The 68046-nt window shown below is 36.6% G+C and overlaps 3 protein-coding genes across 3 annotated transcripts; 2 read left to right on the plus strand and 1 right to left on the minus strand.

Moving 5' to 3' along the window:
- The first annotated feature begins 30542 nt into the window (after positions 1 to 30542).
- On the plus strand, positions 30543 to 31538 carry LOC127098045 (AP2/ERF and B3 domain-containing transcription factor At1g51120-like). The gene is made up of 2 exons (XM_051036546.1): positions 30543 to 31387; positions 31505 to 31538. Exons 1-2 carry the CDS (start codon positions 30543 to 30545, stop codon positions 31536 to 31538), a joined length of 879 nt encoding a protein of 292 aa, XP_050892503.1.
- Positions 31539 to 50028: 18490 nt separating this feature from the next.
- On the plus strand, positions 50029 to 52743 carry LOC127092509 (non-structural maintenance of chromosomes element 4 homolog A). The gene is made up of 6 exons (XM_051031400.1): positions 50029 to 50391; positions 50477 to 50783; positions 50886 to 50979; positions 51495 to 51711; positions 51810 to 51901; positions 52213 to 52743. The coding sequence occupies exons 1-6, from the start codon at positions 50220 to 50222 to the stop codon at positions 52468 to 52470; spliced, it is 1140 nt and encodes a 379-aa protein (XP_050887357.1). The 5' UTR covers positions 50029 to 50219; the 3' UTR covers positions 52471 to 52743.
- Positions 52744 to 52981: 238 nt separating this feature from the next.
- LOC127092510 (cytochrome P450 76A1) lies at positions 52982 to 54785 on the minus strand. The gene is made up of 2 exons (XM_051031401.1): positions 53871 to 54785; positions 52982 to 53737 (listed from the first exon to the last, which is right to left on the minus strand). Exons 1-2 carry the CDS (start codon positions 54783 to 54785, stop codon positions 53099 to 53101), a joined length of 1554 nt encoding a protein of 517 aa, XP_050887358.1. The 3' UTR covers positions 52982 to 53098.
- Positions 54786 to 68046: the final 13261 nt, after the last annotated feature.

Consider the following 68046-nt stretch of genomic DNA (forward strand, 5'->3'; position numbering starts at 1 on the left):
CAATATGCTTTTGAACCTCCTCTTTAATCTTGACATCCATATCAGGGTGAGTTCTTCTTAACTTTTGCTTAACCAGAGGACACACTGGATTTAACGGCAATTGATGCTCCACAATATCGGTATCAAAACCTGGCATATCTTGATAAGACCAAGCAAATACATCCACATAATCTCTAAGAAGCTCTACCATCCTCTTCTTAACATATGGACAAAATAATGCCCCAATCTTAACTTCCTTCTTGTTATCTTCGAAACCCAAATTGATCACTTCCAACGACTCTTTATAAGGTTGAATGGTCTTCTCTTCGTGCTCAAGCAACTGATAAATCTCATCAGGAATCTCTTCATCATCCTCTTCTTCCATTTTGAACACAGGAAATTCAAAGTTGGGAGAGGGCATAGGCTCATTTTTTTCAATGGGTTTAACCATTAATCTGCACAATGATTTTAGAATATGAACAAATAAATGCACGTTGTGATGCAGATATGAAAAATGATTATTATTTTGGTGTTTTATGTTACCATTTTCCAGAATAAGAAAAAAGGAAAAACGTAATATGGATAAACGAAATAACATTTTATTAATGAGAACGAAATTTGAAATAAAGCCCACATAGATTCACTTTTACCTTGGGCATAGTGAAAGGATTTTGAAAAATAACAAAAAGCAAACATATTACTTTGACAAGTGAATAACAGAAGGAACATCAACAGCAATCCAATTCTAGCACGTCGATCAATGTGTCACAAAGTCTGGCACTCCTTGCTCTTCATCATCTTCTAAGAATGCAACAGCAAACCGGTCTTTGGTATGAATAAAACTAACACTGTAAAACACCTCTTGAATTCGCTTTAGATATCTTCGGGTTACACCAGGTGAAAAACCCAAACCTGCTATGTTCTTGTTTTCAAAAAGCTCAATAACCTGTCCCCACTTGGCAGATTGACCATTCTCCACCATAAACTGGGCGTCTTTCAAGGATGACATGGATTCACCATTATTCTTAAAAGGAATATTGTCAACAAAAAGAGATTGAAACGACGTCCCTTCAACTTTGTTGGCATCAATGTACAAAAATAAAGAGAGATGACTCACCGACATGGCATGCTCGCCACCTATGATCATTAACTTCCCACTCTTCACAAACTTCAACTTCTAATGTAGAGTTGATGTAACTACCCCTGCCTCATGAATTCATGGACGTCCTAAGAGACAACTGTAGGCGGGATGAATATCCATCACTTGAAAAGTGATCTGAAATAAGCACGGACCTATCTTTATCGAGAGATCAACTTCTCCAATCACAGTCTTCCTTGAGCCATCGAAGGCTTTAATAACAACTCCATTGAACCTCATATGAGCACCTTGGTAAGCAAATTTAGACAGCGTAGACTTGGATAGAACATTCAAGGAGGATCCAGTATCCACCAGCACATTGGATACAACATCTTCTTGACAGTTCATAGAGGTATGCAGGGCCAAATTGTGATTCCTCCCCTGCTCGGGAAGTTCTTCATCACTGAAGCTCAAATCGTTACATGCAGTAATATTGGCTACAATTCCATCAAATTGATCAATTGTCATGTCATGATCCATATAGGCTTGCTCCAGGACTTTCTGCAAAGCTTCTTGGTGCGCTTCCGAACTTATCAATAGGGATAACACGAATAACTTGGATAGAGTATGCAAGAATTGGTCCACCACATTGGAATCACTTTTCTTGACCAATTTCAACACCTTATCTTGATCAACATTCTGCTTCACAAGACTGGATTGGCCGGCTTGTATAATAGGAGTTTTTTCTAAATTCAATTTCTCTATCACCACATCTTCAGTCCTCTTAGAAGCTACATCAGCAAATATCTGACCACTTCGAGTCACACCACTTACATCGGCGACATTCACAACAGACAGAAAGGTAGGAATAGGCACTTCTTTGTCATCTTTTATCATGGTAGAATTATACTTGTAAGGCACAACTTTATCAGACTCGTAAGGCGTAGGGCCCGCCAAACGAATAATTGACCGAGAAACATCAGTCTTCTGACCATCATATACAATCACAATCGGCTTTGGGAGATTAAAATGGGGAACTATGATGTTCACCTCATGCTCATCATCATTTTTGTCCCTCGTAACCTGAATAAGGTTCCGATCCAACATCCCTTGCAAGTCTCTTTTCACAATAGCACATCCTTAAGGACCTCTGGAACAAACTTGGCAAGAAGCATGGTCATTCTCATAATAGCTCAATTCACATAAAGTTGCATGCATTTTAACCAAGGACCTTCTGATTAAATTGACATTAAAAACTAGGTACTTCCCAGGACATCCTTCGACCATATTCACAATTGCATTACCATGCTTGGGCAGCGGATTAGCTTGTACGTTGGGATTGGAATCTTCAAATGACAAGATACCACTTTTCATTAACCTTATAACCTCAGCTTTCAAGGCGAAATAATTCTTAATATAATGATCAGGTGCTCCTTGGTGGAATGCACAATGTTGGTCAACTTTATACCACCACATAAGCTCTTTCGGAACAACTGGTGGAGTCCTTGTTTGCACCAAATTCTTCTGAATTAAAGTAGGAAACAACTTTATAAATCATTGGAATAGGGTAAAATTATACATTTCTCTGGGTACGGGTTTTCTAATTTTGTTGATTCCTGTGTTATTGGAAACACGGTTGATAACTCGGTGCTACTTGAGCAACTGGAGCAAAATTGATCACTGGAGTTACAAACGCCATATGCTAATGACGTTGATTGTTCCTCGAAAGCCTTCTTCATCTCTCTTACGAGATAGAATTTTCATCGTGTTCCTTCTTCTTGGGTAAACCATTCCCATATTTTCTGGAACCATCGGACAAACTACCTTCTTTCAACCGTCCTTCATAGACACCTTCTTCTAACCTCAAACCCATATTCACCATTTCAGTAAAGTCTCTAAGCGCACTTACAACCATCAGAACATAATAGAACAAACCCAACATCTTCAAAAACAACTTTGTCATTTATTTCTCCTCCAATGGAGGACTAACCTGTGCGGTGATCTCGCGCCACCTCTGTGTGTATTCCTTAAAAGTCTATTTATCTTTGCAAGACATAACACGGAGTTGATCCTGTCCGATGCCATGTCAACATTATATTTGTATTGCCGAACAAAAGCTTCACCTAGGTCATTGAACATTCGAATTTGAGTACTGTTGAGCCCCATATACCATTTCAGAGTAGCCCCAATCAAATTGTCTTGAAAGTAGTCGATCAACAAGTGATGATTGTCAGTTTGAGTCGATATCTTACGAGCGTACATCACCAGATGACTCAGAGGATAGGAGTTGCCTTTGTAATTTTCAAAATCTGAAACCTTGAACTTGTGCAGAATCTTCACATTAGGGACCAAACAAAAATCATGAGCATTCTTCCCAAACGGATCTTTCCCCCTCGAAGCTTGAATCTTTTTCTGCATAGCCTAAAATTGATCTTGGAACTCGTCCATCCTCTCATAAACACCAATAGTCTCACTTTGGTCAGCGTGAAAAACAAGTTCTTCAACATACACAACAACATGAACCATGAGAGGTGGTACAAACATCACAGGTTGAGTCACTGGAACTTCAGGTTGGTACCCCTCAGACACAAAGTTGGGAGGCATGCCCCAAGGGAAACCAGAAGGCATATGATGCTATGTAGCAATGATGGAAACTATAGAGATGGGCGTAGAGACAATCTCGAAAATCACGGTCCTTTGAAGCGGAGTCGGAGGAGGGGGTGGAGGCTGATTCTGAGCAGCCTCCGAAGCTTCCATCATAGCCATAAGTGTAACACCCCGAATAAAATAAGAGAATTATTTAAATTAAGTTAATAATATAGTTATTAATTTAATTAAATAAATTGAATTATTGGATTATTATTATTATTATTATTATTTGGAATAATAATTAGTGGAAAATATATAAGTTGGAATAAGAGAAAAGGGTTTTCAATTTTTGGTAAAGAGTTTTCACGTGAAACAGAGAAGCGGCTGAAAAGTGGAAAGTGGAGAAAGGGCAAAGAGGAAGAGCTAGAGAGCAAAGGTTGAAGAACGGAAAAGCTTGAAGCTTAGAGATTTCCGGATTATCTCAGGTAAGGGGGGGTTTATCGTCGTTTAATGGGTATTATAGATTAACATGTAATGGGTCGTGATAAACCGTTGAATTGACCCTAATTGAGATTGTAGAATGCTGAGAAATTAGGATGAGTAAACTGTGTTTAAGCTGTAATTGAGTCCGTAATTGTGTGAGTCGTGTTCCCCCGAACGTATAGCTTTTTACGGAAATTGAATCGGAGGTCCGGAAGTCCTCCAACGGCGGAAAATGCGGAGAACTCTGCATTCTGCCTTGTGTTAGCGCAGGAACTGCTGTTTTGTCTGCGTTAACCGGTTAACCCAGGGCGTTAACCGGTTAACACTGTTATATTTTGTGAAAATGTGCTGTTTTGCCTGCGTTAACCGGTTAACCCAGGGCGTTAACCGGTTAACACTGTTGCGTTTTGCCAGAAAGTGTGTTTTGTCCTGCGTTAACCGGTTAACCCAGGGCGTTAACCGGTTAACACTGTTGGAAATTAGAAAAAATTGATATTTTTAATGTTGTGAACCTAATTGGCGATTGGCCTATTATCGTTAATTGTGAGGAGTAATTTTGTTGGATTTATGTTATGAAGTGTTGATACAAGTATGTTGCTGAGTTGTTCCGTGTATGGAAAGTTGTTGAAAATACTGAGTTGTAGGCTTGGTGAGCCAAAGTTGATTATAAGTTGATGTTGTTGAAAACATTGTTGTATTGCTATTATTATTATGTTGTCGACAGTTAAAGTCGTGTATGCCATGTACATTCATATGCATTAAGTCGGAGCTTTGCTCACACCACGTTGGCCTGGATTGGCAAATTTTAAGTTGAAAGTTGGAGGCTTATGCCTTGATGCCCAATAAACTGGCAATGATTTTAAGTTGGGAGTTTTACTCCGAATGGTACCACATGCATGACGAGTCGAGTCTCATTAGAGTTGCATTTTTGTTGGCTGGTTGTATGGATATTTAATTTAATTGAGGAGTGGAATTGTGTTGATATTAAGTATGACGTTTGAGTTGATGTGCCGTTACTGGATGTATGTTACGATTAGGGTGATGAAATGTGTGAATTTACTTAGCATTACATGATGATTTATAATGCTTATTATATCGATTGAGGAACTCACCCTTACAACTATTTTTCAGGTAACGAACAAATGAGTTGAGTGGAAGCTAATGCTTGGAGTCTAGTGTAGTCTCCTAAGTGGGTCATGCTCTGATAGATGTAACATCGGGAGGGAACATTTTTAATATTGTTGTTGATGATTGTTGAACCAGTTTACATGTAGTATGTTGCATGTTTTGAATGATCGATTTGATCTCTATCCGCTGCGTATTATGCAAATGTTTTATGTTTTGAGTTAATGAAAGAGCATGACAGTATTATGGTGTGAAATGTTGTGTGACACCCTTGATTGCATATTTACTCTGATTGATATGTGTTATTTTAATTATATACTCGGGGTATTTTAGAAGGGTGTTACATTAGTGGTATCAGAGCAGGTCGGTCTGTCCGGCCAGTTGTCGTGTCGTTACTGTCTAACAATTGTGTATTGTTACTAATCTAACTTTTAAGTTTTGTTGTATTGTTAAGTTGAAATGGCTGGAAGGAATGATGCTGCAATGGCTGCCGCAATGCAAGCAATGGCACAAGCTGTGCAGAACTTGCCAAATGCTGGTGGAGATGCTGGATCATGTAGCTTGGCGACTTTTCAGAGAGAGAATCCGCCGGTGTTTAAAGGGAAGCATGATCCAGATGCAGCCTTGGGATGGTTGAAAGAGATCGAGAGAATCTTCCGTGTTATGGATTGCACTCCAGCTCAGAAGGTTCGGTATGGTACTCACATGCTAGCAGTCGAAGCTGATGACTGGTGGCTAGAGACTCACGAGAGGTTGACCGTGGCAGGTGAAGTCATTACTTGGGATGTATTCCGCAGGGAATTCATGAGAAAGTATTATCCGGAAGATGTCCGTGGTAAGAAGGAAATTGAGTTCCTTGAGCTGAAGCAAGGAAACATGTCTGTCACTGATTATGCTGCGAAATTTGTGGAGCTGTCCAAATTTTATCCTCATTACACTGGTGCTGGTGCTGAATTTTCAAAGTGCATCAAGTTTGAAAATGGACTACGCTCTGAAATTAAGAAGGCTGTTGGGTATCAGAAGATACGCATTTTTACTGAATTGGTTGATAGCTGCAGGATATTTGAAGAAGACAATAATGCTCATTACAAGATTGTCAGTGACCGCAGGGGCAAGCAACATCAAAACCGTGGAAAGTCGTATGATGCTCCAGTGGGAAGAGGGAAACAAGGAGCTGCTCCGGCTCAGAGGACCAGTAGGGGAGGTGCTCCTGCTGGTATAGTTTGCTTCATATGTGGTCAGGCTGGTCATAAGAGTAATGTATGCACTGCTGAAGTAAAGAGGTGTTTTCGCTGTGGTAAGACTGGCCATGCAATAGCTGATTGCAAGCACAAGGAAATGATTTGTTTTAATTGTGGCGAAGAAGGGCATATTGGAAGTCAGTGTCAGAAGCCAAAGAAATCTCAAACTGGGAAGGTGTTCGCATTGACCGGAACTCAAACCTCCAGTGAGGACAGACTTATCCGAGGTACGTGTTATATTAATGGCTTTCCTCTTGTAGCTATTATTGACACAGGTGCGACTCATTCCTTTATATCTTTGGATTGTGCTGTGAAACTTAAGTTAGAGATATCTGAGATGTTTGGTAGTATGGTAATTGATACTCCTGCGAAGGGTTCAGTGACTACTACTTCGGTTTGTTTAAATTGTCCTTTGAGTATTTTTGGTAGAGACTTTGGGATGGACCTAGTGTGTCTTCCACTAGTGCAGATTGATGTTATTCTGGGTATGAACTGGTTGGTGTTTAACCGAGTTTCTATCAACTGTTTTGATAAGACGGTGGTCTTTCCTGAGATTGAGGAGGGAAAGAGTTTGTTTCTATCAGCAAGGCAAATGAATGAGGAAGTAGCTGATGGGGCAGAGTTGTTTATGCTGTTAGCGACTTTGGAGGCTAAAGATAAACTGGTGATTGGCGATCTAGCCGTGGTGTGTGATTTTCCTGATGTGTTTCCGGAAGAGGTGAATGAATTACCGCCAGAGCGCGAAGTGGAGTTCTCGATTGATTTGGTACCTGGTACTAGGCCGATATCGATGGCTCCGTACCGTATGTCTGCTGTTGAGTTAACTGAATTGAAGAGTCAGTTGGAAGATCTGTTGGATAAGAAATTTATTCGTCCGAGTGTGTCACCGTGGGGTGCACCAGTGCTATTGGTTAAGAAGAAAGAAGGTACTATGAGGTTGTGTGTGGACTACAGGCAACTGAATAAAGTGACGATCAAGAATCGGTATCCTTTGCCGAGGATTGATGATTTGATGGATCAGTTGGTTGGTGCAAGTGTGTTCAGCAAAATAGATTTGAGATCTGGGTATCATCAGATCCGTGTGAAAACCGAGGATATTCAGAAGACTGCTTTCAGAACAAGGTATGGACATTATGAGTATTCTGTAATGCCTTTTGGTGTGACTAATGCGCCTGGAGTATTTATGGAGTATATGAATAGGATTTTCCATCCGTACCTAGACAAGTTTGTTGTGGTGTTTATTGATGATATTTTGGTGTATTCGAAATCTGAAGAAGAGCATGCTGAACATTTGAGAGTGGTTTTGGGAGTTCTACGAGAAAAGAAGTTATTTGCTAAATTGTCCAAGTGTGAATTTTGGTTAGGAGAGGTAAGTTTTCTGGGTCATGTGATTTCAAGAGGTGGCGTTGCTGTTGATCCTTCTAAGATAGAAGCGGTATCTAAGTGGGAAGCTCCGAAGTCTGTTGCTGAGATTCGAAGTTTCCTTGGTTTGGCTGGGTATTATAGGAAGTTCATTGAGGGATTTTCTAAGTTGGCGTTACCATTGACGATGTTGACTAGGAAGGGGCAAGCGTTTGTTTGGGACTCAAAATGTGAAGAAGGTTTCCAAGAGTTAAAGAGAAGGTTAACCACTGCTCCTATTCTGATATTACCGAGTTCGTCGGAATCATTTGAAGTTTACTGTGATGCTTCATTGTTGGGTTTGGGTGGCGTGTTGATGCAGAATAAGCAGGTTATAGCTTATGCTTCAAGACAGCTGAGGGTTCATGAGAGGAACTACCCGACGCACGATTTAGAGTTGGCGGCTGTGGTGTTTGTTCTGAAGTTATGGAGGCATTACTTGTACGGGTCCAGATTTGAGGTTTTCAGTGACCATAAAAGTTTAAAGTATTTGTTTGATCAGAAAGAGCTGAATATGAGACAGAGAAGATGGTTAGAGTTTCTGAAGGATTATGACTTTGGTTTGAATTACCATCCGGGTAAAGCAAACGTAGTGGCTGATGCATTGAGTCGGAAATCATTACATATGTCTATGCTAATGGTTAAGGAATTGGATTTAATTGAGCAGTTTAGAGACTTGAGTTTGGTGTGTGAGAGTACTCACAATAGTGTTAAATTGGGAATGTTGAAGTTAACAAGTGGTATTCTGGATGAGATCAGAGAGGGTCAGAAATCCGATGTGCTTTTGGTTGATAAGTTGACTCTAGTGAATCAAGGTCAAGGTGGCGAATTCAGAGTTGATGAGAACGGTGTTGTGAGATTTGGTAGTCGGGTGTGCATTCCGAATGTTATCGAACTTAAGAAGAGTATTCTTGAAGAAGGACATCGTAGTGGCCTGAGTATTCATCCTGGAGCTACGAAGATGTATCATGATTTGAAAAAGTTATTTTGGTGGCCGGGAATGAAAAGAGAAATTGCGAGTTTTGTTTATTCCTGTTTGACTTGTCAGAAGTCAAAGATTGAGCATCAGAAGCCGTCTGGGCTAATGCAACCGTTGGCTATTCCAGAGTGGAAGTGGGATAGTATCAGTATGGATTTTGTTTCTGGTTTACCGAGGACCATTAAGAATTTTGAAGCTATGTGGGTGATTGTTAACAGATTGACAAAGTCGGCTCATTTCATTCCGATCAGAATGGATTATCCGTTAGAGAGATTAGCCGAGTTGTATATTGAGAAGATTGTAAGTTTGCATGGTATTCCGTCGAGTATTGTTTCGGACAGAGATCCTAGATTTACATCGAAATTCTGGGAAGGTTTGCAGAAGGCTTTGGGAACTAAAATGAGATTGAGCTCTGCATATCACCCGCAGACTGATGGTCAGACTGAGAGGACGATTCAGTCACTAGAGGATCTGTTGAGGGCTTGTGTTTTGGAAAAGGGAGGTGCTTGGGATTGTTATTTACCTTTGATTGAGTTTACCAACAACAATAGTTTTCATTCGAGCATTGGTATGGCGCCGTTTGAAGCTTTGTATGGTAGGAGATGTCGGACACCTTTATGTTGGTATGAGTCCGGTGAGAGTGCTATGGTTGGACCGGAAATTGTTCAACAAACTACGGAAAAGATTAAGATGATTCAGGAGAAGATGAGAATTGCTCAGAGTCGTCAGAAGAGTTATCATGACAAGAGGAGGAAATCACTTGAGTTCCGAGAGGGAGATCACGTGTTTCTTCGTGTTACTCCGATAACTGGGGTTGGTCGAGCTTTGAAGTCAAAGAAGTTGACACCTCGATTTATTGGTCCTTATCAGATTTTGGAGAGGATAGGAGAGGTAGCCTATCGTATCGCTTTACCGCCGTCACTTGCGAATTTGCATGAGGTTTTTCATGTGTCTCAGTTGAGGAGGTACATTCATGATCCGTCGCATGTGATCCAAGTAGATGATGTACAGGTAAGAGATAACCTGACTGTTGAAATATCGCCTATGAGGATTGAGGATCGAGAGTTGAAGCAGTTGCGGGGTAAAGAGATTGCCTTAGTGAAAGTAGCTTGGGGAGGACCAGCAGGTGGCAATGTGACTTGGGAACTGGAGAGTCAGATGAAAGAGTCTTATCCAGAGTTATTTGCTTGAGGTATGTTTTCGAGGACGAAAACTCTTTTAGTAGGGGAGAGTTGTAACACCCCGAATAAAATAAGAGAATTATTTAAATTAAGTTAATAATATAGTTATTAATTTAATTAAATAAATTGAATTATTGGATTATTATTATTATTATTATTATTTGGAATAATAATTAGTGGAAAATATATAAGTTGGAATAAGAGAAAAGGGTTTTCAATTTTTGGTAAAGAGTTTTCACGTGAAACAGAGAAGCGGCTGAAAAGTGGAAAGTGGAGAAAGGGCAAAGAGGAAGAGCTAGAGAGCAAAGGTTGAAGAACGGAAAAGCTTGAAGCTTAGAGATTGCCGGATTATCTCAGGTAAGGGGGGGTTTATCGTCGTTTAATGGGTATTATAGATTAACATGTAATGGGTAGTGATAAACCGTTGAATTGACCCTAATTGAGATTATAGAATGCTGAGAAATTGGGATGAGTAAACTGTGTTTAAGCTGTAATTGAGTCCGTAATTGTGTGAGTCGTGTTCCCCCGAACGTATAGCTTTTTACGGAAATTGAATCGGAGGTCCGGAAGTCCTCCAACGGCGGAAAATGCGGAGAACTCTGCATTCTGCCTTGTGTTAGCGCAGGAACTGCTGTTTTGTCTGCGTTAACCGGTTAACCCAGGGCGTTAACCGGTTAACACTGTTATATTTTGTGAAAATGTGCTGTTTTGCCTGCGTTAACCGGTTAACCCAGGGCGTTAACCGGTTAACACTGTTGCGTTTTGCCAGAAAGTGTGTTTTGTCCTGCGTTAACCGGTTAACCCAGGGCGTTAACCGGTTAACACTGTTGGAAATTAGAAAAAATTGATATTTTTAATGTTGTGAACCTAATTGGCGATTGGCCTATTATCGTTAATTGTGAGGAGTAATTTTGTTGGATTTATGTTATGAAGTGTTGATACAAGTATGTTGCTGAGTTGTTCCGTGTATGGAAAGTTGTTGAAAATACTGAGTTGTAGGCTTGGTGAGCCAAAGTTGATTATAAGTTAATGTTGTTGAAAACATTGTTGTATTGCTATTATTATTATGTTGTCGACAGTTAAAGTCGTGTATGCCATGTACATTCATATGCATTAAGTCGGAGCTTTGCTCACACCACGTTGGCCTGGATTGGCAAATTTTAAGTTGAAAGTTGGAGGCTTATGCCTTGATGCCCAATAAACTGGCAATGATTTTAAGTTGGGAGTTTTACTCCGAATGGTACCACATGCATGACGAGTCGAGTCTCATTAGAGTTGCATTTTTGTTGGCTGGTTGTATGGATATTTAATTTAATTGAGGAGTGGAATTGTGTTGATATTAAGTATGACGTTTGAGTTGATGTGCCGTTACTGGATGTATGTTACGATTAGGGTGATGAAATGTGTGAATTTACTTAGCATTACATGATGATTTATAATGCTTATTATATCGATTGAGGAACTCACCCTTACAACTATTTTTCAGGTAACGAACAAATGAGTTGAGTGGAAGCTAATGCTTGGAGTCTAGTGTAGTCTCCTAAGTGGGTCATGCTCTGATAGATGTAACATCGGGAGGGAACATTTTTAATATTGTTGTTGATGATTGTTGAACCAGTTTACATGTAGTATGTTGCATGTTTTGAATGATCGATTTGATCTCTATCCGCTGCGTATTATGCAAATGTTTTATGTTTTGAGTTAATGAAAGAGCATGACAGTATTATGGTGTGAAATGTTGTGTGACACCCTTGATTGCATATTTACTCTGATTGATATGTGTTATTTTAATTATATACTCGGGGTATTTTAGAAGGGTGTTACAATAAGCCTCTCATATTCGTCCCTCAAAGTTGTCACCTCTTCACGGAGCTCGTGATTCTCTTGCTCTAGGCGGTCCATTATTTTCAACTGATTAGCTCGAGTATTGTATCGGTGAGACAGCTTGTCTGAATAAAGACCAAGAAAGAAATAAGACCCCTAGCTAACTTGCTCAAAGCAAGACCAAGATGCAACATGATGCATGATATGAAAATGCAAATGTTATATTGTTTATTTTCCAAAGAACTTTAAGACATAAGTTGCAAACATAAGAATAGATGACGAGCTGGTCTACAATGCCTTTCCAAATGCCAAAAGTATGAAGATGAGTAGATGAAGAACTGTTAGAGGAAAATAAATCCTCTTGGCCTCTGGATCTCTTCACAGCATGTTGCTCGAGTAATTATATTAAGTCGTCCTTTTCCTTTAGCTGTTTTTGTAGTTCTGCTTTCTCAAGGTGTGAGGTGTGAAATTTGTTTTCCCAATCACCCCTCTCTTGCTCCATCCTATCCAAATCCTCTTGCAATACCTCTATGCCTTTAATATTGGAGTTTTGACCATTACTAAGGACATAGGTCTTTCATAAGCGTATGGCATCTTGAAATCCTTTGCTCTCTTCTTCACCCAACTAGTGTAAGGCTTCAAAGCTACAGAATTCCTCAACCCAAGCTCATCTTTTCTCTTCCTATGAATATTGTGCCAATCATGCACTATCCTGGCTTTCAATCCTTGAGTTTCTTTCCCTTCTTGGAAAAATAAACCTTCTAACAAGGTGTTATTAGGTTTATCCTTCATAGTGAACCCAAGTTGACGCCTTGCCAAAGCCAGATTATAGTTGATTCCTCCTTATGTACCAAGAAGAAGCACATTAGATAACTCCCCACAACTATCAATAACCCCAACATCATCGTAAACGGAAGAGTACCAAGTTATGTCATCATTGGTGAGATACATAAGTCTTTGAGACCACCTCAAACAATCCTTGTTTTCTTGGAAGACGGGAGACTGTGGCAAGTGCGAAATAATCCACTTGTACAGTGAATGCGCATAACAAACTATAGTTTCACCCCTTTTAGAAGTCCTATGATGAATGGAGAAATAAGTATCGCCGAGCAGAGTTGGAACCGGATTCCCAATCAAGAATATCCTCATAGCATTAACATCAACAAAATTGTCAATGTTAGGAAACAAGATTGAACCATAGATGAGTAAGGTAAGAATAGTTTCAAAGGCCACCATGCTATTATCATTAGCAAAAGAAAATTCCTTTTCCAATAGAAACTTTGAAGTCAACCCTCTGATACCTCCTTTGACAGTGATATTGGTATCTATTTCAGACTCCCTCAGATGAATGGCTTCGGTAATAACCCGAGATTCAAGAATTCCTTCCACCCCGCTAAAAGGAACTCTACCAGAAACTGGTACACCCAAAAGGTGAGCATACTCCTCCATGGTAGGCAACAACTGATAATCAGGGAAAGTGAAGCATCGGTAGACAGGATCATAGAACTGAACCAAGGTGCAGAGAAGACCATCCTCAATATCAGTGGATAGCATAGACAAAAGTCTTCCAAAACGGTCTTTGAAACCCTTAGGATCATCCACAAAATATGCTAGCTACCTTAATTCCATGAGGTCGGGATATTTGAAACTGTATTTCCGAGTATTCCTTCTTCCAATATCCATGATCAAAATATCTACGATGTTTGCAACAAGAGTCTCTAAGTTCCTTGAAAATTGAGTAAAATTCTTATGAATGCCATGAGTGCATGATGCAACAATGACAAACAAGGTCACACAAAGCACACAACCAAGGTCCAAAGATTCGGAGTCACGAGCATGGAGCCAAGGGTAAGAACCAACCCACAGTGTATGTACTAAGGATATTGATCAGTCGCTGTTTATGCTATGTATTTTGTCACTTATTTGGAAAAAATCCAAGTAACTTGTATTACTTTGTCTTAATTTATGTTTTGTTGAGTCTATTTCTTTCACCAATAGTTAATTCTATTTTTTCATCATTCTTAGTGTCATTTATATTTTTGTCGCATTTTACGCTTTGGGTATGTGTATTTTCTGCGTTTCAGATTCAAGCAGGTACTCAAGCACGACGAAGGTAGAAACTAAGGAGAAGCGAACAAAATCAGAAATAGGTTTTCATGATTCAGTAGACCTGCTACGGCCACCTGTAGCACCTGCTACGGGCCGTAGTAGGAAACCATGAATACACAGAATATAATAATCCAAATAGGGACCTCCTACAGCCACCCGTAGCACCTGCTATGGGCCATAGCAGGAGGCCCTGTTTGCACAGAAGAAACAAAGTCAAACAGAGACCTACTATGGCCACCCGTAGCACCGGCTACGGACCATAATATGGGGGTCTGACATAGAAGCAAAATGTTCACCAAAAATAGTGACCTGCTACGAGCCGTAGCAGGGGACCTGGGATGTGACCATGAAAACAGTGGCCTGCTACGGGCACCCGTAGCACTGGTTATAGGTCGTAGTAGGCATGCGTGAAAAAAGACCAATTTTGACTTTTCTGTATTATTCTTAAGTGAGGGACAATTTCGTCAATTGTTAGGCGAATTTGATGGAATTTTGTAGATCTGTTTGAAGAAAGAAAGGATTTTGCTATAAGAGGGCAAATTTTCAGGCAAGAAGGGACCTTTGGATAGAACAAGAATTGATATGATTCTTAATTAGAGAAATCAAGGTTTTGGGAGAAACACGATCTTTCATGAGCGGAAGCAATTGAAGATCAAAGTATATTTGAATACTTGTAATGTTTGTAACACCCCTTTTTCTACCCCAAAATACTTAACATATAATCAGAGTAAATAAGCACGCATATAAACAAAAGGGCGTCACATCGACGTTTTCAAAAACTAAAAGCTTTCAAAAACCAACATCATTCATCATCAATATACAATACACCTGGTCATTTAAAATAACACATTTCAATTATCATGAATATTCAAGAATATGCGTTCGTAGCGGAAAATAATGAATACTCATGCATTTCATAAAATGATCCATGTCCCATACCATGATCATCTCTCAATAATCTCCTCAGGATAAAATAAAACCATAACTAGAATATTTGGCACTATGGCCTCTCAAACAGCAATTGCAAATAAGCATGTTCACAAGTAATAACATAATACTTATCCAAATCAAATATGAGTTCAATACTACTAATCTACCCAGTGTTACATGACCAGAGCATTGACTCATTACCAAGTCTTCAAACTAAAATACGGAAACTCTCCGGCTAATCTCGAGCGAGCTACCGTCCACTTACTTCAGCAATACTACTCCGGAGTATCTGCACGATGTCGTGTAAAGCATCATTCCAATAGAAGGGTGAGAATTCAAATCATTATGAAGAAGTATAATAAAGCACAATGATTAAATCAATAATTAAAGGAATCCGTCACACTTCATATAATCATCTAAATAATATTAACCAACATTTATTTCACATGTTTCAAGCACACATAAAACTTAAGGAGTATAATATTCAAATCCAATCTTATATTCCCAAAAATACACATAACTACAATTATCACATAATCATATACTTTGCCAAGTTATGTATCCAAACATCGTCAAATTCAATTACCATATCTCATACACACATCACAATCACAATAATGCATACACTCAATTATCACATAACTCTAATGTGACTTAATGCAAGACATGTGACTCTATGCATGTGGTACCGCAATGTGAACCCAATGTTTAACCGCTTTCCGATTCAATATCTAGAATCCAAGCCACGCTTCCGATCCGGACAAGATCAAAGCCACTACGTCTATTTCCAATTAAGGATCAACGTCTACTACGCCTATTTCCAATTAAGGATCAACGTATGCTACGCCTATTTCCAATTAAGGATCAACGTCTACTACGCCTATTTCCAATTAAGGATCAACGTATACTACCATGTGAACCCACAGTTTCATCGCTTCCATCATGAAGCCGACCATGCCATGAATGAATGTACAAATACCAACACATATGCAATTAAGATCATCTCTACCATCTTAACATTCCACATATCACCATAATTCAACTCTATGAATTATCTACCAATGGTACATATACACATTCATAACAATATATCATTCACAAATATAGGCTAATTATCAACTACGCACATTAGATCTCATTGCAAATGAATACAACTTTTTAAAATCTCAAATTTCATTTTTCAACAGTGGTAACCGGTTAACGCTCGGTGCGTAACCGGTTAACACAAAATAGAGCAAGTAACCGGTTAACGCTCGGTGGGTAACCGGTTAACATAAAATAGAATCAACTTCCTGCGCAGATTTTCAAGCAAGTAACCGGTTAACGCTCGGTGGGTAACCGGTTAACATAAAACAGAATGCAGAATTTTCTGCGTTTTTCATCGTTGGAGGACTTTCGGACCTCGGATTTCGATTCCGTAAAAAGCCAAACATTAAGAAAATTATGACTCATACAATACTCTAAGTATATAACATTAATTTACAGTTTTAACATAATCAAATCACCACAAATCAATAATATTCATCAAGACCTAACAATTCCAAAACCATGCAATTTAGGGATTTCAATCTAAACATATTTCTACCCATTGCCCCAATTATACTAACCCATAATAATAAGGATTCTCCCCCTTACCTCTTCAATTTTCTGGAAACCCTAGCTTCTCTCTTGTTCTTTCCCTCTTCTTCTTACTTTTCCTCTTCTCTTTCTCTATTGTTGTCAAATGATCAAATGAATCCTAATTCTCACTCTCCTCACCTCTTATATACTAGTATTCTATTTGGGCTTAAAGCATGATACCTCTAATTTAATTAATAGGCCCAATAAGACCTAATATTTAAATATCTCTATTTAATTCAAATAAATCAAACCAACTCAATATACACACAAGTTAATTAATTCCATTATTCATTATATCTCATATCAACTAAATAATTAATTAACACACCAAATTAATTAATATAATCGATTATTATACTACCTAACAACCAATTAATTAATTAACACTTCAAATAAATAAAATAAAATATAGTAATACTAACATAAGAAATAATTACTAAAATTGGGTTGTTACAACTCTCCCCCCACTTAAAAGATTTTCGGCCTCGAAAATTTACCTCAAACGAACAACTCCGGATACGATTCCCTCATCTTATCCTCGAGTTCCCAAGTAATATTACCATTGGCGGCTCCGCCCCATATTACTTTCACCATAGCAATCTCCTTACCACGAAGCTTCTTCACTTCTCGATCTTCAATTCGCATAGGTGATGTATCAACCGTCAAATTATCCCGCACTTGAACATCATCTAATGGAACAACATGCGATGGATCCGCAATGTACCTCCTCAATTGAGACACATGGAACACATCATGAAGATTAGAAAGTGATGGTGGTAATGCAATCCAATATGCCACTTCACCTATCCTCTCGGAAATCTGATAAGGACCAATGAAACGCGGCGTCAACTTACGCGACTTCAAAGCTCTACCAACACCCGTTATTGGCGTAACTCGAAGAAACACATGTTCATCTTTCTCAAACTAAAGATCTTTCCTCCTCTTATCATGATAACTCTTTTGACGACTCTGAGAAGCCTTCATCTTCTCTTGAATCATCTTAATCTTATCCGTAGTCTCTTGAATCAACTCGGGTCCAACCCCAGCACTCTCTCCCGATTCGTACCAACATAAAGGAGTTCTACACCTTCTACCATAAAGAGCCTCAAAATGTGCCATTCCAATACTCGAATGGAAACTGTTGTTATATGTAAACTCGATCAAAGGCAAGAAACTATCCCAATTTCCTCCTTGTTCCAAAACACAAGACCTCAAAAGATCTTCAAGTGACTGAATAGTCCTCTCCGTTTGACCATCAGTTTGCGGATGATATGCCAAACTCAAACGCAACTTCGTACCCAAAGCACTTTGCAAACCTTCCCAAAATCTCGAAGTGAACCTCGGATCTCTATCTGAAACAATGCTCGACGGAATACCATGCAAACACACAATCCTCTCGATGTACAACTTAGCAAGTCTCTCCATCGAATAATCCACCCTCGTCGGAATAAAATGAGCACATTTCGTCAACCTGTCCACAACGACCCAAATCGCCTCACAATTACCCAATGTCCTCGGCAAGCCCGAAACAAAATCCATAGAGATACTATCCCACTTCCACTCGGGAATAGATAACGGTTGCATCAAACCAGACGGCTTTTGATGTTCAATCTTTGACTTTTGATAAGTCAAACATGAATACACAAATTCCGCTATATCCTTCTTCATACCTTGCCACCAAAATATCTTCCTTAAGTCTTGATACATTTTAGAAGCACCAGGATGAATACTCAGACCACTTCTATGCCCTTCCTCAAGAATCCTTTTTCTCAAATCCGCAACATCCGGAACACAAACTCGATCACGACACCTTATGATACCATTCTCATCAATCCAAAAGTCACCACCTTTGCCTTGATTAATCAATGTCCTAACATCGACCAATTTCAAATCTGACTTTTGACCTTCTCTAATCTCGGCAAGAATGCCACACGTAAGCTTCAACATACCAAGCTTAACACACGAAGGCGTCGCTTCACAAACCAAACTCAAATCTCTAAATTGCTCCAACAATTCAAACTCTCGAATCATCAACATAGACATGTGCAATAACTTCCTACTCAATGCATCGGCTACAACATTCGCCTTTCCAGGATGATAATTCAAACCAAAATCATAATCTTTCAAGAATTCCAGCCATCTCCTTTGCCTCATATTCAATTCCTTCTGATCGAACAAGTACTTCAAACTCTTGTGATGACTAAACACATCAAACCTCGATCCAAACAAATAATGTCTCAAAAGCTTCAACACAAACACAACGGCGGCCAACTCTAAATCGTGCGTCAGATAATTCCTCTCATGAACTTTAAGTTGCCTTGAAGCATAGCTACCACTTGCCCTTTTTGCATCAGAACACCTCATAAACCCAACAAAGAAGCATCACAATACACAACGAAAGTTTCTAACGGATCCGGTAAAATCAAAATAGGAGTCGTAGTCAATCTTCTCTTAAGCTCTTGAAAATTCGCTTCACACTGCGAAGTCCAAATGAAAGCTTGACCTTTCCTAGTCAACTGTGTCAATGGTAACGACAACTTAGAAAATCCTTCAATGAACTTCCTATAATAACCAGCCAAACCAAGGAAACTTCTAATCTCAGCAACAGTCTTAGGAGCTTCCCACTGAGATACAGCTTCAACCTTCATAGGATCCACAGAAATACCACCACTCGAAATCATATGTCCAAGAAAACTTACTTCACTCAACCAAAATTCACATTTAGAGAGTTTAGCAAATAACTTCCTCTCTTTCAACACTGATAACACAACCTTCAAATGCTCGGCATGATCCTCTTTACTCTTGGAATAAATCAATATATCATCAATGAACACAACAATAAACTTATCCAGATAATCATGAAAAATTCTATTCATATACTCCATAAATACACCAGGTGCATTAATCACACCAAAAGGCATCACGGAGTACTCGTAGTGACCATACCTTGTCCGAAAAGCAGTCTTTTGAATATCCTCAGCCATTACACGAATCTGATGATACCCAGACCTCAAATCAATTTTGCTAAACACACAAGCTCCAACCAGCTGATCCATCAGATCGTCAATCCTCGGAAGTGGATACTTATTCTTAATCGTCACTTTATTCAGTTGTCTATAATCAACACATAATCTCATAGAACCTTCTTTCTTCTTGACCAACAGAACAGGTGCACCCCACGGCGACACACTAGGACGAATAAACTTCTTCTCAAGCAAGTCTTCAAGTTGACTCTTCAACTCTTTCAACTCAGAAGCAGACATTCTATAGGGAGCCATCGATACAGGACTAGTTCCAGGAACTAAATCAATCGAAAACTCAACCTCACGTTCCGGCGGTAAATCACTTATATCTTCCGGAAATACTTCTGCAAACTCACAAACTATTGGCAATTCTTCAATCGTCCTCTTCTCACGAATATCCAAAGTTGCCAACAACATAAACAATTCGGCACCATCTTGCACTGATTCATCAACTTGCTTAGCAGACACAAACCAATCTTCCTTAGCACCAACCTCAGAAAAAATAAATGTCCTCTCGAAACAGTTGATATACACCCGATTAAATTCTAACCAATTCATACCCAAAATCACATCAAGTTGCTCTAAAGGAAGACAAACTAAATCAATTCCAAAATCCCTACCAAAGATACTCAACAGACAATTCAGACACACATAGGAAGTAGAAACAGAACCCATAGCATGTGTATCAATAACCATACTTCTACGGCATATCAGATAATATAAGATTCAGTCTCTTAGCACAATCCAAAGAAATGAAAGAATGTGTTGCACCGGTATCAATAATGGCAGTCAAAGGTGTACCATTAATAAAGCACGTACCTTGGATTAGTCTATCATCGGTAGTGGCCTCCGCACCAGACAATGCAAACACCTTTCCCTTCGCTTGCTCCTTCTTTGGCTTATCAAATTTGGTACTAATGTGACCTTTCTCACCATAATTGAAACAAGTCACGCTCGAACCAACTCCACAATTGTTTGCTATGTGACCACTCTTGCCATAATTAAAACACGTCACAGAATCCTTACTATAATCAACAGCACGATGACCTTCAACGCCACATTTGAAACACTTAAGTGGAGTAGAAGATCCTCCCTCACTTGGCTTCTTGCCAAAACCAGATTGTCTCCTCTTATCATCATACGGTTTCCCACGATCTTGGTTTTTCCCCTTCAAACTCTTGTAGAAAGAAGCACTCTCCCTACTATCCTCATCATAAATCCGACTCTTGTTAATCAACTCCGCAAAACGAGTAATCTATTGGTAACCAATGGCCTTCTTGATATCATGTCTCAATCCATTCACGAACTTCAAGCATTTAGATCTCTCAGCATTAGCAGTATTTTAATGAGAACAATACTTGATAAGCTCCTGAAATCTAGCAGCATATTCAACAACAGTACCATTTCCTTGCTTCAATTCAAGGAACTTCACCTCTTTCTTCCCACGACAATCTTCTGGAAAATAGTTCTCCAAGAAGACATCACAGAAAAGAGCCCAAGTAACCTCAATGTTGTCTTCTTCGAACCTCTGAAGAGTGTTATTCCACCAATCTTCAGCTTCCTTCTCAAGCATATGAGTACCAAACTGCACTTTCTGAGCATCAGTACAGTTCATGACTCTGAAGATCTTCTCCATTGCCTTCAGCCAAGCTTGAGCTTTATCAGGTTCATGCTCACCCTCAAAGACAAGAGGATTGTTCTGCTGGAATCTCCCCAAAGGACGGAACTCATCATCATCTCCATTTCGGTTACCAGCATTCGCTTGAGGGATCTGACCAATGGATTCAGCCAACATCCTCAGCGCTTCAGCAATGGCATCATCATTCCTGCCTGCAACCATCGTCCTGAACAGCCCGTACAACCAGACAAACAGTATCGATCGTGTCAGATACACGAATCAAATACAACAGGATTGGAAAACATTAACGACTATTGACTAACTGGTCAACCAGGCTCTGATACCACTAATGTAACACCCCTTTTTCTACCACAAAATACTTAACATATAATCAGAGTAAATAAGCACGCATATAAACAAAAGGGCGTCACGTCGACGTTTTCGAAAACTAAAAGCTTTCAAAAACCAACATCATTCATCATCAATATACAATACACCTGGTCATTTAAAATAACACATTTCAATTATCATGAATATTCAAGAATATGCGTTCGCAGCGGAAATAATGAATGCTCATGCATTTCATAAAATGATCCATGTCCCATACCATGCTCATCTCTCAATAATCTCCCCAGGATAAAATAAAACCATAACTAGAATATTTGGCACTATGGCCTCTCAAACAACAATTGCAAATAAGCATGTTCACAAGTAATAACATAATACTTATTCAAATCAGATATGAGTTCAATACTACTAATCTACCCAATGTTACATGACCAGAGCATTGACTCATTACTTAGTCTTCAAACTAAAATACGGAAACTCTCCGGCTAATCTCGAGCGAGCTACCGTCCACCTACTTCAGCAATACTACTCCGGAGTATCTGCACGATGCCGTGTAAAGCATCATTCCAACAGAAGGGTGAGAATTAAAATCATTATGAAGAAGTATAATAAAGCACAATGATTAAATCAACAATTAAAGGAATCCATCACACTTCATATAACCATGTAAATAATATTAACCAATATTTATTTCACATGTTTCAAGCACAAAAAAAAAATCAAGGAGTATAATATTCAAATCCAATCTTATATTCCCAAAAATACACATAACTACAATTATCACATAATCATATACTTTGCCAAGTTATGTATCCAAACATCATCAAATTCAATTACCATATCTCATACACGCATCACAATTACAATAATGCATACACTCAATTATCACATAACTCTAATGTGACTTAATGCAAGACATGTGACTCTATGCATGTGGTACCGCAATGTGAACCCAATGTTTCACCGCTTTCCGATTCAATATCTAGAATCCAAGCCACGCTTCCGATCCGGACAAGATCAAAGCCACTACGTCTATTTCCAATTAAGGATCAACGTCTACTACGCCTATTTCCAATTAAGGATCAACGTATGCTACGCCTATTTCTATTCAAGGATCAACGTCTACTACGCTTATTTCCAATTAAGGATCAATGTATGCTACCATGTGAACCCACAGTTTCACCGCTTCCACCATGAAGTCGATCATGCCATGAATGAATATACAAATACCAACACATATGCAATTAAGATCGTCTCTACCATCTTAACATTCCACATATCACCATAATTCAACTCTATGAATTATCTACCAATGGTACATATACACATTCATAACAATATATCATTCACAAATATAGGCTAATTATCAACTACGCACAGTAGATCTCATTGCAAATGAATACAACTTTTTAAAATCTCAATTTTTCTTTTTTCAACAGTGGTAACCGGTTAACGCTCGGTGGGTATTCGGTTAACACAAAACAGAGCAAGTAACCGGTTAACATAAAACAGAATCAACTTCCTGCGCAGATTTTCAAGCAAGTAACCGGTTAACGCTCGGTGGGTAACCGGTTAACATAAAATAGAATGCAGAATTTTCTGCGTTTTTCATCGTTAGAGGACTTTCGGACATCGGATTTCGATTCCGTAAAAAGCCAAACGTTCAGAAAATTATGACTCATACAATACTCTAAGTATATAACATTAATTTACAGTTTTAACACAATCAAATCACCACAAATCGAGAATATTCATCAAGACCTAACAATTCCAAAACCATGCAATTTAAGGATTTTAACCTAAACATATTTCTACCCATTGCCCCAATTATACTAACCCATAATAATAAGGATTCTCCCCCTTACCTCTTCAATTTTCTAGAAACCCTAGCTTCTCTCTTGTTCTTCCCCTCTTCTCCTTACTTTTCCTCTTCTCTTTCTCTATTGTTATCAAATGATCAAATGAATCCTAATTTTCACTCTCCTCACCTCTTATATACTAGTATTCTATTTGGTCTTAAAGCATGATACCTCTAATTTAATTAATAGGCCCAATAAGACCTAATATTTAAATATCTCTATTTAATTCAAATAAATCAAACCAACTCAATATACACATCAAGTTAATTAATTCCATTATTCATTATATCTCATATCAACTAAATAATTAATTAACACACTAAATTAATTAATATAATCGATTATTATACTACCTAACAACCAACTAATTAATTAACACTCCAAATAAATAAAATAAAATATAGTAATACTAACATAAGAAATAATTATTAAAATTGGGTTGTTACAATGTCTCTGTTTTATATTTTGATTTTCTTGAATATTATGAGTAGCTAAACCCCTCAATGCTATGGGGGTGTCCCTGATTTGAATATGTAATGACTTTGAGTTTACATTTGCAATGACAATATTGTTTTTTAGAGTTACCTTAATCTTTTGATGTGTTTAATTCTTTCTCTTTCGGAACAATTGAGGTTGCTGTATGATTATCAATTAGGTTGGACCGCCATTGATAATGCTTTCATAATATTATTCTATAGTAGATATCACCTAGGACTAGGGATACCCTGTAGGAACCATATTATTCTCGATATATTGCTTCTTATTTTACTTCCAACCTTCCATAATTTTCTTGGCCATTTATTTTGTATTTTGAAGGACTTTATGGATTTTTCATTTTATTTCTATTTTAAAATTCATTTAAAAATACTTTGGTGCATTTTTGTTCCACTTAATTTCATTTTATGTTTGTGTGACCTTTGTGAACTTCTGTTGGCCTTGGATCATGATGGTTTGGATCATAAGTCTCATCAAACTCAATGGATCTTGGGTGTAGATAAGGTGAAAACCATAATCCACCAAACTGGATGATTGATTTTGATGATGACTTGTTTAAACTTTTAGTCCAATTTGGGTGTGACCTCTCTTGTCCCCTTATTCTTTATCTCTTTCTTTTCCCCTTGATCAATTGGATGGTTTGTGTTCATCATGTTCATGATGTGTGGATTGGTTCATGGTGAACTTTCATTATTCCAAATATACCTCATAATTGATCATGAATCATTTAAGGTACTTTGGATTGATGCATAAGTTTGTCCCAAGTATCATGAAGTATGAAGTGAAGTAATGGACCACCCATCTAGCCTTTGCGCTTGATCATTCTTTCTTTTCTTTTTTATGTGACATAACTTTAGGAGAGTAATTTACATATCATTTCTCTAGCATGTATCAACACTAACATTATTATTGACCGACCTCAGATAGTTGTGACTTCTACATAAGTCCAATTATGATTGCTTAACATAACTTTAAATTTGTCTCAAAAACAAAAGCATTTTTATAAGTGAGATTGTAAGTCTCCTATTCCTCATGGTATTGTGTGAAAATATTGCTCCCTTTTTATTTGTGAGAGCTAGTGACATACTTGTTGATTTTATCCAAATTGGAGTCATTCTCATAATGATGTATAGGTTCATGTTTTCATGCTTGTGGGTGAATATTCGAGTGTTCTCTAAAAAATTACCAAACCATCTTTCATTTTTTATTACTAACATAATTTACTAACATTTTACTTGTATTAACTTTTACTTCAATGTCATTTACTTTATGCTCTTTTATTTTATGTCATTTACTTTATACTTTTTGTTTAGCATCCCATATCATATTATTTGTGATTATGTAATTTTTTCTTTGTTCATTTGAACTTTTCTTTCATATCCTTGTAAATAAAACATTAATAAAGAAAAATATAAAAAGAAACTTGGTTCTCCTTATTCATGGACTTGTGGTTACTATCCTTGGCATCATTGTGGAGTTACGGACTTAGAATTAGGATCTTGACCTTTGCTTTTGGACTTGTGATTTGAGACCTTGGGATCCATCTGGTACCTTTGGATTTGGACTTCTTTTGGAGATTTGGTTGAGTTACTTTGGTTTCATATGATGCATGTTTATTCTTAGCTTATTCTGGCTTGCTTGAGGCTTAATTCAAAGGAGGGAATTCTTGCTTGACTTATGTCATAAAGCTTGCTATCTCTTGGTTAGATCTTTCCTCTCTAGCTTTTACTTTATGCTCTAGGATAGTCTCTTCTTCTCCTCTTCTTCTTTAATTTTCAAAATCTCCTCTCTTTTGTTAAAACATTCTTGTTTTCTTACTTGAACCATTTTCTTAACAAACCTTGACTTTTGTCAAGTGATTTTCAAAACTTTTTCCTAATAAATTTTAATCCATCTTAAGCATATCTAGACCAATTTCAAAGGACTTAAAATATGCATAACTCATGTAAACCATTTTGTGCCCTTTGTGCACTTTTCCTTTTAAAACTTTTGTCAAAGGTTTAGACATTAGGCATTTCCATAGTTGAGATATAATTCTCATATCCCTATAGTATTGATGACAAATCTTTTCCATTTGTGAGAGCTAATGGCATACTTATTGATCCTTATCCAAGTTGGAGCCCTTCTCATGATGATGCAAAATTCTCATACTTAGGGGTGACTAGTTGAGTATTTTACTTAAATGACAAAATATTTTCTCATTAAAAATGAATTAAAACAAACATCTTTGTTATTTTTACCATGAACTACGAGGTTTTGATCCTCCATTTCACTTTGTTGGTACGTAGGCATGATACTTCAAAAGGTCTTAGCAAACACCAAAAATCATAAAAAAAAACATTTATTTTCCCATCTCTCCAATCTTTTACAAACAAAACCCTTTTCAAACTAAAATATACATATTTTCATAGAGGTTCCCATGGAGTACCATGTATGTTTAGGGTGCTCATATGTTCCCTTTGCATAACTAACCCCCGAACCCTTATCTCTTTTTATTAGTTTTATTGTAAAACTTCTTCGGGTTTTATTCATACTTTTCCCTTTTTCTTTGGAAACAATAAAAGCACAGTGGCGACTCTTGCTTTATGAGTTAAGTTAATCAATAGCTTAATCTCAAATTTTTTATCGTTATAGATTGTGTTATGGAAGAAGTTGCTACTCAGATTGTCGTCTCTGAAGCTTCTGCCTCTCAGCCTATCCCTGTTGCACTTCTGAAGACAAACGAGGAAATCAATGCTGACAATGCAAGGGTCAATAAGCGTCTAGACAAACAGGATCTCATGTTTCAGTTGATTCTCTCAAGACTTCCTCTGCCTCATCCTTCTCCTTAAAACCCTTAGTTTTCCCTTTAAGTTTATTGAATTTCTTTTGTCTTTCTATCAATTGTATCTTGCACTGCCTTTTAGCAATTTTTTTTGTGAAATATATTTATTTCTCTTTATTTATTTATTTGTCTTATGTCTTTTTGATTGATGAAAAAGGGGGAGAAATCATAACGGATCAAAGGGTAAGTATTAGTGTTTATTTTGATATCTAATTCCCTTAAGTAAAAAACCCAAACATTGATTAATGTTTCTACTAACAACTACTTCGAAAAATAGTTTGTTAAGTGTTTTTCAGGGTCATATCTCAAGAATCAGAATGGTTAAAATCAAATATCTGAAGATATCATGAAGTATCAAAGATCAAAATATAAGTCACCAGTTTCTGATGAAATGGTCTTCTATCTGAGTCTGAACTCCTTCATGCTGACAATTGAATATCAAATTCAAAGAACTAATATTCATGTTTTGAACCTAGAATATTGAGTACTGAGCATAGAAGTACTTCTGAAAAGTTCTTTATGAAAATCATGGATTTAGAATCCAGCTAAGGGAAATTTTCTTTTATAGTAACCAGACTTGAGAAGTCAAGGTTCCGATAAGAAAACCAGCTCTTTTAAAAGAAGATAACCAGCTCTAAAGTTTCTTCAAAGGAACTCAACGAAACTTCTAAAGTGAAGCCTATCACTATGATGATGTATTAAACCAGTGTTCTAGACAACATCAAACAACTTTTGAAGATAAACCAGATTCTGACAGAATATTCACTCTGGTATTTCAAAAAGGTTAATCAGGAAAGTGATCTTTCATTTTGATTTTATCTTTATAGAATTATACATCTCAAGGGGATCTTTGTGCTTCTGTAAGATGTATTCTTCTGTGATTACCTTGTACAAAATTGTTCATTAAAATACATGTTTTGTCATCATCAAAAAGGGGGAGATTGTTAGAACAAGATTTGGTTTTTTATCTATACCTTGAGTTTTGATGATAACGATATTGTATTTATGTGAGAACAATTTTGGTGCCCTAATGGTTTTTTATTGTGTAGCTTTAATAACCGGTTCTAATTCTGAATATATGATGTGCAACGTCATCAGTTTCTGAACTATGTGTTTTAAATCCGCTTTCTGCACCAGCTATTAGAAGTTATGAAAGACGTCAATATTGATGCTACAATGTTCTTTTGGCTTCTATGTTGTTTCACTCATCAGAAGCTTTTGAGGAGACACTATGTTGTAGCTGCAATGTTCTCCTGGCTCATGCTTTTGGACGTGACTCTGATCATCAAACTTCTGAAGAATTATAAGCTTCTGAAGTTGTGTTATGAAGCTGAAGATTCTGAAGCTCTCAAGCCAGACTACTGACGTTGTCAAGGTTCTGACCAAAGATTCTGAAGTTTCTAAATCCAACTTTATGTTTCTTAATTTCATGTTTCATCAACTTTCTTCATAAGCAAATGAACTTAAAGATAATATCAAAATGGGAATGTGATCAAATAGTACATAGTACAAATCAAACATCCTTTCCACTACCTGATTTCATGGGTAAGGACGGTATTATACATCACACTTGTCACTGATTTTGTGGATGAAAGGATAATACGCATTATCATTCCTTTCCCATCCAACAATGGGCAGGCGCTCAAATAAGATTTCTCCATTTTGCCCTCCAACGGTCGTATGCTTATGCTATATAAGTATGACTTGGAGGCTTGAAGAAAAACACTGGTTACACAAATATTTTGATAAGTTATTTTCTTTGTGAAAAATTATCATTCTTTTGTACACGGATTTTCTTTAAGTGTTTGTTACTCATTTGTGTAAAATATACTTGTGTATAAGCATCTTGTAACACATAAAATATTATTAAAATATTTATTTGATTACTTAAGGAGGTTATCCTAAAGAAGACAAAGAAGATTGTTCTTTGTGGGTCTTTGAGGAGACTAAGATTTAGTTGGATCCTTGAGAAGACAAAGAAGGTTATTCTTTGTGTTTGTTGTAATATGTTAATTATAGTGGATTAAGTCCTTGTGTATAAGGAAAAATCACCTTGGCGGGTGAACTGGATTAGCTTTGAGTTTCAAGCGAATCAGGATAAAAATACTTGTGTTTGTATCTCTTTGTTATTAACTTGTTAGTGGTGTTCTTATTTTGGAAAAAGCTTCTGCTTGTAAAACCCAATTCAAATCCCATTTTCTTGTATTTTTCACACCTTCAACAACAACATAACGTCTCCTCAGAAACTTCTCAGGAATTAAAGAGCATAGAAGCAGAAAAGTCATTGCAGCAACAACATTGGACATCTTTCAGGACTTCTTATGACTAGCGCAGAAGCGGAATTTGAACTTATTATTCAGAAACTGATTACATTGCACGTCATTTACTCAGAATCAGAACGGCCTATTAAAGCTACACAATAACAAACCATTAAGGTACCAAATTGTTCTCACCCAAATACAAAATTGGTATCATCAAAACTCAAGGTATAGATGCAGAACCAAATCTTATTCTAACATTCACGGGTATCAATTTTTTCAAAAAATACAGTTATATAAATAAATATTTTTTTATAATTATGTAAATTTTTTTGTCTCATATTCATATACTTCCAACTAGTATTACACGTAAAAACATTAAGATATCACACTTTCACTTTCACAATAAAATTACTAATCAAATAATAAATACATATTACAAATTAACTACTAATCAAATAATAAATACATATTACAAATTAACGTGAATGATATTCATATTTAAATAACATAAAATTTTGATATTTTGGTAGCTTATTTTGTTTTTAAGGAAAATAATAATTATATTATATATAATAAAAGAGAAAAGAGAACTGAATCCAACATATATAATATAGAAGTGAAAAAATGACACAAAAAGTATTAAAAGTTACATTCGATAACCCAAAAAACAAATTAAAAAAGACAAATAAATAAAAACAACAAAAACCATAATGATTCAGACTATAAGGAAATGCGTCCTTAAAACTACACTACAATGAAGAATACGTAAGATCGCAAGTCAATAGGACTATTAATACCGAATCAAAATCTATAAAAAAAAGTTACACCCACACTCAGAGTCTAGCGATAAATAATATACATATATTTTTTCATCACTGATCATATTTTCAAGCAATTAAGAGACTGTGAACTCTTATTTTCAATCAAATAAATTTATACGATGAAAAGTATATTCAAAAGCAAAGTATTAATGCAAATGACTTAGAGTATAATATAATTCAATTGCATTATAAAATCACCTCATGATGAATAGATAAAGTACTTAAGGCATCATATATACTATGAAGTCAATCTATGTAAATATGGGGTTGAGGTGGGTGGTTAGTGCAACATTTACAATTCATTTATTGTTATAAGGATTTTGATTAAAACAAATATCAAAACAATAAATTTACAATTCATAATGATAGCATGAAAAACAATATTTTGAGCCAAATAGATTTAGTTGTCCTAAATTAAGGTCAAACAATATGATACTTATCTTATTGGCGTAACTTAAACTTTGTTACTACCTTGTAGCTCCATTTCTTAACTAATCAATATAGTTGTTAATAAGTACTACTAAATATAGTTAATAAGGTAATTAATTACCATTTTACACCATAATAGAATATGACCATTTCCAGATTTCAACCATAAACAAGTAACTCTGTCACATTATTTTACTTTTTTGTAACCTTTTGTAAATATTTTGTTATCGGTGTTGTTTTATGAATTTTCAATTACAAAAACGAAATTAAATTAATAAACACAAATTAGCATATACGTTCTAAAGAAAAAGTACACATTTCTGACATGATTTCAAACTCTGAGATAAATAATATAAGTTACAATGAAAATTCACATTCAACTGAAATAAATCATTGTGCAAAACGTGCAAGGTATGAAGTAGATGAAGATGTAGGGTTTCAAAAGTTCAAAGGTGTTGTTCCACAACAAAATGGTCATTGGGGTGCACAAATTTATGCAAACCATCAAAGAATATGGTTAGGAACATTCAAATCTGAAAAAGATGCTGCCATGGCTTACGACAGTGCCACCGTCAAGCTGAGAAGTGGAGAAAGCCACAGAAACTTTCCATGGAACGACCAAACAGTTCAAGAGCCTTTATTTCAAAGTCGTTATAGCATGGAAAAGGTGCTTAGCATGATTAGAAATGGAACCTATCAAACTAAGTTTTCTACATTTCTTAGGAATCAAAGCCAAAGCATTATTGGGGTGAAGAATGAGGAACAATTTTCATGCATGCAAATTTTTCAAAAGGAGTTAACACCTAGTGATGTTGGTAAACTCAACCGGCTTGTTATCCCTAAAAGACATGCAGTTACGTATTTACCTTTGGTTGGTGGAAACAATAATATAACTAATGATGATGAGGTTGTGTTTTATGACAAACTCATGCGATTGTGGAAGTTTCGATATTGTTATTGGAAAAGTAGCCAAAGCTATGTGTTCACTAGAGGGTGGAATAGGTTTGTGAAGGATAAGAAACTAAAGGCCAAAGACACCATTGTGTTTTATATGTGTCAACCTATAAATTCAACAAAAGAAGGAAATGGACATGTGTTTTCATTGATAGATGTAATCTATAATAATGTCGGGGATAGAAAAAAGCATTACTTTGAAGATGATGAGAATGGAAGGAATGGAAAACTAGATTTAGGGGGAAAAATTATTTGCAATGAATTGGATGATCAAGAGAGTCAAGATAGAATAGATTTGAATGTGTTTCATTCTAAATATGATAATGCACAAAAAGGCTTCAAGCTCTTTGGTGTAAATATTAACTAAAGTAAAAGTAGTTTATACTTTTTTACATCATCTTTTGTCGTATAGATAAAAGGTGTTACTCTTTACATGTAAAATGTATGGATATTGGAGATTAGAATCTTAAAGTGAGAATTTGAGAAAATATATAGGAAGAAAAGAGAAACTAGTGCTGAAACATTTTTCTTTTAGTACCTTTACTATGAAATGTACAATGTATATGAGAAACAGACAACCATTATTTGTCTTTTCTTTAGAATGATAACTTGTTTATATTATTCTATTAAAATATATTTTGTTTAAACTTTTATTTAGATTTATACACTTCTCTATCTTTGGTTATTTTAGATTAATCACACACAAAAAAGATTATGTCAAAAGGGTGTTAAATATGTGCATATAAACTAGGAGTGGAAGATGTACACATATTACCACTCTTTTATTTATTTAGGCAATAAAAGGTGACACAAGATTGTTACCCTATTTGAAATAAATAAAAAAGTATTTTATGTTTTAACTTTTAATCACAAAACAAAATTTTCATTTTTAAATATATTTCAAATTTGTAATGAAGAAAAGTATTAATTTTTGTGTTTCTTGTAAAGTTTTTTTTTATAAAAAATAAATAAATTAGTGGAATGGATAATGACGAAAGAATAAAAGTTGTTAGACATGTGCATGTATACTACCGTAATACAATCTTAAAAATGGAATATGTCTTGTTTTTGGGTCAAGGATAATTGAATAAAATGGGGCCTAATCTCAATATCAAAAGATGGGTGTATAAAAAGAAAGGAAACCTACACTAGAGGTAACTCGTAGGAATTTAAAGAAAACCATAGAAAGTGTTATTACATATGGATTGACTTATTATTATCGACAAAATATTAAGCAATATGTCATAGAAGTTATTGATACGTCTTTGCTTAGTTATCCTTTGTTGCGCTATCTTCGGAAAGATTTATTTAATTTCAGATTATGTGTTTCAATTATGTGTGGTTAATTTTGGAAAGATTTATTTAGTTCAAAATATACATGATTTTTTTTTTTAAATCTTTTGAAAAGATTTAATCATCATGATTTGCTTTTGAAAAGATTTAATTATCTAAAGATTGGACATGCTATCAAAGAAAATATTTGATTTGCTCTAGATTGAATATGCTACAGAATTGTTTGTGGAAATCCTAATGGGCTTTTTAACTGGATTGACTTCTTATATAAAAAGATTGATTTCCCTTGTGGATTAACAAGACAAAAGAAAATATGCACATCCTGAGATATTAATCATCTAGTTTTGTAGTGTGTTTTACTTGTGTAAGATCATGTACTTTTTTATTCATCAATACTTAGAAGATATAGAGTTTTTATTTGTATACGTGAAGTTTGTGACACTCATATTATTGATTTTTACAATCACTTGGGAGAGTGTTTGAATGAAAGTAAGAAGATCTTAGATTCAAGGGGAGTTTGAGTTGAAATTCATGGGTAGTATTAGGAAAAATGCATTGGACTTTAAGAGTTAAGCTAAGACCATTGTGTATTATTGACTACTTATTATTAGTGAATTTACTTTCCATTAAGCAAGTGCCCTTCAGACGTAGGTAACAATTGTGTTACCTACGTCTGAAGGGCACTTGCTTAATGGAAAGTAAATTCACTAATAATAAGTAGTCAATAATACACAATGGTCTTAGCTTAACTCTTAAAGTCCAATTAATTATTATTTTTTTATCTCATGATTTAGATCATCGTATCTCACACATTGTTTCAACGTTGTGTGTGGTATCTTGTTTCTGATCAACCAAATTTTCAATTCGCATCGAGCAAGCACCCTGTACTAGTTGGGTGTGTTCTAGGGTAACTAATATTTTCGGTTTAAGATGGACAATATCGATGAAGGGGATATGTCAATCATCCATTGATTCTTGATGGAACAAACTATGACTATTTTAAGACTCACATGATTTCTTTTCTCAAATCCATGGATAGCAAAATCTGAAAACCTGTAATCAATGGATGAACACCTCATACAATCAAAGTTGATGATGGCTTTAAATTAATAAAATCAGTGGGACATGCCTGTTTTTCCACCCCTAAGTAAATGTAAGTTTATTAAGTTGTGGTAGCTCTTAGTAAGTGAATACCAATAACTAATATGGTTAAGTAACAAGTAGACTGCATTGCTTTCTTACTCACTTTAGACATAAAGGATTAAACTCATAAGAGGTAAACATAATAATTTTTACTTAAAGTGTAATTATTTTAATGACAACTTAGACATAATGTAATTTTACAGAACTATTGCATATTTTACGTTGTTGACAAACACCACAGGATTTAGTGATAACCTCACATGACATGACACCACACAACATCACAAACACAAAATAAAATCATGTAATTGATAATTACCCAACATATTTACAATTTTTTATTCAAACTTATTATTGTTGTCTAATCTTCCACAACTTTGTTACATGATACCCAAATTTAAGGAAAATTCTTGACAATTTAAATCCATACGTCAAAACGTATAGGAAATTTTGAGATACAATAACACACAAAGATACTACAAATATGAAAGTGTGAGTATTAGGAGAGAGGTATGTCATGATGATTGGAGATATGACCTTCCAACGTCATTTGAGGCTACAACGTTGATTGTTGTTGATTTCAATGTTGCAAACTTTGATAGAGATGTTGTTGTCGAGACTCACACTAGATGGTGACGACATACTTTTGTATTTATGCCAACATATTCACCATTAAAATACTCACTTATATATCCTAGAGGATAAGATAAATATTAAAAAAAAAATCATAATGAAGATCCTAACGCATCTACATTAAAAAAATGATTGTTAAATAAAAATATTGCATTGTATATAAATTCAACAAAGATAATCATACCACACAATAATATTTTTATCAAAACGAATATTACAACAAAATTTGGCATATTCATTTAGTATGATAAAGTATTATAGAAAGAATATATCCATATACATCGGAAAAGGTAATTGTTTTGCCTTCAATTTTTGTTAATAGAGCAAGATATATATTATCAAAATAATATGGAAGCTAATGGTTGGGCTAGATATCTTGAATTATTTACCACGTTTATATAAAACCATAAGTGATATGGTTTTATTTATTTTTTACAGGCACGTCGTCTCAAGCTAAAGGATATGCCAGGTATGATAACTCAATTGTTCAAAATTAATCTTGAATGTTTAATAAAAGTCATTAAGAAAGGCGAAGTTTATGTCCAGGTGGAAGGAGGTAAACATTGGTCATTATTAATTTAATTATTTTATATAATTATTATTTTTGATTTTTCTATTCTAATGCAATAAATTAATTAAAGTTATGTACTTTCATTATTTTGCATTGATATATACTATTGAGTTTCAGAAGTGTGAGCTACCACATATTCACACATTGGTTTTCCTCCAACCAAGTTATATGTATGTCCATGATAATGATATTTACAAAGAGTCTCAATTATTCAAAGTATTCACTCATAATTCACTATCCATGCGGTGCTAAAAAAAATCTCCATGCAAGCAAATTGGAAAGCATGCGAAATATTTTCCCCCAAAAAAGTTGATTGTACCATTATTAATACATGAGAATATCATGTGTATAGGAGACGGAATAATGGTGTGTTTATTCAAAAAAGGTGACTCATTTGTATACAATAAGTGTATGGTTCCATATAATAAACATTTTGTTAAAGTATAATGCTTATATAAATGTGGAGTGGTGCAATTAATTACGATCTATAAAGTATATTTTTAAATAAGTCAACAAAGGACTTGGTTGTGTTACTATTTCCTTTTATAATTATGGTGATGAGAGAAATGATTATTGTATCACCCACATATAATACATGTCTAGAATACGTATTATACACAGTATAAGTTTGGTACTGAAATACACAAGTGTCTATCGGTAATAGTGTACATATATACATGCCCAAAATAAATATACAACTAAGGCACAATATGTACAGAAGGGTCTAGAATAAAACTAGAAACTATATTATTCTTTGAATGATCTCAAAATAACTATCTACACAGCAGAACATCATCCAGAATATCAAGTCGCCAAGGACATCAAGCCAGCCTTCCCTTGCCTTTCACCTGTAAAGAACTTCCTGAAAGATAACAACAATAATGGGGTGAGATAATAACCTCAGTGGATTCCTATCTTATGGGTCTACTCGGCTCTATAGGATTTCTAATCAATTCTAACTTAAGTCATATAAGGAGATGAAGACTTAAGTATTGGGGAAATTCTCGTATTGTATAGAAACATGTCACTTGAGTTCAAATAACTCAATAAATCACTATTTAGATTCATGAAACATCGATTCTCGACCGTACCTGCGTCTAAGGCAAGGCTCGATTCAAACATGCTCGTATTATTCGAATTTCATATAGATATTGGTTTCTCCATGGGACTCGTACCACTTCAAGAACTGTCACTCATATGGAACTCGAATCCACTTTGAGTATCTTTCACCGTATGAGACTCAAACCCACTAAGGTGTCCACCTTTCCCCCATGACTCAACCATAGTTGGGACTTAACCTTATTTGAGGCATGATTCATTGATACCACATCTCATTTTCTACTTTACATAAGCACCTAAGAAAGGGGATGTGCACGATCAAGGGAAAAATACCTTAGTACATGATTGGATTCAACCTAATTAAATTCGTCAACGACTACGTGATGTCATTCACCAATGTTCACATCATCACCACATGTTCCATATAAGGCCTATTATTCATAAGTTAAACGATTATTCATGCACAAGACACGCCGAGGTACCATTACAAGCAAGCATCAACATCTAAGTTATCCATCACAACCTAGTTATCTTTCTAATTCATTCACCTGATTTTGCTCCTAGGATTTTGTCATCCATCATCATAAGTTTTTAATAATGTTATCGCATATACACAAAAATTAATTCATAACATGCTTATCACAATATCATACATGAAATATACCAAATGATTTTTCTTAATCAACTCATGATTCTAGGTTAAAACACCTTAGTTGTCATGGGATATAGTTCATCAATGACAATTTTATGCCCACATATCATAATATAAGTTACAATACTCCTAAGATGGCTTAGAACCCTTAAAGTACGTGATTTTTAGGGAAAATAGTGTTGGTGTAAGCCCTAGAGGCCAATACTTCTTGGTACTTGTATCGAATTATTTATTAATAATAAAAGGCATTTTCTTTATTATGGTTGATTAATAAAGTCCCTGGAATAGATAGTCCGTTTAATGTATTAAGTGTGACTTAATCATGAGAACACATTAAACATAAGGACACTATTCTTAAAGTATCTGTAGTCGAGCTTTAGTGTGAAGTGGGATAACATTAAAGCATTAAGACTATTATGTTTGTAGACTGATGATCACATCTCATGGATCATGGATAAAGAGTTATCAAGTCTTAAACATAGGTATGAATATTAGGAGTAATATTTATACCGGATTGACCCGCTATGAGAATACTATATAGAAAGTTATGCAAAGTGTCATAAGTTATTCTCATGGTGATAATGGTGTATACCACTCTTCGACCTGAAACCACTATGGACCCTAGATGTGGAGTCGAGTGCTTTATTGTTGATCCAACATTGTCCGTAACTGGATAACCATAAAGACAGTTGATGGGTACTCCACGAAGCATGCTGAGGGACATGAGTGACCTAGATGGAATTTGCCCATCCTGCATAACAGGATAAATGTCTATAGGCCCAATATTGAACTGGACGAGGATGACACGGTATATGCCTTGTGTTCAATATAGACATAAGGGCAAAAGGGTAATTATACACATAAGTATTATCACATAAGGTTTTGTCAGATCACATGACATTTTCGTGTCTTGGGTAGCAGTGATGTGTTGCTAGATACCGCTCACTGTTTATTATGTTAAATGCGTGATTTAATATAATTGCCAACGTCACGAAAACCTACAGGGTCACACACAAAGGACGGATTGATGAGAGATAGAGTAACTAAGGAATACGGTAAGGTACGGTGCCCTTAAGTGAATTATAGAACATCGTAAGGTACGGTGTACTTGAGTAGAATACGAAATATGGTAAGGTACCATGGGCTTAAGTGATTTTGGGCATATTATAAGATATGGGCCAAAATACACTTAAGTGGGCTTTTAGCTTGAAGCCCACACAAGTGGTTCTATAAATAGAACCCTTGTGCAGAAGCATTGATTACGGTTGCATTATTTTCGTTTTCTCTCTCTCTCTCTCTCTCTCTCTCTCTCTCTCTCTCTCACTCACTCACTCAAAGCCTTCATTCGTACCAGCTAGCACTGAGATTGAAGGAATCCGTTCGTGTGGACTGAGTAGAGACGTTGTCATCGTTCAACGTTCGTGATCGCTCCGTGGATCTGCATCAAAGGTTTTGATCGTCACAAGAGATCTGCACCAAAGGTTTCAACCGTCACAAGAGGTAAATATTCTATCACTGATCATGACCATTCGTAAGGATCTCTAAAGGAGAAAATTTTAATTTCCGCTGCGTTTTGGACCGCAATTCTCCTTCAGTGGTATCAGAGCCACTTACGAAACCATGACTCGGATAGCTGTTTATTTTCTGTATTAATATGATTAAAAGACAGAAAGAATCAATTAATTAAACGAGTAATTAAATTTGGCATCATGAGTGTACGAGTTGGATGATTGATGTTGACTATGCTTCGGTACCGACATTAGTATGGTGAAGCAGCGATACATCGATCGTCCATATGTTACGCAATTGAGACCGATAAACTTATATATTATATAAGTAATCTTAATGCAAAGTACGGTATATGTGATATATTGTTTCTGTTTCGTTCATTCAAACACTAAATGGTTGTTTTCCTTTGAGCGATCAATGGTCATTTGCTTCGGAATCCGACATTAGTATGGTGAAGCAATGACCTGTTGATCAATCATACTGAATCAACAATCGAGGTGTGTTTGACGGTCTGAAATTGGCGCATTAGGTTTGGTGACGGCGCAAGGGTTGTGCCGTCAAGGAGTTGTGAATTTATGGTTTTTTGGAAGAGGTCTGTAGACTGTTTCAAAGTTCCGTTATTTTGGCCGCGTGACGTTCGTCACGAGGTTGTGACGAGCGTAACAAACTGGCTGTGACGGTCGTAACGTGCCCTGTGACGGTCGTCACACTCACATGGCCTGTGACGGTCGTAACGTGTTTTGTGACGGTCGTCACACTCACATGGCCTGTGACGGTCGTAACATGCCTGTGACGGTCGTCACACTCACAAGGTCAGAATTTTGGGGTTTCTGTTTTGTGACTACGCAAGGATTGTGTTGATGCAAAACAATGTCCATTTCAAATGAATTTTTCATCAAAATTTTGGACAGGGTCCGCTGACCGGGCAGCGGAACCCCCGGCTAACTCTGCGTAGTGTGATCGGTCGCCGAAATTTAATTTGGTTTTAATTAATTAAAGGAATTAAAATTTAATAATAATAATGTGTTTGTTATTATTGCCTTGTTGTGATCAGTTATGGCCTTAGTCTTCCTTCATTTTGTTTTGGGTTTTTAAATACGACTTGCGTGTCGTGCCTCTCCTTTTGATCTCTTAATGTAACTTCTTTTCTCATCTCAAACCCTTGTATGTAAAACGAGTTTCTTCTGGAATGTAATGTTATGAAGAAAGAGAAGAAGACAATGTTATGAAGAAAGAGAAGATTTCAATATCAAAGGAGGACAACCTTGAAGATCAAAGGAGGACAACCTTGAAGATCTTGCTTGGAGAAGCTTAGAGAAGAATTCAATATTAAAGGAGGACAACCTTGAAGATCTTGCTTGGAGAAGCTTAGATCGTTATTAGGTTAGCTTAGGTTCTCTCATTGGCTTGGGAGAACAATTGCGCTAGGGGCCATAATTGTTTCATTGTGTATGTATGTTGATGCATGTGTATGTATGTTGATGCATGTGAATATATGTTGATGTATGTGAGAGACGATTTATATGATAAATAAGCCGGTGAGATCAGAACAATTGCAATTCCCTCAAACTAAAATATTAAGTTTATGCTTTCCAAGTCTTAGCACTTATCAAGACTAGTATCGGATAATGTAGGTTTCGCCTACGCGAGGTGCATGTTCTATATTAGTAAGGTGCGATGGGATAATTGTAATATCCAACTGCTAAGACAATGGGTAAAACTTAACTAAACAAATTATAATAATATTATATATGTTTGCTTTCCAAGTTTTAGCACTCATCAAGACTGGTATCGAATAATGTAGATTTCGCCTACGTGAGGTGCATGTTTTGTATTAGTTAAGGTGCGATGGGATAATTGTAATATCCAACTGCTAAAACGATGAGTCAAACTTAATTATAATTTTATTATATATGTTTAGAAGCAAGAGTTGGGAATAATCCATATGATGGATTGGAATAAGGAGTTATTCACCCAACTGAAATTTTTGAGAGTTGTATGAGATACAATTGGAAGGAGTTCCTACCTAAATAACCTAGTTTTGTGTAATCCGTCTACGCGGACTTAGAACGAAGTGAAATATGGATCTCGACCCACTAGAAAATCTTCCAACGGGATTTTCCGAATCAAATGATGAGGGTCATTTGTTTTGAGTAAAATAGTGGGAGCATATTTGATTAAATGCCTAATTAAATATGTCAATGATACTTATATTTTCTTAATCCTTATGTAGATAACCATGACAGCAAACACCTCTAACAACATCTTGCGATCAATCCTTGACAAGGAAAAATTGTCTGGGACAAATTTTCTGGATTGGCACCGAAACCTGAGGATTGTCCTCAAACATGATAAAAAGCTGTATGTCTTGGAGACACCTGTTCCTGAAGAGGAACCTCCTAGTTCTGCACCTAAGGCAGAAAGAGATGCTTATAAGAAGCCTGTCGATGATGACAATGAAACTGCTTGTCTCATGCTGGCTACCATGAACTCAGAATTGCAAAAGCAACATGAGAACATGTCAGCGTTCGATATGATCGAACACCTGAAGTTGCTCTATCAAGAGCAAGCAAGGCATGAAAGGTTTGAGGTTTCAAAAACCCTTTTTCAAAGCAAGTTAGCTGAGGGAGCCCCTGTAGGTCCCCATGTACTCAAGATGATTGGGTATGTGGAAAACCTTGAGAGATTGGGTTTTCCCCTCGAAAAGGAACTTGCGACTGATTTGATCTTGCAATCGTTGCCAGATAGTTTCAGTCAATTTGTCATAAATTTCAATATGATTGATATGGACAAATCTCTTCCTGAATTGCTCGCCATGTTAAGAACAGCTGAGCAGAATCTGAAGACAAAAGGGAAGTCCATTCTGATGATCGGAAATGGAAAGAGACATAACAAAAGGCCCACCAAGCAGGGTGATAAAGGGAAGGGCAAGGAAGTTGCCAAACCCAAACCCACAGTTGCTGCTTTAAAGCCTAGTCGAGGCATAGCAAAAGAAGGAACCTGCTTCCATTGCGGTAAGACCGGACACTGGAAGAGGAACTGCCCAAAGTACCTGGAAGATAAGAAGAATGGAGTAGAGACTTCAACTTCAGGTATTTTTGTTATTAACTTATCTACTTCTGCATTATGGGTATTAGATACTGGATGCGGTTCTCACATTTGTACAAATGTGCAGGGACTGAAAAGGAGTAGAGATTTGGAAAAAGGTGAAGTTGACCTACGAGCTGGCAATGGAGCAAAGGTTGTTACTTTAGCCGTAGGATCTTATGTATTGACTTTACCTAGTGGTTTTATAATTCAGTTAGAGAACTGTTATTATGTACCTGCAATTAGCAGGAATATTATTTCCATTTCTTGTCTGGACAAGTTTGGTTTTTCATTTATAATAAAGAACAATTGTTGCTCAATTTATTTGAATGATATATTCCATGCTACTGCACAAATGAGCAATGAACTTTATGTCCTTGATCTCGAAATGCCTATTAATAACATTAATACTAAAAGGGTGAAACCTAACGAGTTAAAACCAACTAGGTAAGAATATTAAAACTCTTCGATCAGATCGAGGTGGTGAGTATTTAAGCCTAGAGTTTGATCCATCTGAAAAGAGTGTGGGATCCTATCCCAACTTACTCCTCCTGGAACACCCCAATGGAATGGTGTGTCTGAGAGAAGAAATCGAACCCTGTTGGACATGGTCCGATCCACGATGAGTCACGCCGATCTTCCAAACTCCTTTTGAGGACATTGACAGCAGCTTACACACTTTAACCGTGTTCCATCCAAAAAGGTTGAGAAGACACCATATGAGATATGGAGTGGTAAGAAACCACATATGTCTTACATAAAGATTTGGGGTTGCGAGGTTTATGTGAAACGACAAATTTCAACTAAGATTGAACCCAAAATCTGACAAATGCTTATTTGTGGGGTATCCTAAAGAAACAAGAGGGTATTACTTCTACAATCCTTCTGAGGGCAAAGTATTTGTCGCTCAAACTGGAGTTTTCCTAGAAAAGGAATTTATTTCCAAAGGAACCAGTGGGAGGAAAGTAGAGCTTGAAGAAATTCAAGAATCACAAAGCATAGACACGCCTATGGAGGAATTGGAGCAGGAAACACAAGTAGTTGTGTAAGAGCAACCTGCTCAAGTAGAACAAGACCAGTGTAGGTCAGGAAGGATACGTCACCTACCTGAGATATATGGATCAAGGTGATGTATTACTCATGGAATCTTCGTTTTGATGAAACAGTAAAACAATATGGATTCATCAAGAACGAAGATGAGCCTTGTGTCTACAAGAAGGTTAGTGGGAGCATGATCGTATTCCTGATATTATATGTAGATGACATATTACTCATTGGAAACGATGTCCCTACCTTGCAACAAGTAAAGTCTTGGGTGGGGAAATGCTTTTCTACGAAGGACCTAGGTGAAGCAGCCTATATATTAGGAATCAGAATCTATAGAGATAGATCATAAAATGCTTGGCCTAAGTCAGAGTACATAGACAAGGTGCTGAGACGCTTTAATATGAATGATTCCAATGGTTATATGTTTTACTGAAATGGTGGCGCTGTGAGCTTGAAAAGTTCAAAGCAAGATACAGTTATTGATTCTACAACCGAGGCCGAGTATATTGCTACCTCAAGTGCAGCAAAGGAAGTTGTTTGGATCAAAAAGTTCATTAGTGAACTTGGCATAGTTCCTGGCATTGTGGATCCCATTGGTCTCTATTATGATAACAATGGTGCTATCGCACAAGCTAAGGAGCCTAGATCTCACCGACGATCCAAATACATACTCAGGCGTTATCATCTCATTCGAGAGATAATAGATAGAGGAGATGTGAAAATATGTAAAGTACCTACACTTAACAATATAACTGACCCACTGATAAAGCCTCTTGCGCAGCAGAAGCATGATGGCCATACTAGATCAATAGGCATTAGGGGTATGCCTGATTGGCTCTAGTGCTAGTGGGAGATTGTTGGTGTAAGCCCTAGAGGCCAATACTTCTTGGTACTTGTATCGAATTATTTATTAATAATAAAAGGCATTTTCTTTATTATGGTTGATTAATAAAGTCCCTGGAATAGATAGTCCGTTTAATGTATTAAGTGTGACTTAATCATGAGAACATATTAAACATAAGGACACTATTCTTAAAGTATCCGTAGTCGAGCTTTAGTGTGAAGTGGGATAACATTAAAGCATTAAGACTATTATGTTTGTAGACTGATGATCACATCTCATGGATCATGGATAAAGAGTTATCAAGTCTTAAACATAGGTATGAATATTAGGAGTAATATTTATACCGGATTAACCCGCTATGAGAATACTATATAGAAAGTTATGCAAAGTGTCATAAGTTATTCTCATGGTGATAATGGTGTATACCACTCTTCGACCTGAAACCACTATGGACCCTAGATGTGGAGTCGAGTGCTTTATTGCTGATCCAACGTTGTCCGTAACTGGATAACCATAAAGACAGTTGATGGGTACTCCACGAAGCATGCTGAGGGACATGAGTGACCTAGATGGAATTTGCCCATCCTGCATAACAGGATAAATGTCTATGGGCCCAATATTGAACTGGACGAGGATGACACGGTCTATGCCTTGTGTTCAATATAGACATAAGGGCAAAAGGGTAATTATACACATAAGTATTATCACATAAGGTTTTGTCAGATCACATGACATTTTCGTGTCTTGGGTAGCAGTGATGTGTTGCTAGATACCGCTCACTGTTTATTATGTTAAATGCGTGATTTAATATAATTGCCAACATCACGAAAACCTACAGGGTCACACACAAAGGACGGATTGATGAGAGATAGAGTAACTAAGGAATATCGTAAGGTACGGTGCCCTTAAGTGAATTATAGAACATCGTAAGGTACGGTGTACTTGAGTAGAATACGAAATATGGTAAGGTACCATGGGCTTAAGTGATTTTGGGCATATTATAAGATATGGGCCAAAATACACTTAAGTGGGCTTTTAGCTTGAAGCCCACACAAGTGGTTCTATAAATAGAACCCTTGTGCAGAAGCATTGATTGCGGTTGCATTATTTTCGTTTTCTCTCTCTCTCTCTCTCTCTCTCTCTCTCTCTCTCACACACACACACACACACACACACACACACACACACTCACACTCAAAGCCTTCATTCGTACCAGCTAGCACTGAGATTGAAGGAATCCGTTCGTGTGGACTGAGTATAAACGTTGTCATCGTTCAACGTTCGTGATCGCTCCGTGGATCTGCATCAAAGGTTTTGATCGTCACAAGAGATCTGCACCAAAGGTTTCAACCGTCACAAGAGGTAAATATTCTATCACTGATCATGACCATTCGTAAGGATCTCTAAAGGAGAAAATTTTAATTTCCGCTGCGTTTTGGACCGCAATTCTCCTTCAAATAGGGGATACAATTGATTGCCTAAGGGGTGCAATCGATTGCATCAGCTTCCTCAACTCTCTGTTTGCGGAATTTGATGAGTTAATCAATTGTCAAAGGTGTGCAATCGATTTCACAGTCTATTTTTGGCAATTTTTCACAATTTTAGGCAGGTGCAATCGATTGTCTGATAGGTGCAATCAATTGTCATGTTGAAAAATTATTTTCTCCTGCATAATTTCTATACCAGCTCAATTCCTTTCCAATTTGTTTCAACCCTCTTCTTTCAAACACAATCCACCTCATTTCTAACTATACCAAATCATGTCAAACCATTCATTTACACAAGTTCTTGAAATTAACAAGTTTAATCATCAAGAATCAACCACAATAATATTTTCTCATGAATCCAACATGAACCCACAACATATTGTCATGAACCCAACATAAACACACAACATATTATCATGAATCAACACAAAATTATGAATAATTTCTAATCATCATATTCAGATAATCAACATTAAAACCCTACTTGTATCTAAAGGAAATCTAACTATAAACCACCTCAAGAGTTAAGTGATGCTGAAAAGGAAATTGTTTGTTTGATGATTCCATTTTATTCAAGTTTTCCACTTATTTCTTCAAGTTCCTCTTCTTCTTTCTTCTCTCTCTTGTTTCTATATTCTACCTTACACTTCCTTGATTTTGCTGATTATGAAAAAAATAAAAAGGCAAGTGGGTTGGTAACACATACAAAGAATGAGTGAAGGAGAAAAGTGGTAGGAGAAATGAGAAAATAATTGAGTGATTGGTAATGAGAGATAGAAAATAAAATATCTTAAATGATATTTCTTAAGAATATTTCTTCTTTTGGAGCAATTGATCAACTATTAATATTACCAAAATGTCTCTTGTTGTATTAATTAATATAAGGTCAACCTTAAAGGATAATAATTAAGTTAATATGAGTTCATTAATTACTCTATTTGTCTCAACTGACAATTAATAGAGCATACAAGATCTCAATTAATCTTAACGGACAAAGATTTGAGTATCTAACGGAACATTGGATATTAGAATTATGATTATTTTGTAGAAACAAAAATGGATTACGATTATATATATATATATATATATATATATATATATATATATATATATATATATATATATATATATATATATATATATATATATATATATATATATATATATATATATATATATATATATATGTAAACATGTAAATATGTTTGGAGAATCTTTTCATTCAATATTAGTTATATTGAGTCATCACTTGAGTGACCGAAGTTTTAATCCAGAGAATAAGAAACAAGCGATATTTAATGATCATGATGCAATTGATGAAATTGTAGACAAACCTTATACGTATTGTATAAAACTTATGGCATGGATAAATACCAACAATAAAATATCATGAAGCAAAAAATATAATATACAACAAATTCCCTATAAAATTTGTGTGCAAAGTTAAAGATACCGAATATACTCCATGTAAACAAGGTTTTACAATTGAAAGACCTCATTTTTTCTCACTTAAGTCTCATAAGTTGTTTTATTTAAGAACTTTGTTGATTTATATAAATAGTCCTACATCTTATGCTGAAATAATACTAACTAATAGTATTGTATATGATACTTTTAAAGAGGCTTATTAAATAATGTGTCTGCAAGATTATGACAACAAATACATAAATGCAATTGTGGAGGGAGGTAAATCAATTGGATATTGAGAGCATTTTACATCGATTGTTTGCAACATTGTTGGTGTCAAATCAACTATATTTATCAAATTTTGTTTGGAATATAACTTGGAAGTATTTAAGTGACGATGTATTACACAGAGAAAAAATAGTTTTGCATTTTGAATGTAATTTAATTTCAAACTAATAATTTTAGTAGCTTTATTTTTTAATATTATATATACAAAAGTAAATAGTTATGTTAATTACATACTGAGTTAAATTTGCAGGTTTAGTTCTAACTAGGGGTGAAAATAAGCCAGGTCAACTAACACAGACCTACGATCTAGCCTACACGGGCCTAGGCTATATCAGACCATTTTTAAAATTGAAAAGGCATATGTTTTTTATAAGTCTATTTAGATATCCCCTTTGGTCCTATTTATAAGATAATTTTGACTTTTTAGATTCATTGAATAATTAATGTATTTGATTCATGATATAATTCAGATACATTGATTATTCAATGAATTTAAAAAGTAAATTTTCTCTTATAAATTGGATCAGATGTAGTATAAAAGATACGTCACAGACCATTAAAAAATATCTTTTTAAGCCAATCATACTAGCCTATTTAAATAAATTTATTATTATTATTATTACTATTATATTTTATTTTGTACTTTGAATTAAAATACAAAAATAAAACTTAGTTATCTTTGAGAACTTGTGAAAATAAGACAAAATACCTTATGAACAATGTCATAAGTTGTTTTCATAAGTTCTCTTAATTTACATATGTTTAAATGGAATATGATTTTAAGTAGGCTAACAAACCAACAAGACATTCGAAAAGGCCAGACTCAGGTCTAAACATAAGCCTATGACAAACTAAAGGTCAGACTTTGTTAGTTTATTTCATGTTCGTGTTCGTATTTCATTTCAATTGTAATTTGCGTATTTGTAATTTGTGTATTTGTAATTTGCTTTTCATTCAATATTCATGTTCATATTTCATTTCAATTGTAATCTCTTCGACTATTATGTTGTTGCACCACTAAGAACACTCATTGCTAAATTAAATAAGAGTCTTTTGATCCATGATATTGTTTGTTTTTTACCCTAACAAGTTGCTGCTTTTTCGTTTCATCAGGCATGACTTGGATAAAAAGTTGGATCTTTTAAATCTAGAAGTTGAGGTACTTGATTCAAATCAGGTGTTACTCATGATTTGAATCACAAGCTTTGTGAAAACTGGGAATTACCTCTGGAAAAATTAATTTGAATCACAAAATGAACATGCTTTGAATCACAACCTCATGCAATCCAAATCAAGTTAGAATCCCGATTCAAATCAACTGTCTTAATGAAGCCATATTTGGGCTCTTCTCAAATTGATTTGAATCAAAGTTTGTTCTATATTCGATTCAAAGCTTCACAAGACATATTTTCTATCCTTGGTTTAAATAGTTGTTCTTTGGTGAAAGTAAGAAATGTGTGAAACACATGGGTGAAACCCATAGAGACAAAAGATACAATTTTGTCTTCTCTCCTTAGTGTGTATATACCCATCACCATGAATCATTCTCTTCTTCTATAGAACAACCTCTTGAGTGCAATCCATGTCAGATTCACTTCTTTTTGTTGCATCTTGTTCCTGTGCAATTTGTTTTTGTTTTTAGTGAATGAGAGAGAGTGAGTTGACTAATCTTGTTGTTCATGATTAATCAAGCTCATGATAATAATCAAGAACCAAAACTCATTTACATACAAATTTGAGATAACCTCATGTGTGTGTGTGTGTGTGTTCGTCGTTCACATTCATTTAATCCCTTGATTAATACCGTGTGTTTTTAGATTATCTGTGAGATATTCTAGCATTGTTCATCATCTTTATCCTTAGTTGTTTTCCACTATTGAGGAACGTTATCTCTAAAGATTGAGTGTTGAAGGAGACCAGTGGTACATTAGGCTATCTAATATTTTTGTGCGAGGTTTGCTGTTTGTAACAGGTGCATGTATCATGTCTTGAATGAAATTTGGTATTTATTATTGTCTATTAAGGAGAGATTTTTAATATACTCCTAAAGAGACTCTGGAGAGATCAAGTATCAACAATCCTTAAGACAGAGTTGGAAGTTGTCCTTCTTTGGTGGCGTTGGAGAAAAATAGCTCGTAGATAAAGTTGGAAGTTGTTCGATAAATGCTCAGTTAATGACAATCACTTAAACAAGAAATCAGTGGGATCAGAGGGATCACCACACACAAATACTTGGAGCATGTTCTTATGGATAACTATGTTGTTGTATCAATATCTTAAAGGATCTTATTTTTGTTAGCAGTTTAAGTGTCTGCATCAACCGATGGAATTATCGTGTGATACTTTGTTATAACAAAAATACTTGTATCAAACTTATTAAAATAATGGAAGATCGTGATTATTTTCCAGTGGTTTATTAACACCGTTGAAGAATGGAGTAGGCAAAGCGAGGACGAAAGCCGAACAACTATATATCTATGTGTATCTTTTCTTCTTCCCTTAACTCCTTTATTTTACTAGCATTCATTAATATCGATATTACATATATTTTATAATTGCATTGATTGTTTGCCACATAAGTTAGACTTTGCTTATAGAGATTTTAAGCTTAGGTAAGTGGTGTATCAATCTTATAGAATCATGAATTTAATAATGGCTTGACAAAATATCTATGTGATTTTTTTTTAAATCGCTTTGTTTAAAGCGACTTTGGTTGTCTTGTGATTGACTTACATTAGAAGCAATCAAGCACTTAGTAACATATTTATTATTTCATTTGGTGTAATTCATTGAGATGCTTCCAAGCTCTCCTGTTTTTGTGTTTTTCTCCCGCGCTTCTTAAAATCTTCCATTTCGTTTATGAGACCTAACATGTTTTTGAAATTTTCTTAAGGGAAAATGATCTATTCAATTTCCCTTCTAGACCTCTTTATGTCCATATTCTCACCCAACACAACCTGGACTAGTGGGGCCTCTGGGGTAGCAACAAATGTCACTTGCCTTTGGGAATACGAAGCCAAAGATGCTTGAACCCTAGAAGTCGACGCTTCCACATCAAATGAAGTGACACCAACCGGTGGTTACGAGGGTCAAGCTCTTTTCTTGCAAACAAACGCATGATGGGACACTTTATCGTGCCTCATTCGTTATTGGTTGTCATCCATGTTACCTATAATTAAACCATACGAATCAGACAAAGCAAAAAAAATCAAACTCAGACGAAAGAAATTTGAAATCAAACAAAATAATGTAAACATACATAATACCGAAGTGCACTTTTGTTTTCCTGAAAAAATATGGAAGTGCACTTCCGTAGTGTCTTGCAACTCAGAAAACACAACAATGGCAGAAATGCAAGAAAATAAAAATGGGACAAAGCACATTGCTCAGTAAACTACCTAACAATGAGTGTAACTTCATATACATTGATGTTTTCTACACAACATAATGTTCCCCTTTCGTAATGCATGTAGAGAAAAAAAACCCGAATTGAAAAACTTACCAAATGTGTAGTTGATGTTGAATAACTTGGATTGAATGGATGTTGAGATGCAATATAACCCACTTGGATTAAATGAAGTAAAAAAACTCATTTGGATTGAATGAAGTAGAAAAAATACTTGAATAGAGAAACTTGAAAAGTGTAGGAGAGTGTTTTTGCTAAAAACGAATAACGAGAAAGGTCTAACACTTATTTGATCAAATTCTATCAGAAAATATATTTTTGTATTTTACTATGAAAATGCATATGCAAACTAATTTATGGAAAATCAAGGTGCGACTCGCTTAAGAATATTTTTTACTTTTCAGAAAAGTGCACGATGATCACTAAGTATTGAAAAAGTAATGCCCTAAAACACTATTAAAAAAAACACAACCAAAAAAAGAAAACATGTTTACTACGGCGGGAAAATAACCTCCATTTTCTTTTGATAAATAAATTTGGATTTCCTTAAATTCAATTTTTCGTTGAATCAATTGAATTGAAATCTCTCAGCACAGTTCAGTGCCGTGCTTAGGGTTCAACAATGTCTCGCAAAGGCAAAAACACCACCGAAGAAGAAGACGAAGACCAACAAGTATTGCGGCGCGTGAAGAGAGAGCGCGTCAATGCCGACGATAACCCCCCGGAGCAGCAAAACTCCTCAATTCGCAGAATCATCCGCTCCGAGTTTCTCAAACTCAAGTCTCTCATCAATGGTAACTATATCAAACCCTAATTCTTTTTCTTTCTTACGAACGAAGCAAAATAAATTAACAAACCCTAATTTTTTGGTAACAACAGAGAAGAAAGATGATTTGTTAAACGTCGATTCCGACAAATTCGATTCGATTCTGAGCGAATTTGATAAGTTACATGATCAAGTTAAGAAGCCTCGAGAACAGGTTGCAGACGCTGAGGCGCTACTCGATCTTACTCGCAGTTTGGTTGGATCTGTTAAGTCTCTGGTGAACGAAGGTGTTACTCCTTCTCAGTTTGTTTCTTCGTTGATTCAACGCTATGCTCCTTCACCCAACAGTTCTATTGATTGGCAAAAGCTCGGAACTTCTGTTTCCTCTGTTTTTCTCACTGTTCATGGATCTTCTACCATGTTAGTTTGTTTTTTTTACTTACCATAATGTTTTTTATTTTCACTTCAAAATGTGTGTATGTATCTTATGTTTTTTTTCGTCATTTGTTTGAATATTTGAAGGCTTGGTCCCATGGAAAATCAGTTGAAACAGCGCAAAACAATAGTGTCGAGGAAGCGAACGCCTCGTTCAGCTACAACTGATAGGCCTGAACAGGTTACAAACTCTTATCCTTAGTTTGCTGCAATCAATTTAACTTGTATTGTAATTATTTAGATTTTGAGGTTTTTTCTATAATATTATGTCATTGCACTGTTTCACTTTTAGCTACTTGTTTTCTTTTTTCATACAACAAACAAACTTGAACTTAGATGTTGGTTGGTTGGAAGGTCCTTTAATAGTATCTCTTTTGTTGGTTGGTTGTTCTAATTGAAAGATTGCACCTTTCTTTTTTGCTCCTTAAAATTAGATTGCTGCAATTTAACTGCTATATCAATGCCCCAGATTTCAAGTTTTTTTTTTTTATAATATTCTGTCATTTCCTCGTTTTTTCTTGCTACTTGTATTTTGCCATGCATAATATTGTTAATAAGATGAAGGTCCTTTAATAGTAGCTCTTTTTGTTGGCTGGTTGTTTGAATTTGAAAACAGATTGGGGATTGGTTTTCGGGTGTTTTGTATGCTTTCAAGTACTTTGGTATTTAATGTTGATTATTGTGTGTTTGGAACAGCTGGATGATGCCGTTGGAGAGGAAAAAACTGATACTGACAAAAACATGTCAACCATGTTTAACATATTGAGGGAAAATAAAAAGGTTCAGCTTGAACACTTAATTTTGAATAGATTTTCGTTTGCTCAGACAGTGGAGAATTTGTTTGCCCTCTCATTCTTAGTCAAAGATGGTCGTGCTGAGATCAATATGGACAAAAACCATTCACACTATGTTTGTAAGATATGATTTTCTCACAATCAGTTGCCTACTTGCTTCTTCTTCTTCTTCTTATTGTAACTTATATACTTAAATATATGCCATCTTCTATTTCAGCGCCAAAAAATGCTCCAGCTGCCAATGCTGTAATGTCAAAAGAAGTTTCTTATACTCATTTTGTTTTCAGATATGATTACAATGATTGGAAGGTAAAAAGATGCCCACTTGTTAACGGCACCACATATATGTTTAAAAAGGAATAACTGATAATAGTTTGTATCAGTTGTGTTGGACTTTGTTTGACCTATAATCTTTAAAGAATAAATGAAATGATGAGTTGATGCTGAACAAGCTTTTTCTGTTATTGCCCAAACTTAGCCTACATTATTTTAATGACAAATTTTTGTTTTTAGGGAAGTTTTTCTGACAGACAATACATTACTCTGTTCATTTGAAGTCCTGGACATTAGATTATGATTCCTTATTTTTAAAACTCTATTGACATTGTTTTCAAATTCAGATAATGAAGGATCTTGTGCCAGATGGCAAAGAGCTAATGCCACATAGAGTTCAACACAGCACTGTGGATGGCTCACAGGAAGAAATGGATGGTGACAATTCCGCGCAAGCTTTGCCTGTCACTCCTATTAGGAAGATATCCCGGAACCGAGGGCGGGTTTTGCAGGAGGAAAGTGTTGTTGAAGAATCTCCTGAATGTGATGATGAAGATACTTCTAGAGAGGCTGCAATCCGAAGGTGTAAGCGGAAACTCCATTAAGAAATTGCATATTAGGTACCAGATGAACTTAGAATGTACCCTATTAGAATGTAAATAATTGTAGATCAATGGAAGTACAATGCCTTTTTGACTTCTTGCAAATGCTTAGAATGCAAACTTTCATTTTTTTAGTGGATCCCACTTAGTGAGAGAAGTCTTTAGCTGTTGTTGGTTGTTGTTGTGGAATGTAGCTTCATCTTTAAATTGATGAAATGTGTAAACCTGTTAAGTGATTGGTAATTGCCTTGTTAATCTTGGCTATTTTTCTTCTTATTTTACATGATTTGGAAATCTCGACATCTCAACAAGTAAATGAGTTATATGCATGTTTCAGGTGGGTGGGGTGAAGGCAAACGTATAGAGAAGGACATGTAGGATGTACATCTCCGTATACATGTAATAATATTTTATACTGGATATGTACAGTTGACATTACAACACTAATCCAAACATGCTTAATATTCAAATCAGGCATAAATCTATCAACTCTAATTTACAACCATGTAGCAAACCAAAGCGTAGAAATGGGTAGAAGTGCCTGTTCTCGAAGAAATAAAGTCTTATACATCAACATATCATCTGTACATTTTTGTTAACTCGCAGCTTACAGTTGGATGCCAGTATTGCTTTATTTCCCTGCCACTGCAACAGGAGTTCTTTTGTAAGGCACAGGTATGATTTTCAAAGGAACAGCTTTTCTCAATGTTATCCCCATTCCCTCTGTCATGTCCATCTCCTCAGGCTTAAGATTATCGGGCAAAATCCAATCAAAAGAGTCGAGGAGGGAACCTAGTGCCAGTGGTAGCACACGTGAAGCAAGCGGCAACGCCGGACACATTCTACGACCTGAGCCAAAAGGTATAAACTCAAAATGACGCCCCTTGTAATCAACCATATTTGGCTCCATAAACCTTTCTGGCCAGAACAATAAGGGAGCATCCCACATTTTTGGGTCCCTTCCAATTGCCCAAACATTCACTAACACTTGTGTCTCTTTGGGAATGCAGTAGTCTCCAATTTTGCAAGAGTCCATGGCCATGTGAGGAACCAAAAAAGGAAGAGGTGGATGAAGTCTCAATGTCTCCTTGATAACTGCTTTAAGGTAGGGAAGATTCTCAATGTCATTTTCTTCAAATTTCCTATCTCGCCCTATTTTGCTCCTTATTTCCATTTGCACTTTCTTTAGTGTTCTTGGGTTGTTCAGAAGTTCTGCCATAGCCCATTCTAGTGTGCTTGTTGTGGTATCTGTCCCTGCAGTGAACATTTCCTACAACACAATATTGTTATCAATGTTACAATCTACCATGTTTAAAAAAAGGCAGAAAAACATGATGTAGAAAAGTAGCATATATAGTTTTCTATACCGAATTATGAAACAAAACTAGACTGAAAGGACTTACAAAGACAACAACGTTTATAGTTCTTGAAGTAAAATCGTAGGGGCCACTGACGCCATCGCCACGAAACTGCAAAAGCACATCTAAGAAATCTTTGCTGTTTCCACTGTCTGCAGTGTCATTTTCCATCCTTTGTTTGATGAATGATCTTGCTATCTCAAAGGCTCTGTCAACATGAAACTGTGTGTTTCTCCTTATACCTTGAGGGTCAAGGCACTTCAATATAGGAAAGAAATCTGCAACGTTGGGTTTCCCAGCATATTCCATAACCTTAACAGCATGGTAATAGAATCTACCTCCTCTCTCCATTTCAGAGTCTAACAAATCCTTTGAAAAAATAAGATTCCCAATGAGGTTAAAAGCCATCAAGAAAAAGAATTTTCCAACATCAACGCTAGACTCGCCATCGCCATCGCCAGAAGCTTCAGTTATCAAGTTCACCATGCGGTCTATACATTTTGCACGCACGTCTCGCATGGCGTCTAAGCGACTAGTCACAAAGAACTCGGTGGTGCTCAAGCGTCTCAGCATGCGCCAGTGCTCGTTGTATTGAGAAGTTATGAGCGAACCTTCACTACCATATTCATGATTCCCTTTCATGGACTCATAAATCTTCCTTCCAGCAAGAGCGACATCATTGTTTTTAAACATATCACGGGCTACGTCACTGGAGGAGATAACGACAGTGCACATTGAACCTAGCCAGAGAGTCATGATAGGACCATGTTTGCGAGCAAGTATTGCAAAGGCCTCGTGCGGCGACGATGATGACATACCTATCTGAAAAATGTTGCCAACCAGGGGCCAACATCTCGGCCCAGGCGGTAGCTGATGATGATGACCAAGTTTCATCCTTCCAAGTTTCATCATACATACCATAAGAACTAATACCAAACCCACAACACTATAATACTCCATGTAGATTTACTTAGTGATGATATTGATTTAGGCGCTTCCTTCTTATATACTTGCTTCCTGGTACTATAATCTATATTCATATTCAATAATCTATGGTCCCATGATCTTATGAGTGTGAATGATGATGGTCCCTATAATGGTTACCCTATACTCCTTACCAATTGAAAAATGCTAGTATTCAACTGCCCTTTAACGTTTTACTCGTCTTTTGTGCATGATCATATATAAAACTTATGTTTCGTAATCATTTTTGTAATATTTTTGTGTAATATGGCTCACAAAATTCAAACAAGAAGGGACAATATTATTGGGCTTATTTATGTTATTTTTATTCATAGGAAAACAATGGGTACAAATTCAGTGATTTTGATTGCAGAAAAAAACACATGTTTTAGTGTATTTTATGAAAGGAAAAAAAAAGTGTCTTTGCCACCTTAATAAGGATAGGAAACAACACCTCTAATTCATAAACATAAGAAATTTTGTTTGACCATTACAAACTTAATACACTAATATTAAAGGTACAGGTAAGATAATAAGAGAATGAACCACATGAATATGTTTAAAATGGATGTCATGATGATAGACCTCCATAGGTGAAAGGAATAAAAATTAAGCAAAAATTCTCATATTGTCAAATTTGTGGAAAAACAAAATAATGTGAAAGCACACTAAAATTAATATAAAATAAAATATACAAAGTGTTTAATAACAATAACTCTATTAAAAAATCACAACTCAATTACACCCAAAAAAAAATATTTATATAAATATTTCTTACAAAATTCCTTAACTTAAATTTTCACTCTCTTTCTTGGATGCCTAAGACATATTAGCTCTTGTTGTTACAAAATGAAAATAAAGTTGGCTTTTATAGCCAATTAAAATAAATAAACAAATGGTGACTATTTTATCTCTTTTCTTAAATTTCTCATAATCTTCTTTCAATTTTTTTACAATGTACTAGTATTTTATTGTTTTCTCCATAATTTTCTTTTTATTGACTAACAATCTTCCACTTGAAGATTGATTTTAATCGGACTTCGCACCATGATTATACAGTAGTCTTTTTTAGTATATTATTCTAACAAATCAACTGAAGTTGAACACAACTTCAGTTTGTCAATGGTAACCGCCTTTGTTAACACATTTGATGAGTTCTTGCTTCCTGAAATCTTCCTCAATGTTATCCCCTCATCTTCAAGCAAGGACCTAATGAAGTGGTAACATATATCAACGTGGGTTGTCCTAGTGTAAAATGTTGAATTCTTTACTAGATGAATTGCACTATGATTGTCATTGTGCAAAACACTCTTCTCCAAGATGAATCTCAACTCTGTTAACAATCCTTGAAGCCATATAAACTCCTTACTGGCTTATGTTATTGCTACATGCTCATATTCTCTAGTGGATAAAGCAACAATCTTTTGTATCCGCGACAACCAACTGATGATTGTAGTACCAACAGTAAAAATGCAATTGGTGGTACTTCTTCAGTAATCAACTTCACCTCAAAAGTAGGGGTGGCAAACGGGCATGCCCGCCCCGTTTAGGTCCGTCCCGCAAAAGCCCGCAAAAAAATGGGATGGGGCGGGGCGGTCATAGTTGAAGATGTGGGCCTAAAACTTAGACCCACCCCGCAAAAAAGTGAGGACGGGGCGGGAAAAGCCTGCGGACACTGCACTCTTTAAGCCTAAAAATGCAAAAATTTATAAAAATACACGTGCCCGCAAAAGCCCGCGAAAAAAACGGGGCGGGGCGGGACGAACACATTTGAGGGTGAGGGCCTAAATCCTTAGTCCGCCCCGCATAAAAGTGCGGGCAAAACGGGCGTGCCCAGTGGGTCGAGCCCATTTTGCCACCCCTACTCAAAAGTATGCATTTACGTAACATTGTATTTTTAACTCCCTTTTTCAAAAGTAGAGACACTTATTTGTGGTTCTTCGTAGATACCTCAAAATCCACTTGATTACTTTCCAATGATCTTTTCCTGAATTTGTCATAAACTTGCTTACAACTCCTACTGCATGGCTAATGTTTGGCCTAGTACAAACCATTGCATACATCAAACTTCCTATGAATGGAGCATATGGAATCTTAGCCATGAATTCTCTCTCTTCCTCCGTCTAAGGGGATTGGTCCTTTGATAGGCAAAAATGAATGGCCAACGGTTTGCTAACCGATTTGACCTTTCCTATGTTGAATCTTTTCAAAACTCGATTGATGTATTGTACTTGAGAAAACTGCAAAATTCTTCTTTGCTTATCTCTTGTGATTTGCATTCCAAGAATCTTCTTTGTTGGACCCAAATCCTTCATGTCAAATTCTTTTGTAAATTTCACCTTAAAGTTTCTGATTTCATCCATATTTAGACTTGTTACTAACATATCATCAACAAAAACTAGTAAAATGATATAACTGAACATATATCTCTTGAAGAAACAACAATGGTCGGAATTGCACTTCTAGAAATCTTCTTTGTGAATGAAGCTTTCAAACTTCTTATACCACTGTCTTGGAGCTTGTATCAAACCATGCAAGCTCTTCTTTAATCTACACACCATATTTTATTTCCCTTCCTCTGAGAAACCTCTGGGTTGATGCATGTAGATCTCCTCATCTAAGTCTCCATGAAGAAACACACTCTTGACGTCCAATTGCTAAAGGTAGAGATCTTTGCTAGCCACTTTACTTAGGACAAACTTAATAGTATTGAGCTTCAAAACTGGAGAAAATATTTAAGTGTAGTCAATTCCTTCTTTTTGTTGAAATCCTTTGACAACTAGTCGCGCCTTATATCTCTTGGAGCCATCAAGGTTCTCCTTCAACTGATACGCCCATTTATTATGAAGTTCTTTCTCTCCTATAAGTAACTCATCTAGTTCCCATGTCTGATTGGAGATGAAATACTTTATCTCGTCTTTCATAGAAAGCTCCCATTTATAAGAATCTGCGGCCTGACATGCTTATGCAAAATCTTCAGGCTCCCTTTCATTAGTCAACAACATGTAGTCCATGTATCTTCTATTAGGTACATGAGGTCGAGAAGACCTTCTCAATACATGAGTTGGAGTATGAGTCTTTGATGCGTCATAATGTTTCTCATTTCCTTGTTTAGTTGGCTCCTCTGACCGATGGTTCTCAACTATAGGAATTTTTTGGACATCTTTCATCTCTGCATAAACTAGCCCACTTGATTCTGAGTTGTCGGTACATGTATTATGCGTGTCCTTGTACATCTCTCTTTTATTGAAGATCACATCTCTACTACATATCATCTTTTTGTTATCTTCTTCCCATAGGCGGTAACCAAAGTCATACTTACCATAATTGATAAAAGTGCACTTCTTTGATCTCAGATCAAGCTTACTCATGCCTTGATTACTTATGTGCACATATGAGACGCAAAATAAAACTATAAGATGTGATATTTTTACCTTTTTTCTGCTCCATACCTCTTATAGTATTCTATACTCAAATGGTACCGATGGACATCCGTTAATTAAGTAAGTTGTTATGTTGACTGCCTCTGCCCATAACTGTTTTGGTAAACTTGAATGCACATGTAAGTTTTTGGCTCTTTTAGTCAACGTTTGATTCATACGCTTAGCCATACCATTGTATAGAGGCATACCTGGAACAGTTTTCTCCATTCTGATTTTGTGCTAATAACATAACTTCTTAAATATGGTATTTTCATATTCACCAACATTGTCGGTTTTGGGCTTTTTGACCTCCAATCCTGTCTCATTTTCTCACATGGCTTTCCACATCTTGAAAGCCTCAAATACTTCAGACTTATATTTCATAAAGTATACCCGTACCTTTCTAGATTGATCATCAATAAAATTCACAAAGTATTTCTTTCCACCAATATATGAGACGGTAGTTGGACCCCAATTAGAGTGAACAAGCTCAAGTTTTTCCTTATTTTAGGTTCTCCCACTTGTCTGAAAGTTGAGTCGCTTCTGATTTCCAAGTATACAGTCTTCACACATGTCAATTTCTATTGAACGAATACCTGGTAGTTTTCCTTTTGAGTACACGACCTTCATCCATTTCTCACTCATATGGCATAATATTTTGTTTCATAGATTGGGACTTTCATTTTCTGCAACTGAAATCAAATGACATGCTCCTGATGTTATGCATGGCAAACAAATTCTCCCCCGCCCGCCCCCGCCCCAAAATTAACGGGGAAACCCGATTTAATTGGGGATGGGTGCAGGGGTGGGGAAAACCCGATCTTTATTTATGAGGGCGGATGCAGGGGCGGGGGATGCTAGTACCCTCCCGGCACCCACCCCTGCCCCGCACCCGCCTATTAAATTTAATTTATCTCTTTTATGTTATTAATTTTATTACTCATTTATATATTTTTTATTATAAAATTATGTTTATTATAATCATTATATATATTTTTAAAATAAAAATTAAATAAAAATGATCGGACATTATAATTATTTTTAAATTAATTAATCATTTAATTAAATTGATCTTTCTATATATATATATATATATTTAAAAAATAATAATTTATGTGGGTGGGGGAGGGGCGGGTGCGGGGAAACCTGTTCCTCGATGGGGGCGGGGGACCAATTATTAGCTCCGACTGGGTTTGGGGATGAGGGCAGGTCTAGGTCTGAGAGGCGGGGGCGGATCTGGGTCTCCAAAAACCCGCCCCCGCCCTATCCCGTTGCCATGTCTACCTGATGTTTTGTAAAGAGTACCATTATTTTTACCGTGAGCAACTGTCATTGCACCCTTTGAAATATTCCAATAATTACCATGGAAGACTATTGTGTAGCCTTCAGTATCCAATTGTGAACGTGAGAGAAACACATGAAGGGGGGAGAGGTTGAATTATGTTGGCTTTTCTCAAACTTTTTTAACTTCTGCTTCTGATTGACCTTGATCAGAGTCTGAACCTTCAGTTGAGAATCTGAATCAGAGTCACTCAGAGTCTGAGCTCTTGTATTTCTTTATCAGATTCTGAAATAGAGTCTAACTTAGATGTGAACAAATGATAGCTACTGTCATACCCCAAAATTTGCCCGTTAATATTACAAGGCATTTTTAAGGCATCCCAACTTATTTTTCAAGACATTGATCTCAAAAGAACAAAGACCCAGCACACAGATGGCCAAATCCAGAAAATGGCCCAAACTGGCTTGCTCGCTAGGTGTAACACCCTTCTAAATACCCCAAAATATTTAATTAAAATAGCAACATATCAATCAGAGTAATTATGCCCCGAAGGGTGTCACACAAAATATTCACATCATTCAACAATATAGAGGTCATGCTCTTTTATTAATTTAAAACTTAAGCAGTTGCATAAAACGCAGCGGATATAATTTCATCAATCATGTAAAACATTACATGGAAAATGGTTCTCAACCAACAATAAAACATTCGAAACAAGTTAAGACAACCCATCCCGATGTTACATCTATCAGAGCACGACCCACTACGGAGACTACACTAGACTCCATAGCACTAGCTTCTACTCAACTCACTGCTCGTTACCTGAAAAATAGTTGTAAGGGTGAGTTCCTCAATCAATATAATAAGCATTATAGAACAACATGTAATGCTAAGTAAATAACACATCAATTCACCCTAACCAGACTACGCATTCAGCAACGGCAATATCCATCCAACCATCATATTCAACATTAAAAATCTCAATCATATTCAACATTGACAACACAACACACAACACACATATGATACTGGAATACATCCATTCATATCATATGCCATACATTCATTATGCAATGAGACTCTTATGCATGCGGTACCGACTATGTTGTGAACATATAGTTCAACCTCACCGTCCAAATCCAGGCACGGCTACCAAGCTCACTAGTCCCACTCATTTGAGACATAGTGACTCACTCACTAATTCCTCACCATGGGAATTAGCTACCACCCCAAATGGGCCATGATATGCACGCTACTCACCTAGCATGCAAACAACAACAACAACAATCAACATGTTTTACTCACTAATTCCTCACCATGGGAATTAGCTACCACCCGAAGGCCACAATATGCATGCTAATCACCTAGCAATGCAACATCAACGATAATCAAGAATAGACACATGCTCATACTCTAAGCCATAGAATAGTCTATTCACAAATGCATACATTCACAACATCATGTATACCATTCCACATTATCAACACAGTTTATCACAAAAGCATATTATATCATGCCAAACAACAACCACAACATTAGCACACTCTACTAATGTCTATACTGCTCAAACAGCGGGAATTAATCCCTACTACACCATAGGCCAACATAAGCCAGCCCTCAAATAGGCACACAACAATTAACATTAACATTTTTCCACTCTGCAACAGCGTTAACCGGTTAACGCCCTGGGTTAACCGGTTAACGCAGCACAACACGCCTTCTGTCTCAAAATCTAACAGTGTTAACCGGTTAACGCCCTGGGTTAACCGGTTAACGCAGCACAAACAGCCATATATCAGAAATCACAACAGTGTTAACCGGTTAACACCCTGGGTTAACCGGTTAACGCAGACAAAACAGCACATATTCATAGCTCAACACAGTGTTAACCGGTTAACACCCTGGGTTAACCGGTTAACGCAAGACAGAAGCTGTTCCTGCGCTAACTCAAAGGCAGAATGCAAAATTCTCCGCATTTTCCGCCGTTGGAGGACTTCCGGACCTCCGAATCCGATTCCGTAAAAAGCTATACGGTCGGGAAATTACAACAGACTCAATTACCGATTAAATTTCAACTTCTAACACGGTTCATCCAACAAAATTTCAGCATTTACAATTCCCAATTAGGGTCAATCGACAGCTTATCACTACCCATGACATACTATCCCACAATACCCATTAATCGACGATAAACCCCCCTTACCTTAACAATCCGGCAAAATCTTTGAGCTTCAAGCTTTCGTTCTCCAACCTTTGCTCTTCAGCTCCTCTTCTCTGCCCTTTTTCCCTTTTCTCTCACTATGCTTCTCTGTTCTGTTTTCACGTGAAATGCTTTTCCAAAAAATGAGAACTTTTCCTTATTCCAACATATATATACTTTCCAATAATAATAATCCAAAAATAATAATAATAAAATTTCCAATTATTTAATTAAATTAATAATTAAATTATTAACTCAATTCAAATAATTATTTTATTATTATCGGGGTGTTACACTAGGCGAGCAAATCCTTCGCCTAGCGAACCCCTCGCTATACCGCTCGCCTAGCGAAGCTTGCGGATATCAGAAAATTCTGGGCTTCATTCTGAGCCCATTAGGTCACAAAAAGAGCATTATAAATAGCAGAGCTTCACTCAGGAAAAGGGGGGGAACAAAAACGAAACGAGGACGGGAGATAGAGAGAAGGCGCAGCAAACCCTGAAGGCTAACTCAGAGAGCAACCCTAAAAGAAACCTTGAAGGAAACTCATTCGCATCAAAGCCACCTCCGCCCAACTCAATCCGACTGGCCAAGTCAAGGTTGCGATTCGATTGCAAACAGGTTTGCGTTACTATTACCGCTTTATGTTCTTAATTTGCATGTGATATTATAATTGAATTCATAAACATATTTGAGGTTTTGCATGTGAATTTAAGTGTGCCGGAATATTGTGAATGCTGAACCATGTAATTATGTATTGGATGCCATAAGCCATGCAGCAGGTTGAGATCATACTGTTCTGAAATTCAAAACCCGCAGCCGCTCGCTAGCACATCGCTAAGCGAGCATGTAGCGAGTATTCGCTAGGCCTTCGCTAGGCGAGGCAGAGGCAAACGTGACAGTCGCTAATATTTTGGTTGTTCTGTTCTATGCTTATCTGATCTGTTCTATGTTAATCTTGCGCTATTTTGCCTGACATTCTTACTGCTGTGTTTCTTTTTGCGGTGTAATCTTCGATTACACCCTGATTTGGTATCCTGACCTGTGTGCTGAATGTTGTCAAGGTTCACATATTCCCAGGAACAAGTAGCTTACTAGGTATTCCACTTTATTTGTGGGATACCCTTGTGGAGATTCATCCTAAATTACCTAGTTGATTGTAATGTGGAGATTCATCCTAATTGTTTAATCGATTTTAATGTGGAAATTCACCTTAATTACCTAATTGACTACGGCTATCTAATTAATTGTAAAACCTTGCCTTTAAATAAGTGATCTTGGACCTCTCTTTGTTACCCTACGATTACGGTATTACGGTCATGTCCCGCGAATATGGGGATACACTTAGCAAAAACCCTTCGGTTAAATCATCATAGTCCCTCGAATGTTGCCCTTTGTCCCTCGATGACCCTTCGGTGTAGCCTACGGTTAAATGATGATGGTCCCTTCGAATGCTAAGGTATCCTCACAACTGTTGCCTTCAATGACCAATCGATGACCCTACGATGACCCTTTTACATCCAAAGGATAAAACTACTTACTTCTCAATAGTAAGGACAGTTTTACCCTCATAAGGATAGGAAATGCCCGTAAAGACCTTGGACAGGTATAACTCTTAGTTGCTTATTCACAACCTAAAATATTTTTCACACCCCACACCTTTCAAAACATCTTTTAGAAAATCACCACTTGGTATACATTCATACTAGAATCATTACCGAGTTATATTTTTCTAAACAACTTTCAAAACTAAACGAGATAACCACTTTGTATACATTCATACAAGAATCATTACAAAGTTGAATTCTCTTTTCAAAACATTTTCTAAATAATTCACAACCACTTTTTCCAGACAAACATAAGTGGTCGAGCAATTAAGAGCCCATGGATAACCATGTATACAAAGGGTGCTAACACCTTCCCTTTGTATAATGTACCTCCCGAACCTAAAAATCTAAAGTAAGTTCTTTCCTGTTCTTTTCCGCCTTTCCTTGTTGGATAAAAGAAAAGTCGGTGGCGACTCTTGCTAACCGCGACATTTGCTTTCTAAAGCAAAAACACACAAAGTCAGTTCACCGTATGACAGAACTGGCGACTCTGCTGGGGATTACAAAGAGAGGTCACCTTAAAAAAATCATTTATGTTTTCAAATTGTTCCTTCTTTTAAGGGAGTTTTGAGTGAAAGATCCTACACCCGGATCTAGTGCACCCTAGGTAAGTAGCAATAGATCATCGCGACTATCCGGCGTATACTAGAATGGTTAAAATGATGGCTACGATTAATGTGACACTTTGGATGTCCTGATGTTCCTCATGTTTACTTGAGGAAAAATTTGGCGTCTGCGCGGTGTCATCAAAGCATTAACCAGACCTTTAGAACCCTAATTGACTCATCCTAGCCATTAGAAAGTAGTGAGATAACTGACTTCGGTTCCGACCGGGGTTGGTTGATACTCGATACTACACTCTTTGAGATTGGACTTTAGGGAAGCTTCGGTCAACCACTTGGTGTTGCACTGAAGTGGACTTAAAGGAAGGTCAATGATTGGAGATCCTTCTAGAACTCGGTTACTATTCTAGGACAGGTTGAACCAACCAAACTTCAGTGGGGAGGGTACTTACTATGGAACTCATGCAAGCCTTAAAACCTAGGAATGATTGTTGTGTGACTTGCTTGTGCTTGTTATTTACATAACATCATAACATCATAACATTATACTAACCATTTCAAGGACTTAGGGATTTAGCTTTGCTCTGTTAAACAGGTTATGGCTTCCAGGAAGACCATCCGGATCAATTTTGTAGCCATCTCTCCTTAACTCAAGGATTTAGTGTCAGAACTTCCTGATCAGGCCCAGTTCATCAAGAAACATGGTTCTCTTCTCAATTTGGTTACCACTGGTTTCAAAGAAGATATGATGAGAGTTTTATTCCAGTTCTTTGATCCTAAACATCACTGCTTCACATTCCCAGATTATCAGTTGGTACCCACATTAGAAGAATTCTCCAGACTGCTTGGGATGCCTATCCTTGATCAAACACCTTTCAGCGGTTTAGAGAAGATTCCGAAGTCTGAAGAGGTTGTCGCAGCTTTACACATGACAAAGTCCGATATTGAAACCAATTGGGTAACAAGAAGTGGAGTTAAGGGTTTACTTGGCAAATTTCTGATAAATAAGGCCCGAGAATTCTTAAAAGTTAGGAATGTCCATGCTTTCGAAGATGTCCTAGCATTACTAATCTATGGTTTGGTGTTATTTCCTAACCCAGACCAATTCATAGATATGAATGCTATTAAGATATTTCTCACTCATAACCCTGTGCCTACCTTGCTTGGAGACATTTTGCATTCCCTTCACACCCGTACTATGAAGAGACAAGGGACCCTCATGTGCTGCGTACCTTTATTGTCTAGGTGGTTTATTTCGCACCTTCCTCAGTCAGTCTTGAAGAACGAGCAGAATTTGAAATGGTCTCAAAGGATAATGTCGCTCTCCCATTCAGACATCCGTTGGTGTCCTCATCTCAAAGAAGATGTTATCCTCATCGACCGTTGTGGAGAATTCTCTAATGTACCACTCTTGGGGATAAGAGGAGGTATTACTTATAACCCAGCTTTAGCCCTACGCCAGTTTGGTTATGCTCGAAGAGATGGTCCACATGAGATAATTATCCAAGGCACTGTGTTTGACTATGACAACGATTCCTAAGGTCTCCGCCAAAGGTTTGTACGAGCTTGGGGCATGGTGAAAAGAAGTACTTTAGGACAGAAAAACTCTATTCCTATGGAACCTTATCTCAGATGGGTACGCGCCAGAGCTCGTGAACTTGTCATGCCATATCTTGCAATCGGACCTCAGATTGTCGAACCAGAAGTTGAAGGAGGTACTCCTCAGATCATTCCTTATCCAGATATGCCTACCAATGTTGAAGAACTGAAGAAATCCTGGATCCAGATGAGAGAGGAAAGGGATACTTTTGAAACTCAATTCGTTGCAGAAAGGAAGAAAGTGTTAGAACTTACCAGTCAGCTTAATGAGGAACGAAGACTCAACGCATATCTTCGCCCAAAAAGAAGCCGTCCCTGGGAGACTTGAGCTTTCATTGTATTTTATTATTTTCTTTTTGTAACGAACATTGATTAAAGAAATTATTAATAAAAGTTTCTCTCTTGTTGTGGTTTACGCAAAGTTAAATTCCAAAAGTCCTTGAAAACATTTCATACATTGCATAGCATAACATTGCATAACAGGTATTCTCAAAGATCAATATTCTTACGGTCTTCCTTCTAAACAGAAACATGGCCCTCGAACAAACTGTCAAAGACCTCCAAGCTCAGAATGCTCAATTCCAGGAGATGATGCTAAGCTTATCCAAGGGGCAGGAGGAACTGAAGGCCCTCTTGCTCGAGAAGAAGAAAGACCAGAAACCTGTGAGTTACATTAACCCGGGAAGAAGGCTTAAAGGACAGACTGCAGGAGTCAAGATTAGAATTTCGAAGGATCAAGAAGAGGGGACAGATTCAGAAGATGAGAATGCTGATCCTTTCAGCCAGGAGGACGAAGATGAAGACTATGAGAATGAACAGTACTCTCCAAAAGATGACAAGTACAAATTGCTAGAAGAACGTATGCTAGCTATGGAGGGTCAGAAGGCGCCCGGTCTGGATTTCGAAAGCTTGGGACTGGTCTCTGATGTGGTCATTCCTCGCAAATTCAAGATCCCCCACGTTCACTAAATACGATGGGGCATCTTGTCCTCAGATGCATCTGAGAGCTTATGTGAGAAAGATTCAGCCGTATACCACTGATAGGAAACTATGGATCCATTTCTTCCAAGAGAGTCTGTCTGGCACACAGTTGGAGTGGTATTACCAGCTCGAGAGCTCTAACATCCGCACCTGGACTGATTTAGCGACAGCTTTCTACAAGCACTACCAGTATAATTCTGAATTGGCGCCTACTCGGATACAGTTGCAGAGTATGACTATGGGATCTAAAGAAAGCTTCAAAGAATATGCTCAAAAATGGAGAGATTTGGCTGGCAGAGTCAAACCCCCTATGACTGATCGAGAATTAGTGGATATGTTCATGGGGACACTGACTGGTCCATTCTACAGCCATCTACTGGGAAGTTCTTCATCGGGTTTCACTGACCTGATATTGACAGGGGAACGTGTTGAAAGCGGTATCCGAAGTGGAAAGATACAGGCATCTACCTCCGCAAGCACCAGAAAGACCCATCAGGGAAAGAATGAATCAAATGCTGTGTACGGTGAAAGGATTCATAACAAGAAAAATCGTGACCATGCCGTTGGAGCAGTTACGATTGCAGCACCTCCATCTCAAAACTTCCAGCACAGGCAAGACAGGCCAAGAAGGCAGTTTACTAAGATCAATATGACTTTAGCACAAGCACTGCAAAGTATGCTAAAGGCAAATCTAATTACCCTCAGAGGCCCTCCTGCAAATGTTAACACTGCTTCTCCTTGTTATAATCCTAATGCCAGGTGTGCATATCACTCCGATAGCCCTGGGCATGATACAAACGATTGTTGGTTATTGAAGAATAAGATTCAGGATATGATCGACGCCGGAGAAATTGAATTTGACCCACCAGAGACTCCTAATGTCATCACTGCTCCCATGCCTAATCATGATAAGACTGTTAATGCTGTGGAGGGTTATTCTCACATTTCTAATGTAGCTGACTTAGCATCTCCTCTCCTGATTATCAAGAAGAATTTAGTGCAAGCTGGTTTATTTCCAGGTTGTGCTGAAAATTGCGATCTCTGCATACTCCGACCCAATGATTGTTTGGAGTTGAAGAATGGCATTCAACAGCTGAGGGATGATCGTACAATTCTCTTTGAAAAGGTTCCTAAGGCGGAGAACCCTATTGAAGGAATATTTGTAATTGCCAGGTCCAAAGTTCCAGTGAAGATTACCGCTACTAGGGCGCCTGTGAAGATTACTGCTGAGCCCAGGGTAGCTCCCCTAATCATTACTGCACCTGGCCCAGTACCGTATTCCTCAAACAAAGCCATTCCGTGGAATTATGGGGGTGATGTTTACGTCTATGGCGTGAAGCAAGTGGATAATGCTGCTAATCCTAATGACATTGTTGGGACTAGTAAAGTTACTCGAAGTGGAAGGATCTTCTCTCCAGAAATCTCACCTCCCGCCCTTGAAACTCGAGGAAAGGAACCAGCAGTCAACCCTTCTCAGTCAGAGACACCGGTCGAAGTTACTACTGAAGATGTTGCAAAAAAAGAAATGGAAGAAGTGCTGAAAATCATCCGCAAGAGTGATTTTGATGTGGTAGAACAGTTGGGGGCATACCCCGTCTAAGATC

Source organism: Lathyrus oleraceus, chromosome 6 (genome assembly GCF_024323335.1).
Source record: "Lathyrus oleraceus cultivar Zhongwan6 chromosome 6, CAAS_Psat_ZW6_1.0, whole genome shotgun sequence".
Taxonomy (NCBI): Eukaryota; Viridiplantae; Streptophyta; class Magnoliopsida; order Fabales; family Fabaceae; genus Lathyrus; species Lathyrus oleraceus.

What these genes read in the sequence shown, in the direction of transcription:
- LOC127098045 (XM_051036546.1), top strand. Translation starts at nt 30,543, where the DNA reads ATGATTTCAAACTCTGAGATAAATAATATAAGTTACAATGAAAATTCA. An exon ending in TTTGAAGATGATGAGAATGG is followed by an intron (nt 31,388 to 31,504) that starts AAGGAATGGAAA and finishes TAATGCACAAAA; the next exon opens with AGGCTTCAAGCTCTTTGGTG.
- LOC127092509 (XM_051031400.1), top strand. Translation starts at nt 50,220, where the DNA reads ATGTCTCGCAAAGGCAAAAACACCACCGAAGAAGAAGACGAAGACCAA. An exon ending in ACTCAAGTCTCTCATCAATG is followed by an intron (nt 50,392 to 50,476) that starts GTAACTATATCA and finishes TGGTAACAACAG; the next exon opens with AGAAGAAAGATGATTTGTTA. An exon ending in GTTCATGGATCTTCTACCAT is followed by an intron (nt 50,784 to 50,885) that starts GTTAGTTTGTTT and finishes GAATATTTGAAG; the next exon opens with GCTTGGTCCCATGGAAAATC.
- LOC127092510 (XM_051031401.1), bottom strand. Translation starts at nt 54,785, where the DNA reads ATGGAGTATTATAGTGTTGTGGGTTTGGTATTAGTTCTTATGGTATGT. An exon ending in CTATAAACGTTGTTGTCTTT is followed by an intron (nt 53,738 to 53,870) that starts GTAAGTCCTTTC and finishes ATTGTGTTGTAG; the next exon opens with GAAATGTTCACTGCAGGGAC.